Genomic DNA, 72089 nt, shown 5'->3' with positions numbered 1-72089 from the left:
TTTGATATATGAATCACAAATGTTTATACCTCATCAAGTTACCTTTGTAAAACTATGATCTGATTTAAGTGTGCTGGGCCATTGTGTTTATGGAATTTTGAGATACTCTGTATCTTATGAGATTTAGGGACATTGAATATCCGGTCCCTAGCACCTTGTGTATCTAGATAGAGATTACTCCACTAAGGATAGATGTAATCTATCTTTGCCTCGATCCCCTTTCTATTTGCATTTTAGACAAATTCTGCCCATGTTAGTATATTCCAATACAAGCATTATTGAGCGTTGGTGGGCATCTTGGTGATACTGATTAAAGGGAGCCACACATGCATGGTGGATTTTTAATTTATAATGTATTTCATTGCCATGTTCTTTTAGGTGTAGCCCTTCACCCTGTCAGCGGGGTACGTTTTCTTACTGTAGAGAAATTATAAGTTGGAGTTCCTACACATATGGGGTATAAGGATAAAAACCCATATATTTTTATGAGGTGCATAAAAGACTTTGATGTGCATTTATATCATTAAAGAGGCACATGTGGCCCATACCTTAAGTAGTTCAGAGAGATCCGAATGGATCGTCCTACACATATTCTAGTAACAAGGTATTACTGAGAAAAACATATTAAAATCAGAGGTAGAGAAACGTTTTTTAAAATGTAGGTATGCGTATATTAAAAGATGTCCCATATGCACTGGAAGTTGCGTGGCCTTTAGGGGCTCTCAGGAGGCCTTACGTGCAATGGTTGTCTGGAAAAGTCTTCAGTTGGCACTGGCAGCGGAAATGAAGATAACGCTCTCCTTATTATAGTTCATGGACGGAAGTTTGACCCCCCATGTAAATGGGAAATTCAAGGTTATGGTGTGTTATGTTATGTTATGTCATAAAGGGATTTATATCGCGCACTAATTCTCTGGAGTGTCCTGGTGCGTGAATGGGCCGTGGCATGCGTGAGCAGAAATATTAGGGCAGCTGTTTAAACAGGAAAGTTTTAAGAAGTTTTCTGAAGATACCGAGATCCTGAGTATGCTGGAGGTCAGCCGGGAGAGCATTCCACATCACAGCTGCTTTGACCACTAAAGACTGACCACCCATCCGAGACCGACGGAACCTTGGGACCACCAGCCGACATTGGATGGATGAGCGCAGAGGTCGCCTGAGTGAATAGAATGCGAAACGCGTTCTGATATAAGTCGGGCCAGAGCCATGAAGTGCTTTGTGAGTTATGGTCAATGCTTTAAAATGCACACGCTGGGCCATGGGAAGCCAGTGAAGGTCACGTAGCTGTTGCCGGATGCTTGAGCTCCTCGAGATATTAAACAGGAGTCTGGCCACGGCATTCTGTATAACCTGAGGTTTTTTAAGAGATAGCCCGGTAGACCGATGTAAAGAGCATTGGCATAGTCTATGCAGGAGAGGATAAGCGCCCGGGCAACCATTTCCCTAGCAGTGAGTGGCAGCAAAGGAAAGAATCGCCTCAGGGCTTTAAGAGAGCCAAAGCAGGCTCCTGTGAATTTATTTATATGGTAGTGGAAACAAAGATCTTCCACAAACCGGATTCCTAGATTCTTATCAGGGCCACCCTCTGAATTAGGACGCGGAAAATCAGGGGGGCATAGCGTCTTTCTAAAGGCAGGAGGAAACTGGCCATAAAGGAGCACCTCGGACTTGTCTTCATTGCAATTGAGTCTAGCATGAGCCAACCAGGAGAACACCGATGAAAGGCACTTATGAGCAATGTCAGTTTGTAGATCAGAGTCCTTCCATGTAAATAGGAGCTGTGTGTCCTCTGTATGGGAACGCCCCTTCCTGGAATGATAATTGGAATAGGGTTCCAAGTGTGGGGCAGAAAAATTAGCCCGGAACACTAACTGCCGCGAAGACCGGGGATATTTTTTATGAGATATAAGGTATTATGTTTCACCTGATCTTCGACACAAATCACCCTCTATCCATGGTTTGGTAACCCATTGAGCTGTATTTGTGGGTAGAAGTTCTACCCAGTGAACAATGCCTAAGGTGCTTGCATTTTTTTAATAAACCTTTCAATTAAAAAGTACAACCAAATCACATCAATTAATTAAAAGGAGGCTACTTCATTTGTCTCAGTGATATTGTACCATATACAGAATATATTACAATTGTTTTATTGATCAGATCAAGGGGTATCAACAGTGTCTTCGTCAAACTGGCGACTTGGCGGGAGACAGATGTCGCCTCTGTATCTGTTCCATGCTCCCCATACCTTAATCCACTTCCCGGGGCATCCCCTAGCTATGAAGACTGACTTTTCCCTGAACATGCACAAATCTAGATCCTCCTTCCACTTCCTCAGTTGGGGCGGTTGACTAGCCCCCACTGCTGTGAAATGTTATGTTTTGCAATCATATATGCCAGCGTTGCCTATTGCGTGGTGTATGTGTGCGGTGGATGTCCCTCCAATATTGTTGTATCTGCTGACAGCTCCATATTATGTGGATGAATGTTCCCAGCTACCCGCACTTACCACTTTTTGCCGGTCCCATTCGAACCAGGCCTGGACCAGTAACATAGATCCTGTGCAATATTTTAAGCAGTACTAATCTCAGCCTGGCTTGGATTGCAACTACTCGTGGGGAGGAGACCGCCTCTTGCCAGTCTTCATCATCGATTTCTATACCGTCCCCGGTTCATTGCCCTCTGAGGGCTCGTAACGGATCCTCCATGTTGTTTATCAATTTCCTGGATATTAGGGATATGGTCTTTTCTGGATGATGCCCATCTAGGACTCTGTCCTTCAGGGGGAGGCTTCCGGGAGTGGCGTGCCACTTGGAATATGAGTGAGTAGAGCATGACGGATTTGAAGGTAACAGTAATGCTCAGTGTCTATCAAGTTGTATTGAGCTTTAAGTGACGTAAATTATTGCACCGTTCCTGCCCCCCAGATGCCTTTGATTCGGGAGATCCCTTTAAGATCCAATTCATCGAAAACACTTGGATTTCCAGAGGCTTCCCAATTTCTCGGAGCTCCACAGTGGAGTGGCTAGTGTGAGTTTGTTGTCCCATTTTAAGTGTTTGGTGACAGCGTGCCATACTTAGACAGCGTGTGCAGTGGGTCCAGTCAGCGGGTATCTACGGGGTTTAGCGTATAACGCTCTGGTATATTCCCCCCCTGGGAGCTGCCATCTGTCCATGGCATATCCGGGATCACCCAGATGTCTATAGATCCCGTGATTGATAGCCGCCAGCTGAGACGCCCAGTAGTACTTCTTTAAGTCTGGTAGACTAATTCCACCGTCATACCAGTTGAGTCAATTTGGAAAATGCAATATGTGGTCTGCCCTCCCATGAAAGCTGTCTCTAAAGACTCTCAATTTCTTTAAAATAGGACATGGGAACCGGATACATCGCATTTTGGAGCACATATAAAAACCGAGGCAGCGCCATCATTTTGAAAAGGACCGCCCTGCCTAACATGGAAAGGGGAAGGGATCTCCAATGCGCTACATCATTCTTAAGTCTTTGCATGGGTGGGTCCAGATTGCGGGCATAACAAAATTTCGAATCTAATGTCATAAAGATTCAGAGGTATCGGAACCCGTCTGACAAGGTCTGAATCGGGCAGCCCGCAGTATTATTGGCGGTTCACCCCTTAGGACATAAACCACTGATTTGAGCCAGTTCACTGTGAATCCAGAGTACCTGCCGAATATTTCCAGCACATCTAGGAGGCAGATTAGTGATCCTCTAGGATTCATAAAGTACAAGAGGACGTAATCTGCATACAGAGATATCTTGTCCTCCCAATCAAGCGCCCACCTCAGTCTCCGGATGGATCGGTCCTGCCTTATCCAAGCCGCAAGTGGCTCCACTGCCAACGCAAAGAGGAGCGGAGACAGGGGGCAACCCTGCCTAGTACCCCTACTGAGCTGGAAGTCTGAAGACTTACGGTTATTCACCATGACCCGGTTCATCGGGCCGGAGTATAGGAGGCGAACCCAGCCTATGTATTCCTGTCTGAAACCTAATTTGCCTAAAACCGCTAACAGATAAGGCCACTCCACCATATCAAATGCCATAGTGGCGTCTAATGATACTATGACTGCCGGCTCCAGTATGGTAGACGCTCTACTCAATACTCCATGTAATCGCTGTAAGTTAAGGGCTGTGTTTCGATGCAGCATGAAGCCCGACTGGTCTGGGTGGACCAGCATGGTAATTACTTTAATCAGACGTATTGCCAGTAATTTGGCAATGACCTTAGGCTCCACATTCAGAGGTGATATTGGCCGATAGGAGGCGCAGCTAATTCTGAGTTTGCCTTCTTTGTGTATGACCACTATGTTAGCCACTTGTTGGTCATATAGTAGCAGTCCCTTCTCCCTACTTTCCGTCAACATAGCTTGAATATAGGGGGTGAGTTTATTAGAATTCAGTTTATACAATTCTATGAAGATGCCATTAGGCCTCGTCGCTTTACCTAAGTTCACACCCCGGATAGCCTGAGCCACCTCATCAGCTGTCAGAGGGGAGTCCAGGTAGTCCCTGTTTTCACCGGAGAGCGTGGGAAGTATTATGTCTCCTAACATTTATGCATTTTCTTCTTCAGTGAACCTGCCGGTCGTACTATATATTGTTTGGTAGTGATCGGCAAATGTGTTAGCTATGCGGGTCTGTTATAGGACTGGAGTTCTGCCCTTGCACCTCAGTCACCAGTCTAGATGCCCACTCACGTCTATCCAGCCCTGCTATCAATTTTGCCTGCCTTGTCTCCAGGTTCATGGATTCTGCCTTGGACTTCTCTACTCTGCACCCTGGCTCTATCCCTAGCGCTGCTATGAAACTCATCATGTCTCAATCTGAGAAGGTGAAGGCCCTCAGGGGAAACCGCCCAGGCCAATTCCTCTTCTGACTTCACCACATCTCCTTCCACTCTTTCAAGTTCAGCCTGCTTCTCCTTCTTTATCCCTACTATCAGGCAGAGTGTTTCTCCCCGGAAGACCGTTTTATACGCCTCCCATACAGTTTGTGAGGAGCCTACCGAATCCTTGTTTTCTAGAAAGTAGTGATCTGTGACTTTGACAATACTGTTTCGAGTATGTGGATACTTCAAATACCAAGGATTGATGGGGGCTACTCTACCAGCACTCCCACTCCAATCTCAGCCACACGGGGGGAGTGATCTGAAATGTCCCGTCCCAAATGACGTATTTCTCGGATAGTATGGGCCTGGGCTGCCGGGACAAGGACATAGTCTATTCTTGACAGGCTATGGTGTGCCCCTAATATGTGTGTGAATTGTTTTCTATCTGGGTTGTGCGCCCTCCATCCATCCGCCAGCCCCACTGTATCTATGAATTCAGAGAGCCACATCTGAGCAGGTCTGATTGCGTGGGGGGATGTCCATCTTGGGAAGCCCTGTTCCCTTCTTCAGGGGCGAATACCTGTGTCTTGCTATCCTCACAGATGATCAGATGCGTTCTCACAACTATTGGGTAGAACTACTCTATTCGTTCACTGCTGTAACTAAACGAACACACAGGTCGTCACTGTCTGTTTTAACGTCTGTATTGAAACTAGATATAGTTGCAGTATGTCCGACGGGACACAATGGTGTCCTAATGTTCAAGGATGTAGTGGCTTATGGCAGGGCTGAAGGGAGATTTCTATGTCGATTTAACAAGATGGAAGACTTAACTTGCTGTAGGTATCGTTTTAATGTCAATAATTCTCGTGTCTATCTCCTGCACGTTCCTTCCTTTGTAAATCAGGAGAGCACATATCTTGAGACTAGTGCTAATGTCCTCTTTCATCACCAAGCCAATGTATCTTTATTGAGTTCTTTTCTGATTGAAGAATTTGTTCACTTTCTCTTCTGTGTGACCTCAGTTCTCGATTGCCACCTCATCTGTCTTTGTGTACTATTTCAATGCCATAGAAAGTGAAAGTTTTTCTGTGTGGGTGTGTATCATGAAAATAATCCGCGAGAGAATGACCTGTTGTGTATTTATTTATGTTCCTGTAGTGTTCATGAATTCTGGTTCTCAAAGGTTGAATTGTGCTTCCAATATAAGGTCGATTGCATGGGCAAAAGATCACATAAATTACAAAAAAATGCTATTGCAGTCAATCCATTCTGTTGTTTAAATCTGTGGGCCCGATAGCTTGGAGATATGTGGAGTGTTATTAATTCCCAATTTGCAAATTTCGCAATTATGACATGTATGGAAGCCTGCTGGTCTGTCTAAAAAGGTGTTAATATCTTTCCTTTATTCCACAAAAGTCTGATTTATAGAGCATCCTTTTCAGGTTTGAGCACGTCTGAAACTCACTTCCGGGTATTTTAAAAGGTAAAAGGTTAGAAATTACCTCCAGGTTTAGTGCAGGCACTAGCAAGGTAGCATCAGAGCATTAAGCATTGCGGTGACTAAGTTATGTGCTTCTTTTAGTTCTTTATGACTTCAATAACACCCCTAGGATGAATAAAAAGATAGCCATCTTAATGTCATCTCAATAACACTGCGCAGGATTGAGCAGGTTTGGCTGATTTTAACCCATCCTGTTTTGTCAGTATAGAATATTGTTTTCCACTTTGCATTTGATGCTATACCTAGCTTTTCTCCATGGAATAGTGATCACTGTGGGCAATTTACAATCAAGTTTTATGCACATGTCAATAAACGCCAATGGTTTAGGACACCTATCAGTTCTCTGACTGTGTCTTTTATATGTAAATATTTTTTTGTGCACAGAGCGGGCCTCATTCTCCGAGCTGTTGCCGGGCGAGGTGAGGCATTCCCACAAATAGCTGGGTAAGTCCATTTGTTTGTTAAATTCACTAACAGAATTATTACGGATGACCCTCTGGGCAACCAGTATCTATTGTGATGGCCGTCAGAAGTATGACTGGCTTAGCTGAGTCTTTCAGATTCTCACTTTATTATGAAATAGTCGTGTCCAGGACTGTTTGCTTTCTGGAATCTATCATGTACATCGATATAACAACAAGTTGTTGTGTTTCTCTGTTCTTTTTTTGCAGGGATTGTATCCTCTATTTACTACACAGCTCAAGAGGATATGGTAGGATGGTCTAAGTGACCACATTTGATAGACTCATTGTAGTTTTATAGTTCACTTGCTATGCACCTCAATCCAGAGTGTATCTTTGCAGTAGCATTTATATAGTCGTGGCCCTGAAGAATGCCGGTGTACTTTCACCCTATGGCAGAAACATGTTGGCCTTATTGACCACTTAGCAAAGAATACAGTGATTTTTTCACACTGTTTTTTCACCCTTTTTAACGTGACGTCCAGGTGAATACTAATAAAATTATTTTTCTTTTGCCTTGACCGTCATTTTAACATCACTCACTCAATTTTCACTGCACTGCACTGTACCAGCACCGCCAGTGGTGAGGACACTTTCATTCTTTGAACCATAGCCGTGTGATATCCAGCCAATACATCTGGGCACGGAGACACCGGCCTGGTTCCAGACATCCTAAATGACGATGCTCCGCCACGAGGGTGGGCTGATAGGACTTTCATCCAATCTTTAGTGTCTTTCGACCACCTGGGGGCTGGCTCAGGGCATGGCCAGTTTGGATTGTTTCTTGTGAGAACCTAGAGGACTTAGCTTTACTCCAGACCTTCAAGTTTTTTATTGTTTCTTATATTCTAAAAGGTGATCCTTGATTCCTTTTTCCCGGTGTGTATTGTAGTAGGTGCCAGTGACGTTTTAGGACTGTCCTAATGTTTTGGTGGCCATTGTGATAATCAGTAATGTAACGGATCCTATACTCCTTTTTGCTTTTTGTTCATTGGCCCAAAGTTGTGGACCTTTCTAGCAAAGGTAATCATTTTTTAGACTTTTTATTCCAACCTAAAGTTGGCCAGGCCCTCGAGTTTGTAGTCCTGGTGCCATTTACGTATGAGCTGCTTGTAGCGTAGCTTTCCTTTGGGAAGGGTCGGGAAATACCAGGGTGCGGATGTGTTTGAGTGGGGTTTGCCAGTGCAGACTAGGGGTGCGAGTTTGTTGCCAGTATTCATGATCCATTGGTTGAACAAAATGAGATCACCTGAAAGATTTCCTGTAAGGGTAGGGGAGGTCATGGACAACTGGATGAGAGATTAGGATTCATTATTTTACCCCATTTACAAAGGGTAGGGGGGCTGTGGTCAGCTTGGGGATTGGGCAGATTACTAACCGCAATCATCAGTCTGGACGGAACCTATCAATGATCCAACCACAGCTGAAATACTGGTTCCTCCGAGACCAGTAAAGGATGGTTGGTGCAGATCCAATCTAGTGTATTCCCAGCAGGATGGGTAGTTGCTACCACAAGTTGGTGGAGGCCTAGGATAGATAGAGTCTCTTTGAGGCTAGTTGCATCAGAATTACAGGTAGGATCGGGGTGATAGTTGAAATCCCCTAATACAGTGAAATTGACATATTGGGCCATACTGGCAATAGGGCCTCTCCAAGGGTGGCCAGAAAATTGGACCCCAAGCACGGCGGGTGATAGATTAAACAGCTGGCAAAGGATTGAGATGAGCTAATTATGAAAGAGAAACTTAGACTTTCAGCCCCTTTCAGGGTGCTTATCTCAAAGGGCTAAATTGAAAAGCGTCACAGAAAATAATGGCTCAGCCTCCTCCACCTCCCTCAGCTCTGTCACATCATTGGATCGCAGAAGCTGATTTGAGAGCAATAGCGATGTCAATGTTGAACCGAGGTTTGAGTCAGGACTCAGTGATAAACAGGAAATCAAGATGTAGGTTGGCAATCAGGCTGTGCATTTCTTGCGAATTCTTGAGGGGGTAACATGCATTAATCAATTCACTAGCACAAATGTATTACCAGGAGACGGCTTATAGGAGTAGTTTAGACCAAGCTCGCATTTACAGTATATTCAAGATATCTAACCCTGAAGGCGGGTCGGGTCTAGCTTGTGGGGTACTTTATTATTGAAACTTTTCAATCAGTAGGGAACAAAATACCTGGAATAAAACAAGCAGGGGGGCTGGCGCTGGCCATGTAACGGATGCAAGATTGAAAAGGATGGGCTTGCCTTTGGCACACCAGTGGCGCACCTGCTGCGCGTGCCAGCACCGCGGGACTGCATATGTGCTGAATTGTTTCAAGCCCACCCTGCCAAGCTCCTCCTGAGCACGCAACTAGTGTGGTAACCTCGCTGAAGATGGCGGCTGTGTGAAGTTACAAGGGAGGTGATTATAGCCCCAAAGATGAACAATGAAAACACTTAAAAATGTTTTGAACACAACAAAATTCAGATCAAGCCCTAAGCAAATACATTTTAAGAATTGTCAGATTCACTTTTTAAAACAAATTCATATTAGCGTCAAATTAATTTTAAAATATTGCAGTTCTTTATGTGATTTTAAGAGCAGAGTGGAGTAAAGTGCAAAGTGCGACGAGCGTGTGACCAGGTAGAGTTAAAGTGCAGTGTCCAGCGGCAATTGTTTCAAGCTTGCCTCCTGAGTGCTCAACTAGAATGGTGACCTCGCTGAAGATGGCAGCTTTGCAAGGTTACAAGGGGTGGGGATTATAACCACAAAGAGGAACAGTAAAACACTTTAAAATGTTTAGAACACAACACAATTCAGATCAAGCCCCAAGCAATTACATTTTAAGAATTGTCAGATTCACTTTTTAAAACAAATTCATATTAGCGTCAAATTAATTTTAAAATATTGCAGTTCTTTATGTGATTTTAAGAGCAGTGTGGAGTAAAGTGCAAAGTGCGACGAGCGTGTGACCAGGTAGAGTTAAAGTGCAGTGTCCAGCGGCAATTGTTTCAAGCTTGCCTCCTGAGTGCTCAACTAGAATGGTGACCTCGCTGAAGATGGCAGCTTTGCAAGGTTACAAGGGGTGGGGATTATAACCACAAAGAGGAACAGTAAAACACTTTAAAATGTTTAGAACACAACACAATTCAGATCAAGCCCCAAGCAATTACATTTTAAAAACGATGCCAAATTACATTTTTAAAATAGATTCTTATTAGCACCAACTGAATAAAAAAAAATGACGTCCCTTAAGCTATTTTTAAGAGAAAGTGAAGCAAAGTTAAGAGTGTGACAAGTGTGGACCAGGCAGAGTTAAAACATGATGGTTTTTCTAAAATTAAATATATGTTCATTAAAAAAAAAATACCAAGTGAAAAAACACTTAGCTTTTTTCATTTTGTTTAATAAACTGGGAAAATATTTTACCATGGATAAACATGCTTTGCACATGCTCCATGTTTGTGGATGTTTTCTTCCCCCACCAACACTGGAAATGGGTGACAGGAATACATTTCCTGACATTTTCAGTTTGGTTTGGGGTGTACTTTTCACAACTTTACAAAACGCACACGCTTTGGAACTCCCACTCTCAGGAGGAAATTTACTCACTCGAATTTTTGTGTGTGTATAAATCCTATGGAGAGTGCAAACTCAACTTTTTTGATATACCAATACGGTGCTGTACTCGTATCAATACACAAATACATATTTGCACGAATAAATTAGACTTACTTGTGCAACAAGATTTGAGTATCGAGACCTCCATGCCTGGTGATTAGTTTCTCTTTTCAACATGTTCTCAATATTTCCCCTCATTTAATTTTTCCTACAAACTGATTACACATCACTTTTGAAGAGATGGAGATATCATCACTGTGGCCATGGTCTGTGTTTGGGCATGGGAAACATAATAAGTTTAATGGCAGTGAGGGTTCTTGCCAAAACCTAAACTCTACTACACTGAGTGGAAGAAAAGCCAAGTCATTTTTTGGCTTGGAAGCCCCTTTTAAGCTCTGCAGAGCCGTCACAGCACTTGCAATGCTCCATGGGCAAAAACCGCAGCAGAAGTATTTTTAGTCTCAACAGAATTCTAATAGATTCTTCAGACAGCTATGCGGCCAAGAACACCCACCCCCGAAGCAGATATTTAATATCTGATGAAATGAGAAACTCAGAAGGCTCTGCGTCTTGAAATGCATGATTTTCCGGAGGTTACAAATGTGTTGCAGTGTGTTGTTTGTCGTTGGGCGTGTCTCATTTGTAGTCTTTTATTCAACGCTATCACGCTGAATAGAAGGCAGACATTACTCAGCTAGAGTGGAGACTGTCTGTTTTAGGCCTTATTTGAAACGAATGCCCCGCCACTGAAGTTTCACATACTGTATGTCTTTCTTTAGTGGAACAAAACACCATTCTTCATGCAGCACATTCATTCTCGACAAATCTGTATTATTCTAGTGGAACTTTCACAGCATAATCAGAAGAAGGACCTCAGCTTCTTTCGGGTCTCAGGCTAGTGTGTGACTTGTGCGGGGCCACTGGAATTATGCAATGCTGTGGCAGCAGTGTTATCCATATAATTATGTATTTACCACACTTGCCACATAATCCATCATCTGCTGAAAAATATGCGGATTTAAACAAAAAAAAGTGTCTATATCAAAAAGATGAAAAGTTACTAAAAAGCAGCAAAACATCTTGTGGCACATGGAAAGACCTTTCGCAAAGTTTTACCGATCATCTTTCAATTGGTTATTGCCATATTTGTGTGTTGAAAGGGTACGAATGAGGTGAAACGTTTGCGCAGACACTGTTAACATGTAACAATAACAAAGTAATGAAGTAATAGTGTCACAAAATGTGACACTTTATATTGCACTAGCAGCCCGCCGCAGCGTTGCCTTGGGCAGAAAGGGGTTGGGGGCAGCATTTGAGGCTTGCGTGCAGCCCGCCCCGGCCCCCGCCCGCCACGACATTGTGTCCCGGAGCCTGTGTCCAAACTCCCGCCCCCCTCCCCCTCCCACCCCGGCCCCCTCCCGCCCGTGTCGCCTGATCCTTACCTCAGCCGCCGGTCCCGATCCAAGCGCCCTGCCCGCACAGACCGACACTTCGCCCAGCAGCAAGCAGGGCCGCAGCAGTCCTCCCAGCAGGTCGCGATCTTTGCCGCCATTTCAGGAAGTGTTCAGTAAGTGTTGGGAGCGCAAATGATGTCATCATGCAGACGTCGCGGCCGGTGCTACTTGCAAGGGACTACTTTATTTTTATTTCTAAATTTTTTAAACAACGTATATTTTTTATTTTTAATAGCCTATGTCCTTCTGCTTGCCCTGAGGTTTTCAAAGATGTCTTGGATGTTTTGATTGGTGGTGTACTTTTTGAGTTTACCTGGCTCAAAGGACACAGTTCTCTCTTTATAATAGTAGTATAGATTATTTGCGTTTTCTTGTTGCATAATGTAGACAACCCCGCTGCATAATTCGGTCCCCCTCTAATTCCAGTGGCACTCGCAAAGTGCCACTTCCTGCCTTGGCTTGTGTTCATTAGTTTGTCAATCAGTTCTCCTAATGGTTCATTAAGAAACAATTGAGTTAATAGCGTGAGCTGGACTCCAGCCTTGTGCAAATTCATGGAAGCTGCTTGGAGGTAAGCGAGAGCAGGCAGACACAGGTACTACACAGATTTACCACACAGTTTGGTAGCTATCAATTCATATTAAATAAAGCACACACCGTCCACTAAAGTGAGTCTAATGGGTGGTCTCAGTCATTCCAGTAAGTAGTTGCTGGCAAGGCCGCCTACCGACACAAAAGAAAATGATGTCCGGGGATAAATACACACAAATTATTTCAGCAACAAGAACAGAAATATTGATCCCCTGCGTGGGAGCCTAGTCCCCATTTCTAACTTGTAGACAATTTACTTACTCACGAAGTCATCCTCAATTCTTTCATATATCTTTAATCTATTTTTGGATATAGATATCTACCCAAAAATTATTTTTACATAAATGTTTCCACATTAAAACTTTATACATACATAAAACAAATGGTCTAACCAAGAATTCCTAAACCTTTTCGGAACCATCCAATTGAACCCAGTTGCAAAGTGATACATATATATATTCACTGAAAAAACCATAGGTTATAGACCATATATAGTTAGGGATTAGCATTTACAAAACCTTTTTTTACTCGCACAAAACCATTGAAATTCGCATATATAGTTAGATGCACTAACTATATATCGCGCACCCGCAATCCACTGCTGATGATGTCACATATTACATCATTCATGACATGGTCAGTGACATCACTGATGACATCACTGATGACAACTCAAATGACATCACTGACAGCATCACTGATGACGTCATTCATGTGATAATACGATGAATCTGTTAGATACACTCAGTGCAAACAGACACTCACAGATTGTCACTTATCCATAGAGTTACTCATACACCTAGTCAATCATGCAAAGAATCAATCACTCCTCCATTTCCTCAACTATACAGTTATACACATCTTACTTATTGAAACTTATTCTAACACATATTTACTCTCTTATACAATCACTGATACAAGTTTTCAATGATCCATGCAGCCACTCACACATTCACTAGCTATTATACACAGTAATTTATATATCTCAACTCTCACATGCACTGTGTTTTACATATGTACTTACTTTGTCATATAGCACTGAGATATCCATTTACTCACCAATACACTCATGCACACAGTCAACCACCCATACAGCTGTTTCCACATGCAGTTTTGAACCCATACATTCAGTGAATCAACTGTTCACACATCTATGCACAGAGTCACACACCTCCCAGCCACCCACACACACACACACTCACTCTCCCATACAAATACTTGGGCAACCAATCAATTACCCATATAGTTACTCATATAGCTACTGATCAACACATGCAACATTTTACAGAACAACAGACATAATGATGCACAAATTAAGACAGTTTAGTCACTAACCCATGCACTCAGTGAGACACATTTAAACACTCTCTCATACAGTCTGTCATGCATCTACTAAATCCTTCATCCAGACATCTACCATCTTATACATCCACTCATTCTTCAATATGTAAGACATATTTTAAATTTACAGAAACATACAGTCACTGGATGATGTCATCAGTGATGTCATTTTATTTGTCATTAGTGATGTTGTCAGTGATGTCATTTGAGTTGTCATCAGTGATGTCATCAGTGATGTCACTGACCATGTCATGAATGATGTAATATGTGACATCATCAGCAGTGGATTGCGGGTGCGCGATATATAGTTAGTGCATCTAACTATATATGCGAATTTCAATGGTTTTGTGCGAGTAAAAAAAGGTTTTGTAAATGCTAATCCCTAACTATATATGGTCTATAACCTATGGTTTTTACAGTGAATTTTCAAGGTTTTGTAAATGCTAATTCCTAACTATATATGGTCTATAACCTCTGTTTTTTTCAGTGAATTTCAATGGTTTTTTTAATATCAAATATCAAAAGCTGTAAAATGTATTCTTTTTTTTTTCTCCAAAGTACGTTCCCCGGTTCGCTTACTGGTGCGCGTACCGAGCGCTCCCCCGGCGAAATTTACATTTTTTTTCTTTATTTTTGCATGTATCAGCATCCTAATCCTCCCTCCGAAAACCTAGAGGGTCACAAAGTGTCTACCGTGCCCCCTTCTACCCATTCCGAACATTGTTTGTCCTCCATTTTGTGTCTCAGTTCTACCAATACTCAAAATGGAGGACTCCCGTAACGCGGCCGGTTCACGTACCGGGGAGCGCACCGGTAAGCGCTCGATAAAAAAAGGTGGGAAAGTAATTTACAGAAAAACCACTACAGACACTTTCATCAAATATAGAATAGCCCCTACTACATAGCAGTCCCTACCATTTCCCCAAATTTGATGGAATTTCATTGTGAAAATTATGCTGTAAGCCTGATTAAATATCCTAAGGTAAATTACCTAACAAACACACTTTTGAAGTGTTAGAATTGACAACCAATCAAAATGCTACTTTCAATATCTTCTATTATTTCATGACATTTGATTGGTTATGTACCTGAATATATATAAAGAAAGAGAGAGAAACACAGCCATTTTGACTACTACTTCTTGAAGTACATATCAAGTACATTTCAACTGATAACTTAAAGTTCTATTTGAAAGGTAAGATGTTATTTTAAAAACTGAAGTATGTTCTGTACTGTAAGTTAATTAGGTAAACATGTTCTGATAGTTATATACTATCCCTCTGTAATACTTATAGAATAAAATAGACTTCTCTGTTTTAGTTATGGATGGAGTTAGACTTGTCTTGTATAATTAAGAATTGACTTAGAGTTTATTTAATAAATTTTTTGACATTTCTACTTCCAGTTTGATACCATACACTGCCCAACGAAAAAATCACTGTTTAAAGAACCAAACTACCTGTCTGTACTTAAACCCAACAGTGCCCTATCTGTACTGATATATTTTTTTTAAATTCATTTTACAGCATACAAAATGGAAGGAGAGCAGAAAAATAACATGGAAATTGTGGCAGAATGCAACCAAGACACAGCAAATGATTCAGAATTATTTGATCAATCAATGGACATAGAACTTCTGCAATGTGTTGAAGCTGTGGATTTCTTAATTGAAAATGAGTCAAAATCTGACCAAGAATTATTAGAAGTTCTTTTTAATTTTGAAAATAAATCAGAATAATACATTTATATATAATAATTCAAAAATTGTTTGAGATATTATTCATTTTTATATGTATTTTTTAAACTAGTAGCAAATTGATTTTAATGTAAAATCAGACTTTAAATATACTGTGCAACTTTAAGTTTGCTCATAGTTACTTCCTTTCTTCCACTATATCATCTCCAATGTGTATTTAACATTTCTTTATCATCTCCTGCCTCCATGGTGTTTCTGCTTTCCTGACAGACTATGCTATGAATTCCATATACCTCAATAACTTCTGAAACAACCTGCAAGATATCTACAAAGGAAACAATGTATTTCTATTTTTAGACTCTGCATTGGTACCTACATGTTGGTACTTAAATAAAATAAGTAAAAACAAAACAAAAATAACAATCAATAAACATACAATATTTGAACATTCTTTCATCCTATTTTCCCAATATTACGCTTTCCGGACCGCTTCCCGGTGCGTGTACCGAGCGCTCCCCCGCAAAAAAAACGATATAAAAATTATTATTTTTTAACCCCGCGAGGCCCTTTTAAAGCCCCCTCATCAAACCTAGGGGGTCAGGGAAGATGTACTCTGCCCCCTTATGCTCATTTCCCACTTTGTTTTTCCCACCTTTTGTGTCTCGATCCTACAGAGACACAAGATGGCGGCCACTCTTGAAGGACTGGGCTATTCTAAGGCCCAGCGGTGCCAGGGGACAACACCTGAAACCTTCGTGGGTTACCTGTTCCGGCGTACAAATCACAGAGACACGGGACACTTCCTTCGGCGTCAAAGATCAGCGTTTATTTACTGCAGGGATACATAGATCGCTAGAAGTACAACAGAGTGTAGGTTCTGAGAGTCTGCTTCGAATTGCAAAAGTGGTTCGCTCCTTTTATACACATTTTCGTCATTGCACAACATAGCGAACAAAAGGTTACAACTCAGTTCCCACAATAAACTTCAAAAGTATTACATTCATGTTTTCAGAAGCCCGGAACATAATTACAGTAACATTGCCGGTTCCCAACTGTAAAAGCACATTATCCCACCATTAGGCACATTCCATTCTAGCTGTAAACGAGCTAAGAGAAGAGACAGAAACAGGTGCAAGGAAGACAAAGACAGACAACAGATTGAAAAGAGTGTAGGGGAAATATCGAAAGCGTGATCACAGGATCAAAGGATTCGAGCCTAACGCATGCAAGGCTGAAACAATAGACCGGCACGGCAAGATGAGCCTCGAGCGGGGCCATCTGCCTTTGCCGTGTCATCCCCCTAGTTATAAAGACACACTCAAAGGAATATGCATCTTCCGCAAGAGCTTGGGAATCCCAGGGTCATGAAGCGGACATTGTCCGTTCGCCGGCTACGTGAGGGCAAGAAACAAAATGGATGCCGTATCTAAAAGTGGAACCCGAGGGTTCAGATGGAGAAACCCACGAATAAGACGAACCCTGCAAAGTAGTCTAGCGAAAACGCGTACACCTACTAAACTCGTCATTTGCGGTTCGTAGATACCAAACTCGTCCGTATTTGAACAAGCCCAATACGTCGTTACAATTCTCATGGAACCTCACTCTTGACTGTTTAGAATGTTTACAGACACCGGAAAGCCAATCAGCTTCACTTCGCGAAGTTCCGTTACGCGTCAGGTACGCGAACCGGAGCGCTAACCGGAGCGCTGTCACAGATATATCTGTTTTTTAAAACGTTAATTTCTCAAAATCCACTGGAGCACATATATTGAGACATAGCAAAGGCACGTCGGGCAAACCATATCTACAATTTTGCCAAGTTTCGTGTAAATCCATTCAGCCGTTCGAGCTAAAAGTGAGTCCAACCGCCCTATGGAAAACTCAATGTTAAAAACACGTTTTGGGACCCCCCTCTTTTCTCGGCCCCCCTTGACGAAACCCTTACAAGGGCTACTCAGAAACAAAATGTGCCATTTTTCTGAAAATTTCAGCCAATTCCGTCCACAAACGCCAAAGTTATTCGACATAGAATTTTCAAAAATCCCATAGGAAAAAAATCCTAACTGTATATACCTACTGGCGATCGCCAGTAGGTAATAAGCAATTCGACTGAAGGTAATCCTTTTCACACACCACTAAAACAGAGGGAGACTCCCCCTCTATTCAGTCACTTGTATAGTGTGTGTTATCAAAATCCTAAATACACATTTCAATTCAATGGACTCCTCCTCTACTTCTCACGCCAAGTAGCTCCGGTTGCTGTCTGCCTGTTCTGTGCCTCTGCCAGGCTGGTAGGGGTCAAAGCCCAGCCTTGCTTGTTGGCCCTTTATTCTGCACCTTTTTTGCTGCTTGCACCTCTTTTCTTTTATTGTGTTCACTGTGCCCCACTGTTTTATTCTCATTGTAAGAACTGTGCGCCTCTGGTTTAGGGTAGGCCACTCCCCACCTCGCTCACTGCTGCTCCTCTGTGCCACCGCCGCTGTTTCCACCGCTGTTTTCGCCCCCGTGCCATTGTTGTAACCTCATTTTGTTCTGTGATTTTATTTTCTCCCCCTATGTCCTGTGATCCGCTGTGCCTGCTACAGCCGTTTATTTTCCCCTCCACTGCCTTCCCCTAACCCCTTAAATGGAGGCCGATCAGCGGCCACGCTGCTGGCACGCCAAAGGCAAGTCCATCTGTGCCCATCCGTGCCTGGACCACGCCCAGCGCCTGGATCCCTGGCCCCCGCGAACACCATGATGCCCGCCTCCGCTAGGGCTCCAGCATCCTCTACGCACCTAACACCGGTCGATCACACACCTGCTGCCTGGCCATCCCGAAAAGCACCCAAGGACCCTTCTCCCGCCAAAACTGCAACTTCACCAGCATCCGGCCCACCAACCCACCCGCAGAAGAACCCAACTTCCTCAGATGCATCCTGCTCAACACCCGCTCCACCCGCAAACATGCCGTTGAACTCTGGGACCTACTCGACACCAACGCCCCATACGTCGCCTTCCTGATGGAGACCTGGCTGACCCCCTCCTCGGCACCTGACATCGCCATAGCCATGGCAGAAAGCTACAAGATCACCCGCAAGGATCGCACCAACGGTACAGGAGGAGGAATCGCCATCGTCCACAGGAACACTCTCAAAGTATCAACAAACACCGACGACACACTCAGCTCCGCTGAACACCTGCACTTCCAGATCCACACCGACCCCAACACCACCATCAGAGGCACCCTCATCTACAGACCCCCCCGGACCCCGACCGCAATTCAGCGACTCCATCACCGAACTCGTCAGCACGCACACCCTCACCTCTATGGACTACATCCTCCTCGGGGACCTGAACTTCCACCTCGAGAACAAAAACGACACCAACTCCACCCGAATGACAACCTCTGCAACCTCAGACTCATACAACTTGTCACAGCACCTACACACTCCGCCGGCCACACGCTTGACCCCATCTGCTCTGCGAGCACCCACGTCTTCTTCGACTGCACCATCGAACTCCGCTGGACTGACCACCGCTGCATCCACTTCACCATCCAGAAACCCACCATACACCACTGCACCCAGCACCTCGCCGCAGCTGGGGCAAGATCACAAAGGACCAGCTAACTGCCGCCCTCACCCAGAGCACACCCACAGACCCGACCGACCCCGACGCCGCAGCCGCAGTCTCACACAATGGATCAACAACTGTGCCAACACCCTCGCCCCGCTCAAGAAGCCCGCCAACACCCACACCAGCAAGAGAGCCAGCTGGTTCACTGAAGACCTCCAGGCCTCCAAGCGAGCCTGCCGTAAACTAGAGGAAAACTGGACCCACGAAAAAACAATGGAAAGCTACACAACCCACATGAACGCCACCCGCCAACACCACCAACTCATCAGATCCACCAATAGGACCACCTTCAGAGACTGCCTAGACAACAACGCACATAACAGCAAAGAGCTTTTCAGCATCATGAAGGAACTATCCAACGCCAGCTCCAACACCAATGACATCTCACCATCACAAGACCTGTGCGACTCGCTGGCCACTTTCTTCCATCGCAAGAGCGCAGACATCCACGACAGTTTTGACACCGTCACCACCTCGGCAACATCCGACACCCTCTCTCCCATGACCATCACCACCTGCACCAACCGCCTGCTCGCTTGGAACAACATCAACGATGACGACACCATCAAGATCATGAACACCGTCCACTCCGGATCCCCGGAAGACCCCTGCCCACACAACATCTTCAACAAAGCCAGCAGCTCCATTGCATCTCACCTCCGGAAAACCATCAACATCTCCTTAGAGACAGCGACCTTCCCGGGGAGCTGGAAGCATGCAGAGATCAACACCCTACTAAAGAAACCCAAGGCAGACCCCAAGGACCTCAAGAACTTCCGACCCATCTCCCTGCTCCCGGCGAAGGTCATTGAAAAGGCAGTCAACAAACAACTAACCAGCTTCCTCAAAGAGAACAACATCCTGGACAAATCCCAGTCCGGGTTCCGCAGCAACCACAGCACCGAAACTGCCCTCATCACCGCCACCGAAGACATCAGAATCATGCTCGACAATGGAGAAACCGCCTCCCTCCTCCTCCTGGACCTGTCAGCCGCTATCGACACAGTCTGCCACCGCACACTAAGAGAACGCCTCCACGACGCCGAAGTCCAGGAAAAGGCCCTGGACTGGACCACTTCCTTCTTCTCCAGGAGAACCCAGAGCGTCCGCCTCCCTCTCTTCCACTCCAAAACCACCAGGATCATCTGCAGCGTACCGCGAGATTCATCTCTCAGCCCAACGTTGTTCAACGTCTACATGTTCCCACTCGCCCACGTTGCCTGACAGCACGACCTAAACATCATCTACTACGCTGACGACACCCAACTGATCCTCTCACTCACCAAGGACCCTCACACCGCCAAAACCAACCTCCACGAAGGAATGAAGGCTGTCGTCGACTGGATGAGGGATAGCCGACTGAAGCTGAACTCGGACAAGACAGAGATCCTCATCTTCGTCCCCACCCCCTCGGCTTGGGACGATTCCTGGTGGCCAACGGCACTAGGAGCACCCCCTACATCCACCAACCACGCATGAAACCTAGGGGTCATCCTCGACCCCACACTCTCCATGACAAAGCAGGTCAACGCCGTCTCCTCCTCCTGCTTCAACACCCTCCGCATGCTTCGCAGGATCTTCAAGCGGATCCCCACCGAAACTAGAAGGATGGTCACGCAAGCCCTCGTCAGCAGTAGACTGGACTACGGCACCGTACTCTATGCAGGAGCCCCGGCCAAACTCCTGACACGACTCTAACGCACCTAGAACGCTTCCGCACGCCTGATCCTCGACATTCCCTGCTGCAGCCACATCACACCCCACCTGAAAGACCTGCACTGGCTCCCCATCAACAAGAGGATAACCTTCAAGCTCCTCACCCACGCACACAAGGCACTCCACGACACCGGACCAGTGTACCTCAACAGACGACTCGGCCTGTACACCCCCGCCCATCAGCTCCGCTCCGCAGACCACGCCCTCGCCATCATCCCCCGTATCTGAAGAGTAACCACCGGCGGCAGATCATTTTCCCACCTCACCGCCAAGACATGGACCACGCTTGAAGGACTGGGCTATTCTAAGGCCCAGCGGTGCCAGGGGACAACACCTGAAACCTTCGTGGGTTACCTGTTCCGGCGTACATAACACAGAGACACGGGACACTTCCTTCGGCGTCAAAGATCGAGGTTTATTTACTGCAGGGAACACAGAAGTCACAAGAAGTACAGCGTGTGTAGGTTCTAGGAGACTGCTTCAAATTGCAACAGTGGATCGCTCCTTTTATACAGATTTCAGTCATAGCACAACATGGCGAATAAAAGGTTACAACTCAGTTCCCACAGTAAACTTCAAAAGGGTTGCTTTCATGTATTCAGGGTCCCGGAACATAATTACAGTAGCATCGCCGGTTCCCAACTGTAAAAGTACGTTATCCCACCATTAAGTTCATTCCATTCCGGCTGTAAACGAGTTTAAGGAAGAGACAGAAACAGGTGCGAGGAAGACAGAGATAGACAACAGATTGAAAAGAGTGTTGGGGGTGATATTGGAAACACGATTGCGGGATCAAAGGATTCGTGCCTAATGAATGCACGACTGAAACAATAGACCGGCACGGCAAAATGAGCCTCGAGCGGGGCCATCTGCCTTTACAGTGTCATCCCCCTCATCATAAAGACACCCTCAAAGGAACACGTGTCTTCCGCAAGAGCTTGGGAATCCCAGGGTCACGAAGCGGACAGTGTCCGTTCGCTGGCTACTTGAGGGCAAGAGACAAAATGGATGCTGTATCTAAAATGGAACCCTTGGGTTCAGATGAAGAAACCCACGAATAAGACGAACGGTTCAGGCCAGTGTAGCGAAAATGTGTACACCCACTAAACCCGTCATTTGCGGTTCATAGATACCAAACTCGTCCATATTCGAACAAGTCGAGAACACCACTATAATTGTCACGGAACTCAGACGCTCCTTTTGCCCTCATGTAGGCAAGCACTAGTCGATATCAGAATCGATCTCGATATTCATCAGATCATTCAGATGTTGCTGCAACATCATTCTGTCCATCAATGCTTCCTTGGTAACAGATGGCCGTCTTATACACGTCGTAGCACAGAGGCCACATAAGGCAGGACCACACTGTACACAAAGACAACACGTGAACAGAAATGCTACAACAACCCCAATGATCATCAGAATCTTCCAACCCCACGTCGACATCAGGCCCCAAAACCATCCTAGTAGCGTCCAATCACCTACGTCCACGTGTATGGACTCAGAGATTTTATGCAACTTCGAGATGGCTTGATAGACAGTTGGAGCGTTATCAGGGATGAAAATGCAGCAACTCGAATGGATCACCTTACATACACCACCTCTATCTGCAAAAACAACGTCTAAAACCATACGGTTTTGCAACGTCATAAGCCTGTCCGCCTGAAGCTCTGCTGTCAGATTACCAAGAGCACTTGCAGTTATATTAGCAGGCGATTCCACCACACGAGTCAACTGTCTCAGGTTCCTACTATTGTTCATAGGTCCCCAAAACAGCAGGAAACCCTTAAAGAAGTCTCCTGTTCTTGACCGGCAGTGTCCTCTTCGCTAATAACGCCTCTCACAACTCTAGTCTTGTGATAGTCCGAGGCAACAGTGAAAGTCGGTGGCAACAGATTCGCAATATAACAGGTGCCCGAGAAATCACGAGGCAACCATGTATATGCGCGATCGTAACACACAAAGTATGTACCCTTGGCAGTCAACAAAACAGGGGAAGAGAGCGTTGGTAAAACATACGTTTCAGTGCAAGCACTCCTCCCAAGCTGAGCTCGCGGGCTTCGGCCAAGGCCTTTCAAGCAGAAATTACCGAGATGGGGTACAATCCAGATCAGAGACGAGCTTTTAAGCTGTCTATCACCCACTGACATGCTATACTCAGCCTCACTCAGATCCCTGTATGCTCGCACCTCTTCCTCTGGGATAAGCGATGCATCAAAAATATCCCTATCTAAGTCAGCAATCGCTCTTGCCAAAGGCTTGTGGTACGGGCCGGGACCATGATCTCCAGTGCGTGGCTCTCGATGGGGGTAGGAATCTAGTGCGCTACGAAACCTAGTTTGGAATGCTCGAGCTGACCCCTGGGAGCTGTAAGGAAGAGCCAGATACGGAATTCCCCTATCCATAGTATGTGGCATTATTCCACACACCCAACAGTTAGTAGTATTCATCACCAACTGATGTTGATGAAGAAGCTGGACAAAGGAGTTGTTCATGAACTCCGCACGTCTAACCTGTTCGTGTTGGGGCAGAGGGTGAAAGGAATGCGGAGAAACAGTGGGAATAGATTTTGGTTCAGAAGAAGAAGTAGGTAAAGCAGAAGGCAATAACGACTGTATTCCTAAATATACTCCACCCACCAATAACATGGAAACAGTCAGAAACAGCAGGAATACCTGAAACAGAAAGCATTTTGTTCGTACAACCCTATGCAATGTCGATCTCTGAGCTAGCATCCTCTCCACTTCCGACAACTTTGAGAATTCCATCCTCTAAAAACCGTCCGCAACATTCTTGACGTACTTTGTTCTGAGTAGCGATTATCAATTCCCAGGAGTTCCCAGGAATCGACAAAAGTACCGACCTAGTGTCAGGAACCTGCTAAACAGAAGTAAGTACCCGCACGGCCCTACGGTCAACCCGGATGTAAGGCTTTCTCTAATCAAACATTCAATTTTAATGCAAATCTCCTAGCTGTGGAAAAACATACGTGGAAAAGAACTCGAGAATTAATGGAGGATGCAATTGTTCATAATGTTCAAGGCAACAGTAAGGGGGTAATATGAATTCAAAAAGGGGGAAAGAACAAAAAGGAGTTTTATTTATTAGTCTTTGTTATGAGAACAAAGAAAATATCTGCTTCTTTCAGGGCGAGTCTGTTCTTCAAATAATTGTTCAGGTTGTGGAACAGAATCCAATCGATCAGACGACAATTCAAGCCTCGAGTTCTCCAATGATGAAGATTCAACAAATGTATCTGACTGCAATGAAGTATCTCCTACAGGTTGAGCATCACTAAACGGCACAAATTTCGTTGGGGTCTCTGTTTCCGCTGCAGCAATCCCAGTCCTCACCCAAGAATCTGCTGGCAGAGGGATAGGAACTTTTTTGGTGTGGGTGGCATGCACCCAGTTCCTCCTGCCCTCCAAACGAACTGCAGTCCTTGTGGCTAGGAGGACTTGGAACGGACCCACAAATCTCGGCTCCAAATTGCGCTTCCTGCCGAAGTTGCGGGTGACTACTCAGTCACCCGGTTGGAGCCGATCTCCAGGACCCTCAGTCTGTGCCGGTAGAGCTTCAAAGACCTGTTGATGAATTAACCTCAGTTTAGCAGTCAGATCATGAAGATAATCAGTTAACATTGGGTACTCAAGACTATCAAAGGCCTTAGGCCTAGGGACTCCCCAGACTTTCGCAGGACGGCCGAACACAATCTCATATGGGATAAGCCCTACTCAAGAGTGTACAGTCGCCCTGGTCGACAAGAGAGCCAGAGGCAAGGCATCAGGCCATGACAGACCAGTCGTAGCTTGAATCTTAGCAAGTTTCAGATTCAGAGTACCATTGTACCCTTCAACTAAACCCGCTGACTGGGGATGATTGGCGCTATGGAATTTTTGTCGAATTCCAAGGCCCTTACACACACTCTGCATCACACTCCCCACAAACTCACTTCCGTTATCTGACCATACAATCCGTGGCATTCCATACCGAGGAAAGTATTCCTTCAGTAGGACTTTCGCTGTGGACAGGGCAGTATTATCTTTAAGAGGATAGGCCTTGATCCATCTGGAGAACGCGCAAACCACAACTAAAACATACTTCAGGTTATTGCATCTCTCCATATGGATGAAGTCCAGTTGGATAACTTAAAAGGGACATGTAGGAGGAGCAAAATGGCCAGGTGGAGTGGGGGTGCCCTTACCGGGATTGTACATCATACATACCATACAATTCTTAACCACTCTCTCAGCACACTTAGCGATACCATCATTCTTCCATACAGGGGACAGTAACTTGCATATACCTTTCGCGCTAATATTTGACAAGCCGTGAGCCATAGTCACAACGGCTAGCACATATGCATCCGGTAACATCCACCTCTGACATTCCGACAAATCAATCTAACATCCATACACATCTAACTTTCCCGTGCTTTCTTTCCACTTTGTCTTTTCAGTTTCGGTGGCCTCATTCTGAATCGCTTTCACGCTCTCAACAGTGTCCTCACACATACCAGTCTCTGCCGGCCACCTTACTGAACTCGTAACGTACATTCGGGTTGCAAGGTTCTCAGCTGTCTCTTTAGCAATCTCATCCGCAAACGCGTTACCACGACCAACATCATCCGTCACCTTTCGGTGCGCGCTGCATTTAATAATCGCCACCTGATTAGGCAATGTAAGTGCGTCCAAAAGATCGTTCACGAGTTGTCCGTGTTGGATCTTCGTGCCATGCGATGTCATAAATCCTCTTTCTCTCCACAGACGACCAAAGCTATGTGCAACGCCAAATGCATACTGACTATCCGTAAACACATTCACTCGCTTTCCCTTAGATAAAACACACGCTCTCGTCAACGCAATCAACTCTGCCGCCTGCGCGGAATTCTGGCTCAATCTCACAGTTTCCACGACCGTACTCAATGTCACCACAGCATACTCAGTCGTCACATCACCATTCGGCAACTTGAAACACGAACCATCAACATACAAGGTACCATCGGGATCTGCCAATGGAGTGTTTTTTAGGTCAACACGACCCTTCGTTTCTTCCTCAGTTCGCAAATAACAATCATGTGGTGGTACATCATCTGATTCCATATTAGTCGGCAACAACGTCGCCGGGTTCAGTACATTACAGCGCTTTATTTGTATATGACTTGCCAAAAACGCCAACTCGTAACCGGACAACCTTGCGCTCGTCAAGTGTTGAGTTTTTGTACGATTTAAGAGAGTGTCAACTGCATGCGGAACCATCACCGTAAGCATATTATCCATGACCAATCCTGCAGACTGTCGAATGGACACCGCAGCCGCCGCTGTCGCTCTTAGACAACTCGGCAACGCTCTAGCTACTGGATCCAAGGTCGAGGAAAAATATGCACATGGACGCTGCTTACCACCAAATTGTTGCGTCAAAATACTCAACGCGGGGAGGAGCTTCGCGGGCAACCAAGATGGCCGCGTAAGCTCGGAGCTCCGCGGACCCTCCGATCCTCCGCAAATATCCTGTTCGAAATCCTGATCCACGTTGGTGGATTCTACTTGTTGACGGGTCACTGAAGCGGGAGCCGCTTTCCGCTTCCAAATCGGTGGTTCCTACGCTGAGCTACGTCGAGTGGAACTCCGTGCCAAGGATGCGCCAATGTCTCTCCGATCTTCGTCACTCTGCACGACTGGACTGCGTAGTGGCTGCTTGAGGTCCCTATTGGCGAAGTGCTTGTGACTGAGGGGCTCACTATCATCGGCCTGGCCTGAATTTCTGGCTTCGACCCATTTTCTTGTTTCGCTTGGCTCTGGCTTAGGCGGTGTGCCCCTTTGTTCTCATCGGACCCATCATGGCGGGCAGAGGGGACCCCGACAAGACGTCGAACAAAGGCGTTCGCAGCAAGACCCAAACACAACTGAACAGGATTGAGCGGTATGTTCAGCCGCGGACGCCACCTGCTGCGGTGGCCTCCAATAAAGACCTTCCTTCGTCGGGCTCGCCCGATGGGTCCGAGCCTACCCTCAGTGACATTATGGGGGCCATCGCAGGCATACAGTCCGAACTGCAGAAACAGCATGAGGTCTTGACTCACAAGGTGGACACTTTGGCAGTTGATCTCACCCTTATCAGGGCCGACCTGGGCAAGACTAATGACCGTGTGAAGTCGTTGGATATTAAAACCTCTAGCCTAACCACCGATGTCTCGGACCTGCAGACTGAGGTCCGGACTTTGCGGTTGACTACTGATCATTTCTCCAGGAGGCTGGAGGATTTTGAGGGACGTGCCAGGCGGCAGAATGTCCGAATCATTGGTGTTCCGGAAGGCTCAGAGGAAGCGGCAGTGGACCTTTTTGTGGAGGAACTGATTCAGACACATCTGGCGCCTTCTGGCCTGAGTAACCTCTTCTCAGTGGAACGCGCTCACCGGGTTCCGGGCGGCCCGCCGAAGTCTGGCATGGCACCCAGACCCATCATTGCACGACTCCTCAATTTTCGGGATCGGGACGCGATGCTACAGGCGTCCAGAAGGCATGGACCGCTTAAGTTCCAGAATTAGGAAGTACATTTCTATCCTGACTTCACCAGGGCTGTTCAGAGACAGCATCAGAGCTATGCGGGAGTGAAACGGCGACTGAGGGAAATGGGTTTTAAGTACTCGATGTTGTTCCCTGCCAAGCTTCGGATTGAACATGATGGTCATGCCCTGTTCTTTGACGTCCCCAAAAATGTTAGCGACTGGCTGGACACTCTGCCGCAACGCCGGGATGACCACGGCGAGCACACTGGAGGCGCGACTGGTGGTTCTGATCAATGAGACTTGGCTCTACTGCAAGGACTTTGGCGGTTGGTGGCCCTGCTATATGTGACTGTCAATACTGTTATTGCGTTGACTTTGCCAATTCTCCTGTCGTTTACAGGGAGGGTGGCGGGAGGTGTTCGTGGGGATTCCTTACTCCTCTGGGGGCTTCTCGTAGACTAGTTAATGGGGCGACAGGCACACTGCTGGTTGGGGGGGCTCTTTAGTCTGATGCAGGGGTGCAGGGTGGGGGGAGGGTCTGGGCAAGTTTATTAGTTTGTTTGTTCTTTCTTTCCTTCTTTTCTTAGGCAATGGATCATGTACAGTGCTGAGTTTCGCTTGTTGTTGAGGATTGTTGGGGGTGGGGGGAGCGGGCGACGCGATGATGGGGGGTAGGAAACTACGAGTACTCAGTTGGAATGTTAATGGGCTGGGTGACCGTATCAAGAGAGGGGTTGTGATTCAACTGCTTAAACGCCACATGCCTGATGTTGTCCTTCTACAGGAGATGCACTTGGTTGGGAACACGTGCAAAGCACTCAATCGTAAGGGGTACAAGATGGTGGCCCACTCGGGGTTCTCTTCGGGCTCTCGGGGGGCGGGTGTCCTTGTACGCACGTCCCTTCCACTTGAGATAGATGTCACCATGATTGATGAGAGAGGGCGTTACGCCGCAGTGGCGGGGAGATGGGAAGGGCGTGCCCTGACGTTACTTTCGGTTTACGTTCCCCCAGGCCTACAGTCTAGTACTTTCCAAGACCTTGGTGGCGCCATTTTAACTTTGCCTGCTGGTTTGTTGGTTTTGGGGGGTGATTTCAACTCAGTCTGTTCTGGCTCCTTGGACCGACATCCGCCTAGAAACCTCCGGAGTTCCAAATTGTGGTTGCCATCCTTCCTCGAATCCATGGGCTTAGTGGATAGCTGGCGACTTTTACACCCTACGCTCCGCCATTTCTCCTTCCTTTCCGGCGCACATGGTAGTCTATCTCGTATAGACTATGTTCTCACCTTAACAGCACACGCGCCTGCCGTGTCTGAGGCCCGATTTTTGGCGCGGGGCATTTCTGACCATTCCCCGTTATGGGTTTCATTTGATTTTGACATCGTCCTGTCGGACCGACCGGTGGCGGTTAACCCGTGGTATTTCCGCAATCCCAAAACTCGCGCCCTCCTAGCCAAGGCCATCGACCTTTACTTTTCTGAAAATGAGGGCTCGGTTGGCTCGGCCGCGACCCTGTGGGAGGCATTTAAGACTGTTTTGAGGGGCGAGGCATTCGCTCTTATAGCGGAGGCCCGTAGAGTCAGAGATGCCGACCTGATGCGCATCGAGGAGGAGGTTATGAGCCTTGACTCCCAGTTGGGGCCTGAGCCCGACCCCGCTCTCCTACATGCCCTTTCCCTCAAACAGTCTGAATATCACGATCTTGCCACAAATGCTGCCCTCGCCTTGGCTAAGGAACAGCAAGGTCGTATCTATGACGTTGGTGACAAGGCCGGGAAGTTGCTGGCCTGGTTGGACAGGAGGGAGATGGCCGGCCGCGTTGTGCCCGAGATTTTGGGCGACGACGGGGTTGCTGTCACTGACCCCAGTGCCATTGCCGAGTCTTTTGCTGATTATTTTCGGGGTGTCTACACCTCTACCTCAGATCGTTCCGAGGTTGACTCGACAACGCTTCTCTCGGCCGTTGACCTTCCCTGTCTCTCTGAAGAAGACCGTGACGATTTGGACAGAGACATATCTGCCGACGAGATCGCTCTTGCGATCCGTTCGTTGCGGTCGGGTAAGGCACCTGGTCCCAACGGCATCCCGGTCGAGTTGTATAAGATTCGGCCGGACGTGGTTTCCCCGCACTTGCGCACTATGTTTTTGGAAGCGCGAGACGCCGGCCTTCTTCCCCTTGACCAGAGGTTGGCCACAATTGTGGTCATCCATAAGGAAGGGAAGCCGAGAGACATGTGTCGTTCTTATCGTCCCATCTCTCTCCTGAATGTCGAGCCTAAGATCCTTGCCAAGCTACTCGCTAATCGACTGATTGGAGTTATTGGCGACTTAGTGCATCCGGACCAGTCGGGCTTTATTCCTCACCGCAACACTGCCCTCAACTTGCGTCGACTCCACGGCGCCCTGGCTAGGGCCCATACCCTTGAGGAACCGGCAGTCCTCGCTTCTCTTGACGCCACAATGGCCTTTGACTCTCTTGAGTGGAGTTACCTCTGGGCAGTGTTGACGAAGCTCGGTTTTGGCCCGGTGTTTATGGGTTGGGTGAAACTTCTCTACGCTAGCCCACTGGCTAATGTTACTGTCAATGGCCTTCTATCGGCGCCTTTTGCCCTTCACAGGGGAACCAGACAGGGTTGCCCCCTGTCGCCTCTTTTGTTTGCCCTTGCTCTGGAGCCGCTTGCGGCCATGTTGCGCACACACCCTGATTTGCATGGCATAACCTGGGCCCCCGGCTTCGAGGACAGGATCTCCCTCTATGCCGATGATATTCTGCTTTACTTAACTTCCCCCTGTAAGTCACTCATCGTGGCATGCGACGTACTTAGACTTTTTGGCCGGTACTCTGGCCTAGTTATTAACTGGGCCAAGTCCTCCCTGTACGTACTAAAAGGGTACACGCCACGCCTCCCCAGAGGCTGCAACATCCAGTTGGCCGGACAGGGGTTTAAGTACTTGGGGATTTACATCTCCGGGAGTTCGAAGGCGCGATATGACCACAACTTGCTCCCTCCTCTCCAGCGCCTCCGGCGCGATGTGGAGAGTTGGCGCAAGCTTCCGCTCTCCCTGCTTGGCCGTGCGGCATTGTTTAAGATGATGTCTTTGCCCAGGTTCCTCTATGCTTTGCAGAACACTCAAGATCCGGTTCCGGCCCGCTACTTTAGGGAGATTGAGAGCCTCCAACGTGCCTTGTTCTGGGACGGTCGCCCCCGCGTCGCTGTCACGAAGCTCACGCTTCCGTGGTACGACGGGGGCATAGCACTGCCGGACATGCGTAGGTATTATTGGGCCTCCCAACTGGCGGTTATTAACCATGGTCTCTATGGTCCGGTGAACAGCCCCGGTTATGCCATGGATAGATGGCTCCTGGGCGGCGGTAATTATTAACGGGCCCTATACTCGAGGTCTTTGGATAGACGGATGTCGGGTCCAACGAAGACAGCGGTCCACATTTGGCGGGCGATCACCAAGGCGCAGGGCTGGCAGGGCAGGCTGACCAGATTCACCCCTCTGTATGACTCTGATATTTTGGGCAGGTTGTGGCACACCAAGGGCTTCGATAAATGGGACCTCATAGGCATCTCCAGGGTGGACGACATGATCTCTAAGGGTGAAATCAAGACCTTTCTCCAGTTGCAGGCTGAATACCAGTTGGGCGGCTCGGAGTCCTTCCGCTACGCCCAGCTGCGGCACGCGCTACTCTCTGCCAAACCGACGGAGGGGGCGATTCCGGAGAGCTCCCCCTTAGAAGACAGAGTGTTGGATGGCCATATGCCCGATAGTGCTATCTCATTGTCATATAAAAAACTAATCAATGTCCGCACCGACCTTCTCCTTGGAGTGCATGATCAGTGGGTTGGAGATGGCCTAGAGATCGATGATGAGGATTGGCAGAGCGCAGTGTCCTCCCCTAAAGAGGTTGCCATCTCCTCTCGTCTTAGGCTGGTGCAATTCAAGATCCTGCACAGAGTGTATGTGACTGGCCCCCGGCTTGTGCGTATGGGATACTCGCCCGACGGACTTTGTCGTCGAGGCTGCGGTGCCCTTGCTACCTTCCTGCACATTCTATGGGAATGCCCCGTTATAGCTTCCTACTGGAGAAGAGTGCACCGGATCATGAGTGAGGTGACTGGGGTGGTGGTGCATTCAGAAGCTCAGAGGTGTCTCCTCAACATCTGGGAACCATCTGATCTCAACACGGCGCAGACCCAGTGGGTGACCCTGGGTAACATGGTGGCCAAACGGGACATCGCGCAAAAGTGGGGTGCGGCCACGGCTCCCCTTGTGGTACAGTGGAAAGCCAACATGGATTGGTGTATGTTCCGGGAAAAGACGGTCTATGTTGCCAGGGGTAGGCCCCGGAAATGGACTAAAGTGTGGGGAGCCTGGAATGCTTACCGGGGTGATGTATGCCTGCGGCCTGAGCCTGTTTCTCTAGATGTACAGATGTCACCTTAGCCTGTGACACCAACTGTGACACGTTGAACTGTTTGATCCTGTTTCTCCTCCTCCCTTCTGCTATCCTGCTTCACTCTCCTGTATTAGGGACTCAATGCTTGCTCTCCCCTGCCTGCCACCAATACCTTGACAGATTTCTCTACTCCATTGCCACTCTTTAGCGCCGTTTGGCGTTTCTACTTTCTTTGTTTTCTGCTCTCTTTCTATATAAAATATAAAAACAACCTCCACTGTGCTGTTGCGAATGTTTTTGCACTATTGCGCTCCTGATTTACCATGCTGCCTTGCCTCCGGGATGTTAGGCTGAATAGCTGTGTGCTCTTTCAAATAAAGATTTTAAAAATTAAAAAAAAAAACAAAAAAAAACACTCAACGCACAACTCTCTGTCTCGTGAACGTATAGTGTAAACGGCTTACTGTAGTCAGGAGTACCTAACACAGGAGCCGAACACAACGCATCACGCAATTCAGAAAAACTTTTCTGACACTCTTCAGTCCATGGCAAAGGAGTCGGAACATCCTTACACGTGAGGGCTACCAATGGCTTTGCTAGCAATGAAAAATTTGGAATCCATTGCCTGCAGTATGACGTGATACCTAAAAAGGCACGCACATCTCTCTGAGTTGTTGGCACAGTGATTCGAGCGATCGCTGCAATTCTCTCTGGGGTCAACCTTCTTCCCTCCTTTGACAATAAGTGACCTAGATAGGTTACTTCTTGACAACAATATTGCAGTTTAGAATGTGACACCTTGTGATGTAAGTCACAGAGATGCTGTAACAGCGATACTGTGGCAGTTTTGCAGATCTCTTTAGTGTCAGCAGCCACTAACAAGTCATCAACGTACTGGATCAAGGCCGCACCTGCCGGTAACACAAACGCATCAAGTTGACTCTTCAGGGCTTGGCTGTAGATCGATGGACTCTCACAGTAGCCCTGAGGAGCGTGTTTAAACCGGAAGCTGCGACCACCTAATGAGAAGCCGAATAGATCTCTGCTTTCCTCAGCAATCGGAATGCTAAAGAAAGCATTCTTCAGATCGATCACTGAGAACCAAGAAGCAGAGGCTGGAATCAGAGTCAGTAAAGCTGTGATGTCAGGCACCACAGGAAATTGTGGAATCACAATTTTGTTCACCTCCCGCAAATCAATAACAAAACGGTACACAGGAGGCTTAGATGGATCAGTTCGTTTCAAAATAGATAACACAGGACTATTACACACGTTTCCCCGAGTTTCCTCGATAACATCCTTCTCGATCAAGTCATAGATGATCGCTAACAGTGCTCGTTCACCATCGAGAGAGATACGATACTGGGGAATACGTGGTAATTGTACATTCGATTTCAATTGGACAACATAAGGTGAGATGTCCAGCAGGCCCACATCATTGGGACCTGTTGCCCACAAAGACTCAGGAAGAGAACTCAATTCCGGTGGGAGTTTATCAGTTGACAAGTACATAGGAGAGATCACTCTCTGACCCAATGTAAGCTCCACTCCCGCAGGAGAACAATACAGGGTCGCATATAACCGTTTCAGCAAATCCAGGCCCAAAAGATTCTCACCCCAACCAGTAGTCAAAATCAAAGGAGCTTCCAGCTCACGAGGCCCAATTGTGAGGGGCAAAGGGCTAGAAACCGGATTGCTAACGGGGGCGCCAGAGAATCCAACGGAAACATTTGTTAAGCCAGACAAAGGTGCGCCAGGGAGTTTCAAATGCATGATGGAACTTTTCGCTGCACCAGTGTCCAACAGAAAAGGCTCAACTACGCCCGATGTGGCAACTGCGACGTAAGGCCCTCTCTGATCAACCGGAACTGATACTACTCCCTCTCTTTGTCTGTGGCTGTCCTAGTAATAACCGTCATCAATATCATGCTCGACGTAACAGTCATCCACATGATACTGTGCAGATCTACCTGACGATGAACCACGCTGATCAAAGCAATTGTTGGAATCTGATGAAGTATTAGAACGCTCATTCTGATTTTGAGTAACACCACGACCTCTACCACGCGAAGCCTGTTGAGGACCACTACGACCTCCTCGAGCCGAACCACCATTATTTCGGTCGCGCAAAACCGGACAGTCAAACTTCAAATGGCCCTCACCTCTACAGTACGCGCATTGATTATATCCGAGCATAGATCTCGGCATGGAAGAGTCATTACGCGACTGCGACCTAGAAGACTGTGATTGCGATCTATTTTGCTGCTGAGAGTCATTTTGATTCGAGCGCGGAGGATACGCTTGCTGTAACAGAACTTTTGTTTTAAGATCTTTTGTTTTCTTATCCGCACGATCATTTTCCTCCTTCTCCCTATTTTCGTAATATTGAGCCGTGGCTAATATCTGAGCAGAGGTAGAAACAGCCCACAAACTTTCGGGATTTTTCAATTTGTTGCTGAGTTCAGGCAACAAATTCGATACGAATTTATCTACAAATAATCGCTGACCTCCCTCAGTGCTCATATCCTGACCACTGTGATCAATGAATGCCTCCTCAAATCTCGTAAAGAAATCGGAGACACTCTCGTCCTTCTTTTGTTTGCACGCAGACAGTTTATCCCAATTAACTCTCCATGCTGGCATAAGTGTCTTCATAAGAGTAATTATCCTCTGGGGCAGATCAGTAATGAGCTGTTCAGGCTTAGCCCCGCTAATTTGTCGTCCGTCAGCCGCCGCAAGAGCAGCCCAATCACCGCCTAATTTCGGCTACGTGATTCTCTTGACGGATTTTTGCCCAAATTGGTTGAGGTACTACGTTACCGAACAACAAGTCAATATCGGCAAGGTTCATAACAGTAGCATCCATTAATTGGGATAACTCTTTATAATAACCTGCCAGATTTTTGCGGGGGTCAGGCAAAGTTTGCTTCACCTGCAAAACTTCCGATCGCTTCCATGGGAGGTGTATCCAAACTCTCTGGAAGTGCGGTAAAATTGGAGGGTTAGCACCGGGATTACCTGGCATCCACACTGGGGGGACCTATCGCATGGGATACTGACCAGGTGTTGCCATCCACTCCTCATTAGTGTGGCTCACTGGTTAGAGGCGGCAGACCCGAGAGCAGAGGACGGCCCGGGACCAGGGTTCGATTCCCGGCGCGGCAGGTTTCTGGACCAGGGTCAGCGGACTCGATAATTCTCTCGCCTCGGTGCCCACTCTGATCAGCGATCACACTCGGCAACTCTGGGCATTAGCTTGCCTCATCTTCACTAACGGCCCCACCAGACCGCCGGGGATGCCTGGTCTCACCCTGGAGATACCCATTAAGGGACCATCTCTCAGGAAAGCCAGGAAGGGTTTCGCAGCGGTCGAAGCGCCTTGGGACCCTACGGGTAAGTAGTGCGCTATATAAATGCCTATACACACACATTCAGTCTCGTCCTTAAACAATGCTCGAGGTAGTACGGTAGATCGAAAGGATAGAAGACGCTCTACAGCACGTCGAACATTACTTCCCACAATCATACCGTTCGAAAACTGATTCTGGAGTTTAGTCATTTCAGACGGCACATTGTCTACCTCATCAGTATCCCATACCTCTCGTAAGGATTTCCTCAAACACGAATCTCTGCGTGGGCTCATTAAATTGAGAGAACGTCTCAAAAACCATGCGCGGGGTGTTTTTAATGGGATATCTAATCCAATTACGCGCCATTTTTATTAACGTATCACTCTCCCTACCACCAGGGATTTGACTTCGTCGTTGAGGGACATCGGAAACATCGGACCCAAGGATTGGTCCAAATGGAGAGTAAAGATTAGCAACAGCATTAGGTATGCGACTACGGACAGACGGAGAAGAGGAAAGAAGTACCGGGGCAACAACATGGGGACTAAACACAGGAGCAGTAGGAGCAGTAGGAGTAGCCAAGAGAGCAGAAGTCGCGGGAACAGCAGACTGAGAAGGTATAGGCAGTGGAGCAGTAGGAAGAGGGGCAGGTAAGGGAATAGGGATGACTTGGGGAACAAGTAGATTTGGAAGCACAGGACCAGTGACAAGCTGACCAGCAGCTGCCGGAACGATAGGTTGAGGAACAGGAGGAACCACAGGGGCTGTAGTATCCTGTGCGTATGGAGGTGGTGATTTCAGTAGATAGGACAACAAAGGGTCCTCTACCGCTTCCTCTCCCTTCTTATCAGTACTCGACGGTAAAACGGGATAACACTTATCCACCGCCATATGTTGCAGTCTAGCAAAAACGTCATTTTCCTTCTCTTCTTTGTCTCGCTGGAACTGCTCTGCATTTCTCATCACCGTAAAGATACCTTCCCTCTTATTTTTCTTAAGCTGTTTAATTTATTTCTGCCTGGCCTCTTTTCGCCATAGCCGAAAGGAATCAAACATGGCCGGCCTAGATTTCTTTTTGAACAATTTTGCTTCGAGATTATCCAGAATTGCTGTTTCGAAACTACCATGAGGTGGCCAACTAAGGACACCATCGTCTTTAGTATAGCAGATCCAATAATCATTATACACGATAGGACCCACTCCGTGGCGACTATAGAGCTCATAGATCGGAGTTCCAACTGGAGGTATCGGACATGAGTCCTCCAATCGGGAATCCACACCGCAACATTTAAAACAACTAAACAAAGTACTACGGCCAGGCATCGTGCACACTAACCGAGTTTACAAACTTCAAGGGTTATAGAATTACGATGTCCTCGCAAAAATGCAAGACCCTCGGTTTTTGGCAATTGCAATCGTCAAATAAAACCCAACAACTAAGAACCAATAACTAAGAACCACAAATGCAATGGAACCATGCAAACAACCAAGTTTCAACAACAACCAAGGACTCTGGGAGCGACCCACAAATACTTAACTGAAAGAGCAATGGCGCCACCAGGAAGGCCCGTCTATCATCTCGCTGTACAAAGGACTACGCCAGGCGCCAAAACAGGTCGACAGTCAGGGCATCAGTCCGTCGCAGCCGTCAGGAGGCGGGGATCTTCGCGGGAAAAGTCTTCGGACCACTTATTTCGACAACAGGATCGATGAAGCGGGGTGCACCTTCCCTCGGAGATTTCACACGAAGTTCCTCATGATCGTCGGGCTTTGGACCGGTACCGCTGATGTCGCCCCACGTTGGGCGCCAACTGAAGGACTGGGCTATTCTAAGGCCCAGCGGTGCCAGGGGACAACACCTGAAACCTTTGTGGGTTACCTGTTCCGGCGTACATAACACAGAGACACGGGACACTTCCTTCGGCGTCAAAGATCGAGGTTTATTTACTGCAGGGAACACAGAAGTCACAAGAAGTACAGCGTGTGTAGGTTCTAGGAGACTGCTTCAAATTGCAACAGTCGATCGCTCCTTTTATACAGATTTCAGTCATAGCACAACATGGCGAATAAAAGGTTACAACTCAGTTCCCACAGTAAACTTCAAAAGGGTTGCTTTCATGTATTCAGGGTCCCGGAACATAATTACAGTAGCATCGCCGGTTCCCAACTGTAAAAGTACGTTATCCCACCATTAAGTTCATTCCATTCCGGCTGTAAACGAGTTTAAGGAAGAGACAGAAACAGGTGCGAGGAAGACAGAGATAGACAACAGATTGAAAAGAGTGTTGGGGTGATATTGGAAACACGATTGCGGGATCAAAGGATTCGTGCCTAATGAACGCACGACTGAAACAATAGACCAGCACGGCAAAATGAGCCTCGAGCGGGGCCATCTGCCTTTACAGTGTCATACCCCTCATCATAAAGATACCCTCAAAGGAACACGTGTCTTCCGCAAGAGCTTGGGAATCCCAGGGTCATGAAGCGGACAGTGTCCGTTCGCTGGCTACTTGAGGGCAAGAGACAAAATGGAACCCGCGGGTTCAGATGAAGAAACCCACGAATAAGACGAACGGTTCAGGCCAGTGTAGCGAAAACGCGTACACCCACTAAACTCGTCATTTGAGGTTCATAGATACCAAACTCGTCCATATTCAAACGAGTCGAGAACACCACTATAATTGTCACGGAACCTCACCCTCCCCATTCCCGTGCGATAAACCGAAGACCTTCTAACCTTCAGGAGACTCCTCAAGACCTGGCTCTTCGAACACTAGCAGCTTCCCCCCCCCCCCCCCCTTAGCGCCTTCAGAACCTCACGGGTATGTAGTACACTTTGCAAATGCTATGATTGATTGATTGGTCGGCATGGCCGCCAAGGCTGGACAGTCCATCGCTACACATTAAGCTTAGATGCTGTACCTGATTCATGCAGATACCAGATGATTTTCAATATTTTGTTTATAAATTTCCTTCTTCCAGAGGCACAGAGCACAAAGCTGTGCATTTTTCTGGGACCTGTGTGGGTATCAAACGTTCGACAAAAAATTTGGAACGGTCCAAAGAATACAATTATTAATCCTAATAATAATTCCACTGTGTCTCTGGGAATTCTGGACTAAAATCGCAAGTGAAGTGAAGCTCCTGATGTGAACAGGGCTATGGCATTACATGACTCTGGAAGGAGTGCAAGAGAAAATGCAGAAAGCAGAGGCCAACAAAGGTTTGCCCATACCCCTTGGCTACTCTGCCATTGTAAAAAGCATATGTTCCATTGCCTAATTCTAGCCCGTTTTTGTTTCAGTTATTGTGACAAAGCGTTATGGTCCTACAGGTGGCAGGAATGGGACACTGCCTCACAGTAGAGGAGTACTGTTTTTGTGCTACCTGCCCTCTTAAATGCCTCCTCATCTGTGTCGTGTTTTACCCTTTTGTGCCAATGGTGCTTAGAACACTGCCCCTTCCTGTACCATACCTTGGCCATGTAATTGTGTATTTATTTCCCCTCACCAGCCTGTCACATCTGGATTCCAATGTATCCGAGCAGCATCATTCCCTAACCCAATCGCCCCACAATAAAACATAAATCACACTATTTGAATTGGTGTTTTCAAGCTACTTTAGCAAAGGTAATTGCAATTGAATGGCACAATGGGCAACAGAAATGGGGAGATGAAGAGCCCTGGTGTGTTTAACGCGTTTTAAGTTGGAGAATTAATTCCTCCTCAATCCTGAGGGTCCCTGGGGGCCAACTAGCCCACTAGGTACCTCCAGTATGCGCCAGAGAGCTGCATTGCAGAGAGGTGTTCAGAGGCCAGGCCCCTTTTTACAACACTTTGCAACGCAGTTCTGTGGTGCCTACTGGAGGTACCTGGTGGGCTAGTTGGCCCCCAGGGACCCTCAGGATTAAAGAGGTATTAATTCCTCAACTTCAAACGCGCCACAGGGCGTGTTTGCACACATGTTACTGTAATAAAGTGACACTGAGCCAGATATGTATTAAACATAGGAGGTATATATTTAACAACCTCAGCCATCAAGACAGCAGCTCCAACTGCAACTGTATAGAACCCCCATGTCCTAGGTTTCATGTCAGAATAACATACCTGGAACCCAGATACATCACACATCTCATATAAACAAACTTATAAAAACTTGATTACAGTTTTAGCACAAGTAAACTTTGACCATTTTTGGCAACCAACAGGGACTCTAATCTTAACCATGTCTCCTATTTAGAAATTCGAAACTCTCGCAGATTTCCGCAAGTCATAATGAACTTTCCTCTTTTCTTGTACTAATAACTCTCTATCTCTCCATTGTCCAATCTTATTATTTTTAACACCTTTATCTAAAGTCATCCAACCCGGACACATGCTGGTATTAGAAGATCTCCCTCTAAACAATTCAAAGGGAGTTCTACCTGTGGTAGAATGAGGCGTAAACCGGTACGCAGGGATTCTATTCTACAGCTCAACTCTCCAATCAAGGCAATTAACCCTTGCCAACTGAATACTCTCTTTCAGCATTTTGTTGAACCTCTCCACAGAGCCATTAGAGTCTGGATGATATAAAGAAATCTTTTTGTGGACAACACCACGAGCAGACAGATATTTTTCCACCTCATCTGAAAAAAATTTAGGCCCATTATCCGAAAGTAAAGATTTTGGAAAATCTCTCTTTTAAAAATCGACTCTAAAAACTTGATCACACACTGAGATGTTTCCTCACGCACCGAGCTAACTTCAACCCAACGAGAGTACAAATCCATCAATACAATCAAGTAAGGAGTTTGATGTTCACCACGTAAAGGACCCACTATGTCAATTGCTACTTCATCCCATGGACACAACGGCAACTTCCTACAAACCATCGGAGGACATCTTGGCTTAAGCACTTTATCGCTTAACTGACAGGGCAAACAATCACGAACCCGCACGCTCAACCACTAAATCCAGACTCGGCCACCAAAAATCCTGTCTGATACGTTCCTTTGTTTTAGAAATTCCCAAGTGCCCTTCATGCGCCATATTAATAATGTTATTTCTTAAAGCCACCGAAGGAATTAACCTTGTGCCTCTTGCAAGAACAGCCTCAACAATGGCCAACTCATGAGACATCAAGGACCATGGTTTAGAAAGCCTGCCATTCAAGTTCTTAGACAACAAATCCATCATTTTCACCAGCTCAACATCCTTAGCTAATTCCTCTTTCCACTCCACCTCCTTTATAGCACCAAGGGTAATGTCACACACTCTAACATCACACTCATCAGCACATTCATCATCTTCACCAACGGATTCCATATTTTCAACATTATCCACCAAACGCGACAAACAATCAGCAGAAATATTACAACTGCCTGGAATACACTCAAATTTAAAGTCAAACTCCTGTAGAGAAATGACCCACCTCCTAATCCTGGAAGACACTAAATCAAGACCCTTTTTTCCCCAAATTTCCCTAAGTGGTTTATGATCCGATCTCACCACAAAAGAGATAACCCACACAAACTTTCTAAACTTATTAACAGCCCAAAAAATGGCAAGCGCCCCCTTCTCAATAACCGATTAATTAAGCTTGGCACCCTTCAAGCACAAGCTATTAGATCCTCATTACCTTTCCTCACCTGAAACAGCAAAGCCCCCAGCCCTGTACTACTAGCATCCATGACTATAAACGTAGGGTCACCAGGTCAAAAAGCTTGAAGATTGGGAGCATTTTAAAGATCCTCCTTAATTTGCACAAACTCCCTGTTACACTCATCAGTCCACAAAAACTCATTTTTTCTACACATCACACTCCTGAGTTTCTGCGAAATTTTTTATGAACTTATTGTAAAATTCAGACGTCCCCAAAAATGACGAAAGTTCATCTTTACAACATGGCTCTTTAAGCCTTTCAATTGTTTTGACCAGATCTTCTTTAGGTCTCACACCCAAACTTGAGATATGATGACCCAAATAGTCAAGTTCTGTTACTCCGAATTTACATTTGTCACGTCTGAGAGATAACCCTGCCTGTGGCGCATTTTAAGTTGGAGAATTAATTCCTCCTCAATCCTGAGGGTCCCTGGGGGCCAACTAGCCCACCAGGTACCTCCAGAATGCGCCGGAGAGCTGCATTGCAGAGAGGTGTTCAGAGGCCATGCCCCTTTTTACAACACTCTTCAACGCAGTTCTGTGGTGCCTTCTGGAGGTACCTGGTGGGCTAGTTGGCTCCCAGGGACCCTCAGGATTAAAGAGGTAATAATTCCTCAACTTCAAACGCGCCACAGGGCGTGTTTGCACACATGTCACTGTAATAAAGAGACACTGAGCCAGATATGTATTAAACGTAGGAGATATTTATTTAACAACCTCAACCATCAAGACAGCAGCTCCAACTGCCATTATCTAGAACCCCCATGTCCTAGGTTCCATGTCAGAATACCATAACTGGAACGCAGATACATCACACATCTCCCTTCCCATATAAACAAACTTATAAAAACGTACAAAATAGAAAGTGGCATACATGACATTTTATCTTACAAATTCCTTCAGATAACTGGGAACTCTACTAACCCTGAGACTCCTGCAGTTAGTATCACTACTGGTGTCAAACATGGATGCAACTACACCAGATGAATCAAGATCTTCTCCAGTAACCCGTGTATGCACATGTGCCACACGATTATGATTCCAATTGCGACCATCATCTGTTTTTACAGCATTTTTGAAAAGTTTGATTACAGTTTTAGCACAACTAAACTTTGACCATTTTTGGCAACCAACAGGGACTCTAATCTTAACCATGTCTCCTATTCAGAAATTCGAAACTCTCGCATATTTCCGCAAGTCATAATGAACTTTCCTCTTTACTTGTACTAATAACTCTCTATCTCTCCATTGTCCAACTTATTATTTTTAAACCCTTTTTCTAAAGTCATCCAACCCGGACACATGCTGGTATTAGAAAATCTCCCTCTAAACAATTCAAAGGGAGTTCTACCTGTGGTAGAATGAGGCGTAAACCGGTACGCAGAGATTCTATTCTGCAGCTCAACCCTCCAATCAAGGCAATTTACCCTTGCCAACTGAATACTCTCTTTCAGCATTTTGTTGAACCTCTCCAAAGAGCCATTAGACTCTGGATGATATAAAGAAATCTTTTTGTGGACAACACGACGAGCAGACAGATATGTTTCCATCTCATCTGAAAAAAATTGAGGACCATTATCCGAAAGTAAAGATTTTGGAAAACTCTGTCTTTTAAAAATCGACTCTAAAAACTTGATCACACACTGAGATGTTTCCTCACGCACCGAGCTAACTTCAACCATACGAGAGTACAAATCCATCAATACAATCAAGTAAGGAGTTTCATGTTCACCACGTAAAGGACCCACTATGTCAATTGCTACTTCATCCCATGGACACAACGGCAACTTCCTACAAACCATCGGAGTACATGTCGGCTTAAGCACTTTATCGCTTAACTGACAGGGCACACAATCAGGAACCGCACGCTCAACCATTAAATCCAGACTCGGCCACCAAAAATCCTGTCTGATACGTTCCTTTGTTTTAGAAATTCCCAAGTGCCCTTCATGCGCCATATTAATAATGTTATTTCCTAAAGCCACCAAAGGAATTAACCTTGTGCCTCTTGCAAGAACAGCCTCAATAATGGCCAACTGATGAGACATCAAGGACCATGGTTTAGAAAGCCTGTCATTCAAGTTCTTAGACAACAAATCCATCATTTTCAACAGCTCAACATCCTTAGCTAATTCCTCTTTCCACTCCACCTCCTTTATAGCATCAAGGGTAATGTCACACACTCTAACATCACACTTACCAGCACATTCATCATCTTCACCAACCGATTCCATATTTTCAACATTATCCACCAAACGCGACAAACAATCAGCAGAAATATTACGACTACCTGTAATATGCTCAAATTTAAAGTCAAACTCCTGTAGAGAAATGACCCACCTCCTAATCCTGGAAGACACTGAATCAAGACCCTTTTTTCCCCAAATTTCCCTAAGTGGTTTATGATCCAATCTCACCACAAAAGAGATACCCCACACAAACTTTCTAAACTTATTAACAGCCCAAAAATGGCAAGCGCCTCCTTCTCGATAACCGAATAATTAAGCTCGGCACCCTTCAAGCACAAACTATTAGATCCTCACTACCCTTCCTCACCTGAAACAGCAAAGCCCCCAGCCCTGTACTACTAGCATCCATGACTATAAACGTAGGGTCACCAGGTCAAAAAGCTTGAAGATTGGGAGCATTTTTAAGATCCTCCTTAATTTGCACAAACTCCCTGTTACACTCATCAGTCCACAAAAACTAATTTTTTCTACACATCACACTCAAGAGTTTCTGCAAATTTTTTTATTTTTTATGAACTTATTGTAAAATTCAGCCGTCCCCAAACATGACGAAAGTTCATCTTTAGAACATGGCTCTTTAAGCTTTCAATTGTTTTGACCAGATCTTCTTTAGGTCTCACACCTAAACTTGAGATATGATGACCCAAATAGTCAAGTTCTGTTACTCCAAATTTACATTTGTCACGTCTGAGAGATAACCCTGCCTTTAACATTTTACTTAATACGCATCCCACTCTTAAATCATGTTCTTCCTTAGTTTTGCCACAGATTAACACATCATCTCGGTAACACCTCACCCCAGCCACATCCTTAAACAAATCATTCATGATTCTCGGATATTAGGCCAAAAGGCATCCTTAAAAATTTGGACGAGCCAATAGGAGTTATAAAAGCCGTTTACGCTTGAGACTCTCTGCTGAGTGGTACTTGATGATAGGCCCAAGCCATATCCAATGTTGTGAAAAAACAGGCCCCATCCAATGTCGAAACTAACTCTTCAATTTTAGGTAGCGGAAATTTGTCCACCACCACCTCTTTGTTTATAGCACGAAGGTCCACACATAGGCAGACTTCATTATTGGGCATACGGGCAATGACGATGGGGGCCAACCATTCCGTTGCTTCTACCGGCTCTATCACTCGTGCCTTTAACAACTTATCAATTTCCTTCTTAACAGCATCTTGCATGCAAATTGGAATCCGTATCACTTTCAGAGCAATTGGAGTTGCACCACACTTTAACTTGATCTGATGTTTGTACCCTTTTAAACATCCTAGCTTCTCATTAAATACATCTTTAAAGTTTTCTACAAGTTTTTCTTCTTCTCCTTCTACAGATTGAACTTGAACAGAAGGTTTTGCATTAGGATTCAGTACAACTCCCAAGCCAGCTTGATGCGACCAGCTTAACAAGCTCCCACCTTTTACAGCCACATACATTTTTGCCACCACAAACCTCCCATTATATTCAATGCTCTCACTAAATACCCCAACATCCTGATGGGCGTCCCCCCATATCCTGTAGGTCTAACATCAGATTTTTTTTAAAACAATGTTCTTTGAGAAATATTTCATGTAATCTTGCTTGGAAACAAAAGTCAAGTGAGAACACAAATCAAATTTCATTTTGATTCTCACACTACCTAACTTAACCCACTCTGATGTATGTTCAATAGTACAGTCATTTATTTGAAATGTAACTTCCTTAGTTTCAACCTTTACATCTCTTCTGTTTTTCACACGGCAATTCTTCCCATAGCGACCTCTTCTGCCACAAACATTGCAAATTACTTTCAAGGCCGGACACTCTTTTGCATTGGCCATATGTCCGAATCTGCAACACCTAAAGCAATTGCCCTGAAAAACACCAACACCTTTCTGTTCAACTTGCATTTTATTAGCCAAGTTATCACCCGTGTTACCTTTAACATCACCTGAATCTTTTCTCTTTTTGTCATCAGTAATCTTCACCTCTTGACACTGTACCTCTTCTATCTTTTCACTAGTTGTACCTGCTTTACCAGCTTTACTCAATTCCCCCACACATTTGACCATATGTTCAACCCGCTTAGCTATAACTATAACTTCATCCAGAGGTGGCTCCTCCTTGAGCCAAAGTTCTTCCCTTATTTTATCATTCGAACACCTCAGAACAAACTGGTCACGTATCCTTTCCTCCACTAATTCACCAAATTTGCAACTAGAGGCCAACTTACCTAAAGCAGTGACATACTGCTCAACTGTTTTGTCTTGACCCTGTTTCCTTAACCCAAAGTAATACCTCTCCATTATCGTACTAACTTTCGGTAAATAATGTAAGCCTAGTTGCTTTATACATATCTCATATTCATTAAGTCCTCTCTGATCTGCCTGACTTAACTGGGGTAAGTTCTCCAATACTTCCTGTCCTACACCTCCCAAGCAATGCATTAATAATGCATGCTTTCTCTCTGCACTCACATTCGTACCACAAACCCTTGCATAATTTAAAAAAATCTCAATTTCTTCCATTTAACCGGTGAATCACCCGGATCAGACAGAAAAAACGGAGGCGAAGTGACATTCTGCATTCTCGCACACAAAAAAAAAATTGTCTTCAAACTAAGCCCAACCTTAATATACCACAGGTGAGACATTTTTTTACCAGCTTAAAACTGCGGTGTATTTGTCACCATGTAGCAAACCCACAACAGTTTTAGGAAAAATCAATTTTGCTTGAAATTAATTGAACCTTGAGGTGTGCCCGTCACCGTAAACACAAGCACCGTAAACACAAGCACACTACCATTTGAACTAATGCTAACTTTAAATTGGTGTGTTTGTCACTGTGTGGCAAACACACAAAGTAATTCTGCATTTCCTTTTTTTTAACCAAAGTACACAAAAAGTCAGTCCAATTAGCCTCCTGTAGACCTTCCTTTTCAGCAAAGCGTCCTCTTCAGCACCAACACTTCTTATAAGAAGTCAATAAAAAACAAACAAACAAATTGGTACTTGAATCTCCGGTGAATTTTCCCGCCAAAAAAAATCTAAATTAGAAACCAGACCTTCCTGTATCTTCTTCCTCTTCCGACATGCGAGTTCGCTCCCTCGCCGTTTCGAAACTGATTCCCTCGAAGATGTATCGAAAACGTTTTAAGCCTTTATCAAAACAAAAAAATATATATTCTTTAAGTCGGGTAAAATAAATTTCATAAAATGGCTGCTGATTTCGTCAAAGCCACAAAAGGTCTTGTTTTTACAGGAAGCAGAGCTTGCTTTCTCCCAAACACCACTGCTGCCAAGTCCAAAACTAGGCTTGTAACATGAGTATGACACGTGTCATGTCTTAGCGTCACTCTGAAACGAGCAGCACTCGTGCCACCCAATGAAACGCAGACACTTCCCAGATTTTCCGGCATGAAATGCAAATGGGGCCTTGCGTTCTACAATAAGTTAGTTCACCTACCAGCAGCTACAGTCCTGGCACAACCAACAGCGTACCACCGGCAAGGTAGGAGCAGTCCTCGGCAATTCTCCTCTCGTCACAGCACACCAAATCTTGCTTGCGACGGTAATTCACATTTAGGAGATCCTTCGATGTTGAGGTTGTTCACACTTCCGAATCCTCAGTAGATCACCTTCAAAAGCTGCACACGATCGTCGCCAGTGTAATAAAGTGACACTGAGCCAGATATGTATTAAACGTACGAGGTATTTATTTAACAACCTCAGCCATCAAGACAGCAGCTCCAACTGCCACTATCTAGAACCCCCATGTCCTAGGTTCCATGTCAGAATACCAGAACTGGAACCCAGATACATCACAGTCACCTCAGGCCCCGCAGGGTCCCTGGGGTGCAACTAGCCCACCAGCTACCTCCATTAGGCGCCACAGAGCTGCGTTACAGAGAGGTTTAAAAAGGGGCTTGGCCTCAGAACACCTCTCTGCAACGCAGCCCCCTGGCGCATACTGGAGGTTCCTGGTGGGCTAGTTGGCCCCCAGGGACCCCCACAATTCAAGGTGAATTCGTTCCCCATCTGCAAACATGACAGGGGGTGCGTTTGCAAGAGTGCTTCAAGGAGGGGGCATGGCCTCCAGCGCGATGCCGGTCTTTTATTTATTTATTTTTTAAGAAGGGGGCTCTGTGCCCCCCTTATTTTTCTAATGTATTGGCCATGGGGACCCCATCCCTCAGGACCAGCCCCCTAATTTATTATTTTCTTATCAAAAAATGTTGAAGGGGACTGTGTGGCCCCCCTCACGAGGCCTTAATCGGCCCCAGGGACCGCATCCCCCAGGGAATAGCCGTTTTTATTTACATTTTTGGGAAGCGGACTGTGTTGCCCCCCTCCTCAGACCACTTATGGACCCTGGGGCCGGCCTTTGTTTTTTTATTTATATATTTTTGTACTAAAATATTGGGGAGGGGGGCCATGCGGCCCCTCTCCTGGGCCACTTCTAGCCCCGGGGACCCCATCCCCCAGGGCTGGCCCTCTCCATTGGGGACCGTGGGGAGTCCCCAATCCCCTTACGGTTCTGCCGGCTCCCCGCGTCCCTCGGGAGCCGGCATTGCTTTTCCACATGGGGAGCTGCTAAGATGCAGCTCCCTGTGTGGAAAAGCAATTTGGTTTGCATTTTTAAAGAGAGAGCAGGTTTTCCTGCTCTCTCTTTCAAAATCCAAACCAAATTTGCTATGGCAAATGTTTCTGGCTATCAGCCTTCTTGAGCCTGGATAGCTTGACTCCAGTGATGGACGGAGCATCTGAAGAAGGCTGATAGCCAGAAACCAGTCCTTGGATGCTTGATTCGGGTCTAGGAAAGACATGGCTTGGTAGTTCGGGCTGGACTGTTCCCATGAGGCACAGGGTCAAGGCTGATTTGCATATAGCCATTGTCTGACCTAGGGTGGTGTGGAGTGCAAATCCGTCCATCACCACCCCCTTTTGTACCGCTTTTGGCTGCCATAAGTGTGGCAGGGTATGCTCAGACGTGAGTCCCTTGCTCACTTTGCCACTGGATTCAAGCAAGCCGGGCTAAAGACGGCTGTAATGCCAGAAACCGGTCCTCCGAAGCTTGTTTCCAGTCCAGGGAAGACATGGCTTGGCAGTTCGGGCTGGACTGTTCCCATGAGGCACAGGGTCAGACTGATTTGCATATAGCCATGTCTGAACTGGAGTGGCAGAGTGGGATAAAGAACGGTGATGGATTAAACCCAGATCTTTTGACTGGGTGTGAGTGTTGGATTGATTCAGATGCTCCGTCCATCACCACCCCCTTTTGTACCGCTTTTGGCCACCATAAGTGTGGCAAGGTATGCTCAGACGTGAGTCCCTTGCTCACTTTGCCACTGGATTCAAGCAAGCCGGGCTGAAGATGGCTGGAATGCCAGAAACCGGTCCTCGGAAGCTTGTTTCCGGTCCAGGGAAGATATGGCTTGGCAGTTTGGGCTGGACTGTTCCCATGAGGCACAGGGTCAGACTGATTTGCATATAGCCATGTCTGAACTGGAGTGGCAGAGTGGGCTAAAGAACGGCGATGGATTAAACCCAGATCATTTGACTGGGTGTGAGTGTTGGATTGATTCAGATGCTCTGTCCATCACCACCCCCTTTTGTACTACAATCTAGATGCATACAAGATGGTTTGGAGGAGACCATGAGGATTTAATTGGGACATCTTAAATTATGGGGAGGCCTGTAACTAGTGAATCAGACAGTCAATCTAGGAATAAGTGATAGATGCCTTAAAATACCAGTGCAAATAGTTTGTAGATGGTCCTTCTTTTAGCTGGGAACTCATAGGTTGAGGTATAGGTTAGTGTGCTAGGCTGTATAAGGTTCAAATATCAAAGTTTAAGAACGTGCCTAATGGGTGGAAACTGTACTGGTGGAGGCCTGCTAGTTGATTATTGCAATATTTCAGCTTGTTAATTTCCAATGAGTTGTTCAGTGCTCTTATTTGTATGGAATGTAATGAATTTCTGAAAATGTTTACACCTTGACATGTTTCATTAGCCATAATAATAGATACCAGGTTCATAGAGGGGTTACACAGAAAAATGCAATTTCTAGCAGAAGAGGGTAAGAACGTTAGGGAGTTAGGATGGAAGTGGATGAAAGGGGGTTGGGAAAAGTGATAGACGTAGATGAAGAGGGGTAATATGAAACCCCAGTTTTTTATTAATTCATGGTGAGGAATGTTAATACCACAACGTGTTTAATTCCTGTGAGATAATCAGATATGCCTGGAGGCGAGATGATATCATTGGAAATGAGTAAAAAATTGAATGCCATTGGTGTATAGATTGTAATAATAGCCCAACAAAAAGATGATGTCACCAACAGAGGAGGTGCAAATAGATTGCAGTCAGAATTAAGGAGGATAATCAAATTAATAATTGATTAAGCATGCATTTAGTTGAAAAGGGTATTTGAGATTCCAGCAAGTTCATGGTAGCATTTTGGCATGGGAAAGTAAATGCTGGTGAAATATTTTATGTTTCTCATATTAACATAGATTAAGGATGCACTGCCTAATCCACAAACTTTTAGATCCTTGAAAATGGGGCTTCCTTTGTAGCAAAGTTTCTGAAATTATATGGTTGAGTGTAAATGTGTAGCACAGTGCGAGAGAGAAAAAGCAAACTGGAAAGTGGATTTCTGTAGAAATCCTATATAAAGAGGTTAAGAATAAAAACACACTCCAAAAATAATATTTGTTACCACAACACAATATCACATAATGATGTGGTGGCACTCATTGGACAACTGAACACATGGGCTAAACCAGATGTTCCATGTAAGACTAGAGTGAGGAAACAGTTATAGACAGTTAGAGATATGAGGTCTAAAAATGAACCTACCTTGAAATGGAAATCAGATGTTCAATCAGAGAAAAAGGCCAAGTATGAACTGTTTGTGGCAAATGGAGAAACCACATAATGTCCACTGTCACCCAGCAAAATGTGTGTGCTTTATCTTCTCTATTATACTGTGTCCGGTATTCACAATGCAGGACTAAAAACACTGCTTTTAAATATAAACAGCATGTGCCATTTTAAAGCAAGGGTTTGTGTCCTCATGACTCAGTATAAGTCAAACACAGTGTGCCATGCGTTCCACCAGTAGAGTGCTGCTATCGTACAGGAATCTGCTCACATTTGAAGCCTGACAAACAACAAAATCCCAGCCTATGTCACAAGCAAAAAAATTAAAAGAGCTAAACTGGTATGGATTAGCAGGCATACAGCCTTGCATGCATCATCAACTCAGAATGCTATGTAATACATTCTGCACTCTCAATGGGCAGATTATGTTGCATACCATCTAGTATTCTTTATTGTAATTGCTAAGATGTCACCTTTGGTTGCTTTTCTACACCTGCATTACATTTTAGGTATAATGACTTGTACATGTAGATCCTTTAACAACACTAGACCAACATTTCTTTTCTGAAATATTTTCACTCTGCCTTTAATTTAGGACTTTAGCACACAACTCACCCAGGAGGGCATCCTGGCATTGACCTAGGTGAACAGCTGGTTCTTCAGTTTCTTGCAGAATTTAAGATCTGAGATGGTAGTTCTGATGTACAGTGGCAGGTCGTTCCAGGTTTCCGTAGCGAAGTGAGAGAAGGCACGACAGCCAGATCTGGTCCTGCATATGCGGAGGTGCTTGCAAGTAGGAGTCCGGCTGAGCAGAGGTGTCTTGTAGGTTTGTGGAAGTGTCTGGTAGATTTGTGGAAGTTTATGCAATTGTTGAGGTGTCTGAGGCCAACTTTGCTTGAGGCTTTGTATGAGTGTGTGAGAAGTTTGAAGAGTGCTCGTTTGTGGATTAGCACCAAGTGAAGCTCTTTGAAGTGCAGGGTGATGCGAGTGTGCAGTTGGAGATTGAGGGTGAGCCTGGCAGCTGATTTTCGTATGGTCTGGAGTCTTCCAGTTAGTTGAACGCTGTTTCCAACATACAGTGTGTTGCAGTAGTCCAGCTTGCTGGTGATGAGGGCTTAGGTGAAAGTTTTGGGAGTGTTGGTGGGGATCCAATTGAAAATCTTGTTGAGCATTTTGAGTGTGTGGGAGTGGGTGATTGAGACTGAGTTCACTTGGTTGGTCATGTGAGTTGGGTCTTGATTACTAATCCGAGGTTATTTGCATGGGTTGCTGGAAAGGGTGTGGGTCTTGTTTCGGCAGGCCATCAGGTGGATTACCAGAGCGAGGTGTCTTTGCTAAAGATGACTACTTCACTTTTGTCTATGTTGAGGCAGTTGGTTTTCATCTGGCCGGAGACTTTGGTCATGCAAGTGGAGAAACTGGTCTAGGCGGTTTGCGTCTTGTAAGACAAGAGAATATGAGCTGGGTTCCACCAACGTAGAATATGATGTTGATGTTTATTGCATGAGGGCAGATGATACTGGTGAGTGTGGTAATGTAGGTGTTAAACAGTGTGGGGCTGAATGAGAATCCTTGTGGAACTTCATAGATAAGGTTGATGACGTTCAAAGGGAAGGGGCAAGGCTGACTTACTGTGTGTGGCCAGATAGGAAGGAACAACTCCAGTGAAGTACGGTACTTGGATTAAGGCTTTGTGCATTCATTGGATAAGGATAGTGTGGGAGATGGTGTCCAAGGCTGCAAAAGTTCCAGTAGGATGAGGGCAGCTGTTTCACCTCTGACCATGATCATTGGGATGTCATCTATGGTGCTTATAAGGACGGTCTTTGTACTGTGGTTGGGCCTGAATCCAGATTGAGTGGTATCGAGAAACAAGGATAAATTGCAAATATAGGAATATTTTATTTCAAGTAGCACTGGGATGAAATGCATCTTATCTGAAACCCTTGATTGTTCAATAACGCTGGGCATTGGACAGCTTTTATCAGCTGATTAGACATCAATTTTCCATCCCGAATAAGGGAGATGGATTTGTAATGTTTGTGGTATAGTCGGTCGATATCATTGTTGATCAAAGACACTATTACTGCATCTGTGAGGGTTCCCTTAGAGAGAAATAGAGCTAGACATAGGTGGTATACGTGTGTTTTGCATTTCATTATAGCATAATACCTCTATGAAAGGATTAAGCTACATTTGCAAAGGTTGCCTAATTATTGGAGAGCCAGGTGCGGCCTAAAAAGATATATTTTTTTGAAAAAGCAACTATAAAACTATTTATAGATTTAGCCCTTCCTGAAATTTTATCGACTTCTCTCTTCACATCTCGGGCCATTGAGCTTTTTTCCCAGCCTGGTGATGGAATTGAAGATATTGTTTGGCTGAAAGAATGCAGCGATTTTACTTAGAAAAATTAAGAAACGAACTAGCCATGGGCAGCACAGCTTAGGTGCAAGGGTCAGTATTCTATAAGAGCAATGGAAATTTCAAGTACAGTGGTCTGACTCCAAGTTATAGGCTTTGCAGACTTGACCTTATGCTCTACAAAGATGTTTAATCTTTTTTAAAGGGCAACAAGGTAATTGTTTATAACTCTATGGGACTAAGGAATGTATTTATTTAACTAGTTTTTCTAAAGTGCTGCTTCACAAAGCATTATTAGACTACTGTATTGCAAAGCATAGAACTGCATACGAGATAATGTGCTTACATAGAACATCAAGTAAAATCAGTCTGAAAGAAACCAAGGGTTTGAAGGGCTAGGTGAGGAAATGGGGCCAGATATACGACCATTTTATTTTGCGGCTCTCAAATTGTGATTTTTTGTGACTCGCAATTAGCCAGTCTCAAAATGAAATCTACTAATGTGTCTCATACACATTTAGGGATTCCCAGTGGGACGGAATGACCCACCTCATTGATATTCATGAGATAGGTTGTAATTTGCAACCCAAGTCAAGTCAAGTCAGAGAATTTATATAGCGCACTACCTACCCATAGGGTCTCAAGGCGCTTAGAAAGGGGAGGAGGATTATTTGTCAAATATCCACGTTTTAAGTTGTTTTCTGAATGCTAGGTGGTTCTGGGTGAGGCGAAGGTAGGCGGGGAGTGAGTTCCATGTTTTAGCAGCCAGGTATGAGAAGGATCTGCCTCCCATGGTGGTCCTGTTGATGCGAGGTACAGTGGCGAGGGCTTGGTTGGAAGAACGTAGTTGGCGGGAGGGGGTGTAGAAGGACAGTCGTGAGTTGAGGCATTCTGGTCCGATGTCGTAGAGTGATTTGTGTGCGTGAGTTAGCAGTCGGAAAGTGATTCTCTTATTGACGGGTAGCCAGTGGAGGTCTTTCAGGTGACCGGAGATGTGTTCGTTGCGCGGGATGTCTAATATGATCCTGGCTGAGGCGTTTTGTATTCGTTGGAGTTTCTTCTGGAGTTTAGCGGTAGTACCTGCGTAGAGGGTGTTTCCGTAGTCCAGTCGGCTCGTGACTAGAGCATGGGTGACTGTTTTCCTTGTTTCGGTGGGGATCCAGCGAAATGTTTTTCTGAGCATGCGAAGAATGTTGAAGCAGGATGAGGATACGGCGCTGACTTGTCTGTTCATTGAGAGTGAAGAATCCAGGATGACGCCAAGGTTCCGTGCGTGGTCTGTCGGGATGGGTGCTTTTCCAAGGGCTTCCGGCCACCAGGAGTCGTCCCATGCAGAGGGGGATGTACCTAAGATGAGGACTTCTGTTTTGTCTGAGTTCAGTTTCAGACGGCTTTGTTTCATCCATTCGGCAACTTCTTTCATTCCTTCGTGTAGGTTAGTTTTGGCGGTACTGGGGTCATTGGTGAGAGAAAGGATAAGTTGAGTGTCATCCGCGTAAGAGATGATGTTGAGGTTGTGTTGGCGGGCGATGGTCGCGAGGGGGCTCATGTAAACGTTGAAGAGGGTGGGGCTGAGTGAGGATCCTTGAGGTACGCCACAGATGACTTCAGTGGCCTCGGACTTGAATGGTGGGAGGCGGACTCTCTGGGTTCTTCCAGAGAGGAATGAGGTGATCCATTCAAGTGCTTTTCCTTGTATTCCAATGTTATTGAGGCGTTGTAACAGGGTGCTGTGGCAGACTGTGTCGAATGCTGCCGAGAGGTCGAGGAGGATGAGGGCGACTGTGTCTCCATTGTCCAATAGAGTTCGAATGTCGTCTGTTGCTGCGATGAGGGCGGTCTCAGTGCTGTGTTTTGCTCGGAAGCCAGATTGTGAGGAGTCGAGGGGTTTGTTGGCTTCGAGGAAAGCGGCGAGCTGGTTGTTGACGGCTTTCTCGATGACTTTGGCCGGGAATGGGAGGAGCGAAATGGGGCGGTAATTTTTGAGTTCGGTGGGGTCCGCTGTGGGTTTTTTCAGAAGGGCGGTGAGTTCAGCGTGTTTCCAATTTTCCGGGAAGGTGGCGGAGTTGAAGGAGCAGTTGATGACGTCTCGGAGGTGCGGTCCTATGACGGAGTCTGCTTTGTTGAAGATGTGATGAGGACAAGGGTCTGTGGGGGAACCTGAGTGGATGGAATTCATCAGGCGGATGGTGTCCTCAGTGGAGATTGGGTTCCAGTCGTTGAGGGTGTTCACGGGGGAAGAATGTTCAGCAAATGGTTGGGTTGGTTGGTTTCCGGGTTCGTTGTCGAAGCTGTTGTGGATGTCTGCAATCTTTTTGTGGAAGAATGAGGCTAGGGAGTCGCAGAGGGCTTGAGAGGGGGTGATGTCGTTGGAGTTGGCCGAGGGGTTGGAAAATTCTTTGACGATGTTGAAAAGTTCCTTGCTGTTGTGGGCGTTGTTGTCGAGTCGATCCTTGAATGCTGTTTTCTTGGCCTTTCGGATTAGTTGGTGGTGAGTGCGGGTGACGTTTTTGAAGGCGTCCTTGGTGTTAGTGGATGGGTCTTTTTTCCAGGCCTTTTCAAGGGAGCGGCAGAGTTTCTTGGACTTCTTAAGATCATCGTTGAACGATGAGGCCTTCTTGCTGCCAGGTTTGCTTTGACGTTTTTTCAGTGGTGCTAGGGTGTCGGCGGTGTTGGATAGCCATAGGGTGAGGTTGGCGGCGGCTTGGTTTGGGTTGGAAGAGTGGGCTGGTGTGTTTAGAAGGAGCGATGCGGAGATCTGGTCGGTGGTGATCTTGTTCCAATTTCTTTGCAGAGTTGGTTGGAGGTGGTTGGTGGGTTTTGGCTTGTTGTAGGTGAAGTGAACGCAGCTGTGGTCAGTCCAGAGGAGGTCCGTAGTGTGGCTGAAGGAGACATGGTTGCTGGAGGTGAAGATGGGGTCGAGTGTGTGACCTGCGATGTGGGTGGGGGAAGTGACTAGTTGTTTAAGTCCGAGGTTGGCGAGGTTGTCCAGCAGGGTGGTGGTGTTGCAGTCGTTGGTCTTTTCAAGGTGAAAGTTGAGGTCTCCCAGAAGGATGTAGTCTTTGGAGGGGAGCGCGTGTGGAGTGATGAAGTCCGTGATGTCCTCACTGAATTTTGCGCGGGGTCCTGGTGGTCTGTAGAGGAGGGTGCCTCTGAGTGTGGTCTTGGGGTCGATGTGGATCTGGAAGTGAAGGTGTTCGGAGTTGGCGAGGTTGGCGTCAGAGCTGGTTGAGATGCGGATAGATTTCTTATGGACGATAGCGATGCCTCCTCCTGTGTGGCTGGTACGGTCCTTGCGTGTGATCTTATATTCTTCAGGGATGGCAATGGTGATGTCTGGGGCGGAGGAAGCGTTCATCCATGTTTCCGTTAGGAAGGCGACGTCTGGAGAGATGGTGTCTAGTAGGTTCCATAGGTCAATGGCGTGCCTGTGGACCGAGCGGGTGTTGAGAAGGATACATTGTAGGTGGTTGGGGTCGGGAATCTGTGGTGTGGTCGTAGCGGAGATGTTGACGGTGCCGCTGAATTTGCAGGAGTAGCAGGAGAAAGGTCCATGGGTGTGTCCGGGAGCGGCTTGGATGCAGTTGGGGGCGCGACCGGGGTTGAGGGCTAGGAGGGTGGCGGCATCGTAGGTAATGCGGGAGGGCAGGGCAGCGCGAGGGGCAGGGGGTCTGGCGCTGGGCGCGGTCCAGGCGCGGACGTAGACGGGCTTACCTTTGGCGCACCTTCGGCGAGGACGTAGCGCGTGGACGCTGCGCGTTGGGACATCTGACTAACATAGGTGGTGGAGGGGGCGGAGCGTGGGAGGGTCCGCTGGTAGGCGTGGACGTGGAGGCGGGCCAGGGGAAAAGCACAACAACAAGATGGTGGGGGGGCTGGAAAGTGAAACCGGGAGGGCACAATGCAAAGGCAGGTAATTTCAAATGCAAATAAGTACCAGCGTGCTCACACAGAGAGTCCCGGTAAGAGCGCTGACAATTTTAAGACAAGCTGTCTAAAATGAATGCACAACAGGTTAAAAGCGTTGCCAAAACTAAATGCACAAATAAGTTACTTGGGAATGGTCTGCTTTTACAGGGATGGCGGTCTGCTGGGGTCAGTCGACCACCATATCTGTGACTGCTTTTAAAATTGTTGGGGGAAATGCAGTCTCTTTTCCTTAAAGGAAAATAGGATGCATTTAAAAAAGAAAAATGAAAAGTTTCCTTTTCATTTTTTAAGAGTAGGCAGTAGTCCATAGAACCACTACCTGCTCTTACAAAATGTTGGCGACCATATTCACATAAGGGAAGGGGTCTCTTGGGTACCCCTTCCCATGTGCGAATGGGTTAACACCTCCTTCACAGAGTAGGTAAAATATGAATGTTTTGCAACTGCATTCCAGTTGCAAAACATTCATACATGCAACTATGACTCGCTATTAGGAAGGGGTGCCTTCGAAATGCCCATTCCTGATAGCGACTCATAAACTCTATTTTACGATTATTGGTTACCGACCAACAAAATAGGGTTAGTACATTGTAAAAGCCATTTTAGCAGTCTCAAACGGCCCAATTCTCCATTTACAACAGTTAAAACTGCCATACATTTGTCCCATGGCAAGGTGTAGCGAGAGGAGTGGGAATAAGTGGAGAACATGAGCCCTTACCAAAGGGGAAGCAGTTCAGTATAATTCTAATTCATTGGGGAGGATGGGGCAGTGAATGGGGGAAGTAGAGAACAGTCTTGTGAATCACCATTTTTGGTGTCTTGTGATTAAGAAAATCTTGAGTCTTTTACTAAAGGAGGGGATGTTTGGGAGGCATTCTTACCTAACTTTGGAGGTAGTTCCAGATTCTATGCGTTTAACCAGAAAATGATTGTCGTTAAGCTGAATCAAGAACCAGTTCATCCTCCATGTTATTTTTTCTCGGTTTTGACTTATTTGGATGATTACTACTGCACAGGTTCCACTCAACTCCAAACAATCTTAAAACTTTGAAACAAAGGTAAAGCTGAGTTGCATAACTGAGAATCTTTCAGTTAATAAACATTTCAGAGCAAATTAACGTACAAAGAAAAGGAAACAAGCACTGGCGTTGCCAATAGGTCTCGCATTAGGAAAGTTTGAGCTATTGGTCTTGTAAATGAAATTTGTTTTTATTCATCTGTTGGTTTTGAAAATAGCTTAATTAATCGCTTTGCCATTGCAATTTACAATGCCAATAGTTATAACTTTCGCAAATGTGACACCTATAGCAAAGCGCACACACACACACACACACACATACATACTGCAGGCATTAGAGATGTTAAACTGCAATCCCAATGACGGATGTTCTGACAAATTCATTTGTGTGTTAAAAGGTGAATGCAAGAAGAATGTTAAGCCACTTTAGAAACAAATGACAGATGTGACCACCCTACAGACTGGGTAAAAGTTTATTTTAAAAGTTACTTTGCACACAGTCAAACTGATGTTTAGTGGCATTTATCATTTTTTAACTACTTATTAAACAGATGGAATAAAGCTCAAATCCCAAAGCACCATTGTTGAGGTCCGACCTATAAAGACCATCTCTCAGCGTTGCAACCAGAGTTGGGAAGGAGTGGAGGGGGCCGTGATTTGTCCTTCTGGCAACTCCCCCACGACCCCAAGTGCTGTATTTTGCCTATGCAACAGGGTGTGGGGGTGACTAGAGATTACAAGATCATCATAGTACCCAAATGCAAGCTGGAGTACACACGAATGTTACCTCCTCTTGCCCCGCCTTCGCCCCTTGCCCCACATGAGCACATTTTACACATAATGGAATGAGAAATAGATTATATTGTTAAACCGTGCTAGGTTAGCGCACAATGTACCTTTAGTTTACAATGGTAGTCTGGGGTATGACCTTCCAAAACGTTTCCACCAGTGGAAACGTGCAGTCATGCCGGGGCTTTGCAGAATCAAAACACGATGGGGTCACAGCCAGAACGCAGCACATTTCAGATTTAAAACTGACGCTTAACAGCTGCTCTTAAGTGCCTGCAGAGCAATGGAATATGCATGCAACACGCATTCAAACTAGATTGAGAGCACACCACCTGTAAAAGCATGTCTAAAGTACTGTTTTAGTATTTTAGCATTCATGTTAAAATAATAAGAAATGACGAAGTACCCAGCAGTGTCAGATGCATGTATAATTTAAGAATAGCAATTAGAGAGAAACCACGAGAGAGGAGGGAGATTCTGGAAGCTGAGGGCAAGCAGCAGAGAGCAGTCACCAGGAAGAGGCGTGAGGTGGGCCGAGGGGAGCATGGGTGAGAATACTGGGTAAGTTGAGGGCGAGAGAGGAGGAGCATGGGTCAACGGAGAGGAGTGAATGCGGGAGTCGCCTTGATAGAGGGCAGAAGGGGACTGAAGAGGATGAGAGGAAAACATGGGCAGAATGCAGGAAAAAAGCGAGGTGTAGCAAGAGAGTGAGTTTGTTTAGGGGAAAAAAGGAAATAGGTTTTGCAGGACAGAGGAGAGTAAGACATTAACAAGGCAGAGAAAGGGAGGGGGGAGGAGAAATCCGACACGGCGGGCATGGGAGGGGGCCGAGCGTCAATGAGGGTGTGAAGCAGCAGGGGCCTGGGGAAGCTGGCTGGGGAGGGGGAGGAGAAGTGAACAGATGTCCGTGAGGTGTGGGAGGAGTGCCTGATGCCGGATGGGTGCGGGAGAGCCTGGGAATGCGAGAGGCTGGGCTTGCATGCGATGCCTGGGGGAAGCTGGCTGGGGAGGGGGAGGAGAAATGAACAGATCGATCCAGCGGTGTAAAAAGCTGTGGAAACAACCTTGAATGTGTACTTTGTTTTAGATGTGAATTTCGGCGTACAATGAGAGCTTGGCTAATAATCAAGGAGCTGAGAATGTGCTCTCCTGACCCCACCACACGCAGGCCACCAACCCTGGCATAACAGATTGTAAGTGTCCCCTCAATGGAAGTACATCAGCTGTAAACCTTACATGAGGTGCAATGGTTTAATATGCATTGGAATTCAAAGAGTAAAGCGACCCAGGAGCACAAACATAACGCACAATGTGCAGCAAAGAGCTCTATACATTGAAGGAGAGGGACATGCTGTGTTTGGATGGACCTGCCTCCCCTTTGCTATTCATACCGTATCTGCGTGGAATGATCCTGTAGGTCAGTTCTCACGTTAGCTGGGGAGGGCTTTTTCAAGTCTCCTGGTGCAAGGAGCGCGGCTCGGGTGCCGGCAGCAGGCCTTTCTCCTGAGGGGGAAGAAGAAGGCAGCTCGAGCCACGGAGAAAGTGGGCAGGGGTCATGAACATCAAGCGGCAGTGCGGCAAGGCTGTGATTGCGTGGAGAGAGAGGGGAGGTGCTGGTGTGGGAGTGGGGAGGTGCTGGTGTGGGAGGAGTGCTGCTAGGGAAAGGCTGTGATTGCGTGGAGAGAGAGGGGAGGTGCTGGTGTGGGAGGGGGGAGGTGCTGGTGTGGGAGAGGGCAAGGCTATGTTTGCGGGGAGAGAGAGGGGTGGTGCTGGTGTGGGAGGGGGGAGTTGTTGGTGTGGGAGGAGTGCTGTTAGGGGAGGAGAAGCCTGATGCCGGATGGGGGCGGGAGAGCCTGGGAATGCGAGAGGCTGGGCTTGCGAGAGGCTGGGCTTGCATGCGATGCGCGTGCATGTACACGGGAACTGCATGAAAACCGCGGGGCTGAAAGCCCTTTGGTTTGAAGATGTTTTCGCCACTTGAATTCTCGCTCCGCTCGATGCGCTTGCGCACATCGATAGGTCGCGAGACCTAAAAATAACCCACTCTGATTAAGTCCACACTTAGATATATAAGAACCATAAAATCAATGGAAGAAGGAAATGAACCACAAAACATGTAGGGTTATATTCAACCAGGCTTTGTTATTCTGTTGCAGAGAAGTCTGGAACAGTTCATGGAAATACAATTGTGAGACATTTGATTAGATATACCCAATCTTGTATTGTAACCTAAAACCATTCCCCCAATCCTCTGCCACTAGTGTACAGTGCTCAGTTTCTGTGAAGTTAGATTCATGCTATGTGACTACCTGCGCAATCAAAGATATAAACAATGCATGCAATGTAGGGGCATATTAATAAGCGGCAGCGATAATTATCCCATTAGTGTTTGAATAATTCTTTTACTAAATGTATCAATCAGTAGATTGAGACATTTCATTTATTTACAAAATACAACTCTGTGATCTCCACTGGCTCCCAGTGAGATTCATTCTATAGCCCAGGATAGTGAAGCTCTGCATGGTATGTACCTGCCTTAATATGTGTTACTTTATGTGGTTCCTGTTACAAATGGTCATTATTCTCTGTTTTTTTAAAGGCAATGCCATCGGATCATTCGAAGAATCCAGCCTTATCCGCAGAGGGTGTAAAACCTCCGGAGCATGAGTCGAGTCTGACATTCTACCATCATTCATTTGCACCATGATCTCAGTTCAGAAAGGATGTACAAGACACACTTCATACTTCTGGCTTCACAATGTGTTGAATGTTCTTGGAAATGCGTTTCTATTTACCTTATTCTTTTCGAAAAAAATGTAATGCCACTTTGTACAGGATACACTTTATACTGAAAAATTACCCTATTGCTTAGAAAGTGATATTTGTTTGTGTCTTGTAAATTGGAGACTCCCTTCCACTTTCCACCCAGTCAAAACTAAGCCATAAAGCACAGTTCCTTTTGTCTGAGCAGGGGGTATTTGATCTGATTTCATTTTTCTCTACTTTCCTTTTCTTGGCAGCAGTCCTAAATATGTGGGAGGAAAATCTGCATATTACAAAGGTTCCCATTCTTGAATGCTGGGTTTCTTGGATGAGGGACAGTGAGTGATTCACTCTTCATGATCGTGTAACATGTCACATGCATTATTGCGACAGCATTTGCTAATGGAATAACATTGTGAGTGTTTTTTTCCTGGTAAGTTACCTGCAGCAATTTTAATCTCTTTTCCCAATTTTGATTAAATAATATGTTTTACTGGTACATTATTCATGATGTGTATGTTTCTGTTGACATGTTATTTCTGATGGCTAATGTGTTCTCTAGTATTGATGGTACTTCTAATTTTGCCACCTTGGGCCAGATTCATAGAGCTTAAATTAAGCATGGGCGAATTTTGCGGATTCGCAATTTGCGAATTTGTGGATTTGCGAATTTGCGATCCGCAAAATTCGCGAATTTGTGCGAATTTGCGGATTTTGTTTTTGGGCGTGTTCGCGGGGCGATTTGCGTGTTCGCAGGGCGCTTTGCGTGTTCGCGGGGCGCTTTGCGTGTTCGCGGGTTTTTCTTTTGCGAGACCGCTCGTTGTTGTGCACTTCTGCCCTCTGCCCCACTAGTTTTTGTGCCATTCTGCCCTCTGCCCCATGCGTTTTTGTGCCCTTCTGCCCTCTGCCCCACTCGTTTTTGTGGCATTCTGCCCTCTGCCCCACTCGTTTTTGTGCCCTTCTGCCCTCTGCCACACTCGTCTTTGTGCCCTTCTGCCCTCTGCCCCTCTCCTGTTTTATTTTAGAATGGCGCTGGCAAGCTGCCAGCGCCATTCAAAAATATTTACTAAGTTAGCTTCATCGGAAAGCACTAATAGATAAAATAAAGCAGGTGCTTGAATTCAGTTAAAATCGAGCAGCTGCTTCTATTAGTGCTTCCTGTTGAAGCTAACTTAGTAACTATTTTAGAATGGCGCTGGCAGCTTGCCGGCGCCATTCTAAAATAGTTACAAACTTGAAGCTTGAACTTTTGCCCCCCGGATCTGTTCCGCTCGTGGATTTGCGGATTTTCGGCAAATTTGCAGGAGTTCACTGATTGCGAATTTGCCGAAAATCCGCAAAATCCGCGAGCGGAACGGATTTTGCGCCCATGCTTAGCTTAAATATACCTGTGAATATTTACTCATGTGTAGATCTACTTTTACACTTAAATGTAACTCAATGTAATTGCTGTTCACTATTTCCGAGTGGAGATTTACTTGCCTCTGTCCCCTCAAATGAGGAAGTGGAGCCTCCTCCATTACATTTTATGAGTGCAAAGTTACTGCTAAAACCTTTTCACATCGTGTAGAGATCTCTGCCAAAATTGCAGAGATCCCTCTGTCGGGAAGTATAGGGAAATGTAATCAAGTGTATAATTGAACAAAATATATGTAATTTTTTAAAATTTGAAATATAAGAGGATAACATGTTACAGCAGAATAACTTATCAAATTAAATGTGTATTCATTAATAAACATGTCACTTTAATAAAACAGTTACATATTCATTTAATTTTTGAACAATAATTTAAACATTGTAAAAACTTTCCACCTTTACTAACATTTTTATTTTTAAATACCTTTAGTAAACTTGGTTAGAAGTTCTGATTTTATGTTAATTTAATTATTTTTTAATTACTATTATTCCAAATAAAATAAAATCTATTTACATATGTATGCCATACTTACTTCATTAATTTAATGTTAGTTTCTGAGGGGTAATATTTTAACTCCCTTTCTCTATTGTTTTCAGGATTGTGTTATAGTAGCAGTGGCTTATCTTGTGTGGTACTTGACTTACTATAGGATTAGGCTGGAGTATGTGACAACTATTTTGACACTTTTAGGGCTGTAATAACATTAGAAGTGCCTTTTGTGAATTGCGAATGAATGAGCTTACATTTTCTGGGTGTGTGTTTTTTTTTTTTGCAACTTCCTCCCAAACCACTCCTTAAACTTCACTTAACAACATCCATTTTTGAGTATTCCTTATTTTCCCACCACGGCCACCCCGTCCCTCCCAAATTTACTACAATGTAATATGCTTCCGTGTGACGAGGTGAGCATGGCAGATGTCTCTGCACGTAAATGATAGGAGAGTCTGAGGTCTCCGGCTGTAGGTTTGTGAATTGCATTTTCTAATATGGGAGTAGTACTACTGTGGTACAACATTATGTAATACAAAATGAAGTCCCCAATATTTCCAAGAAATAGAAACTGTCAGCACAATATTTTAAAGAGCACTATGACCCTGCAACAGTGTATCTGAAATCTTAATTGAAAAAGCATAGTTGTAGTGGTCTATAACGAATGGGGATTTACTTTTAATTACTTGCCAGTTGCATACTGTTCTTTATTAATATTAATGTTATGGACTGAACAACGTTATAAGTACAATACCTGCCATGGCATCGTATACCCAGTGCCAACATGTTTCTCAGCAGAGTTATCTACCTTTGGTGAATCCTATAACACTTTAATTGCTTATTACTGTACTAATGGTATTTGTGCAAACTGTACATTGACCAGGACAGGAGGAAATTTGTAGAGAAGGAGATCTTAGCAGGGGCACAAACAAAGATCGTTGCACCGAGCGTCATCAGCGCTAAAGTCGACCGTGGTTGGACCTATGGCTTTGTCAATGTTTTCCTTTACATTAATACTGAGGTATTATGTACTTGGGACCCACATTGCACGCAGAGATTTTGAGCAGGGGACATTTAATTGTGCAAAAGAGAATTGCTTCATATATTCTGGCAAAGTCATGTGTGAACTGCAACATTGAAATGCTAATGCTAATGAAAAGTAAGCTATTACTAAAAAGTAATTCAGAGAATGCACTTCTTGGAGGACATTCATTATGTTTTGTACAGCAGCCAAGTCAAAATGTTCAGTCCACATAATTGGTTTCTGTTGCCGGAACACTGCAGTGTTCTCATCCCATTTGTTGGCATTTTCCGCAAAGTAGAAATCAACAATTTCTCATTTAGATGGAAAATTAAAATGAGAAAAGCAGCATTGTCACTGTCAGTTGTGCTGTCTGCCAAATGATCCCTGAATCACAACCAAGCCTAAAATCCTGAGCATTAAGTGTTCCTTTGAAAAAGAGGAAGAAGCTGGGATGGAAGAGAAGATGTTCTCATTTGAGAAACATGTTTCTTTACAAAACTATTTTTCGAACATGCTATCAATGCTAAAAAAATAAACATAATTATTCATTGTAATCTAACTTATGTATACATTGCTAGCCGTCATAAATATGTCGGCATAGATTTAGTAGTTTAGGTAGGTCATTACAGCTTCCACTCAGCTGTACCTTCTGCCAATTACTTATGGGTACCATAGTTCTCCTTGAGAACTATCAGGATATGGGAATGCTTTCCCTGGGGACCCAAAAAACATCCATATGACCCCTAAACATGAGTCTCATCACAGAGGGTCTCTCTGCCGCGCAATTTCATTAAAACTGGCTGGAGATAATGAAGGTGGTATTTAAAATGAAGCAATAGATGGGTGTGACATTCTTCTGAACTATACTTACACTACAATCTAGGTGTGACATTCTACTACAATTCTGCTTCACTGGCTTCACAGACCATGGGCCTGATTCACAAAGGGCCTCCACACTTGTGGTGGAGGCCCTGTAGTTGTGGAGGAGTCTCCGCACTCGGGGTGGAATCTCTGCAATGAGAATTAAGGGCTGAGACTCGCCCATGACTGCGGGGCCTCCGCCACGAGTGCGGAGGCCATTTGTGAATCAGGCCCCAAGTGATTACCACCCCTTCAGACAAGTGGTACATTTCATATAATTTGAGCCTCATAAATATCACTGACATAAACTAAAATAGAGAATTAGTCCAGAGGTCTAATATTGTATCCTAGATCTCAAGTGGATATTTGAATAAACTGTTCTTAACAATGTCAGTACCACATTAGAGCAGCTTTGAATCATAATGCCACAATAACGTATTCAGAAATAGCTGTCATCCAGTCCTCATCATTTGAATGTCTAGTTGCCCATTGCTCAATTATTCTGTTGTTCTTGGATGAATTCTTAAAGTTCACCTTATATCTGCAGATATTGCCTGGCAAAATTCTCATCATGGGTGATTTCAACCAGTGTGTTGACAGATCACATTTCAACCAAACATCTTATTTTCAAGAAAATGTGTAAGGTTACGATTTTGTCCAGGTTTGCAACTCTCCTTGCTGTGGAGACCTTCTTCTTCATACACCTTGTCCATCATACTGCTCATCAAGTTCAATTTTCAAGTGCCCTAATGATAGCACTCCTTGATTATTGTAACATCATTTATGCTGCTCTCCTTTAAAAACTCATCATTTGGCAGTAAAGGCTTCAGAACTAAACTGCCAGTATCAGAACCACCTTTGTTAAATGCCAATATCATAATAAACATAATTAAAGGGGTGCACAGACATAATATCGAGTCCAAAATATCGTTTGGACATAATATCGTGTATTTAAAATCGAGTGGACAAAATATCGACAGGACAGAATATCGACTACAAAAATATCGTTTTTAAGGTAAGTGAAGTAATATCGACTGTAAAAAATATAGATAGTTAAAATATCGTAGTATATAATATAGATAGTACAATATATCGATTTTTTAATAATATATAATTTTTTATAGTGTATTTTTATGTTATCATATGTGTGAACATTGTGTATTTATGTTATAAATAATTATATTTAACGAATGTTGTTTTAATAATTTCTGCGTAATTTTAATCTGTAGCGGGTTGTGGGTTTATAGGGGAATAGGGTGGGAAGTAATTTAATTATAATTAATTAAATATGTAAATTTATTTATTGATAGTAATTAGTAATTAATTGCTAATTATTTATATTTGTTAATTAATTAAAATAGAATTGTTAATTAATTTAGAGTAATAGATTAATTGTTAATTATGTAAATTAAACTTATTTAATTCTGTAGCGGGTTGTGGGTTTATAGGGGAATAGAGTGGGAAGTAATTTATTTATAATTAATTAAATATGTACATTTATTTATTGATAGTAAATAGTAATTAATTGTAAATTAATTTATAATTGTTAATTAATTAATTAAAAATTGTTACTTAATTTATATTAATTGATTAATTGGTAATTATGTAGATGTAACAAATTTAATTTAAGTAGTGGGCAGTGGGTTTATAGGGGGATAGGGTGGAAATTAAATTATTAATTATTAATTAAATAATAAAACTAATTACAATTTATGTATTTGGATATAATTGTTATATTTGTTAAAGTTATAAAATATTTATTTGTTAATGTTTAATTAATTAGTATTAATAGGTGATTAATTTAATTAATTATTGGTAATTTAATTTTTTTAATTAATTATTAATAGATATTTTTTTGTAGATTTTTGAATACTATATGAATGATTTACTTTCCTTAATGTTGTATTCTCTGGAGTGGGAATAGTAATTTCAACCCCTACGCTATCTAACGCTTTCCCTACTGTTGCACCCACTGGAGTGCGAATAGTAATTTTTACCCCTACGCTATCCAACGCTTTCCCTACTGTTGCACCCACTGGAGTGGGAATAGTAATTTTAACCCCTACGCTATCCAACACTTTCCCTACTGTTGCACCCACTGGAGTGGGAATAGTAATTTTTACCCCTACGCTATCCAACGCTTTCCCTACTGTAGCACCCACTGGAGTGGGAATAGTAATTTTAACCCCTACGCTATCCAACACTTTCCCTACTGTTGCACCCACTGGAGTGGGAATAGTAATTTTTACCCCTACGCTATCCAACGCTTTCCCTACTGTTGCACCCACTAGAGTGGGAATAGTAATTTTTACCCCTACGCTATCCAACGCTTTCCCTACTGTTGCACCCACTGGAGTGGGAATAGTAATTTTAACCCCTACGCTATCCAACGCTTTCCCTACTGTTGCACCCACTGGAGTGGGAATAGTAATTTTAACCCCTACGCTATCCAACGCTTTCCCTACTGTTGCACCCACTGGAGTGGGAATAGTAATTTTTACCCCTACGCTATCCAACTCTTTCCCTACTGTTGCACCCACTGGAGTGGGAATAGTAATTTTAACCTCTACGCTATCCAACGCTTTCCCTACTGTTGCACCCACTGGAGTGGGAATAGTAATTTAAACCCCTACGCTATCCAACGCTCTCCCTACTGTTGCACCCACTGGAGTGGGAATAGTAATTTTAACCCCTACGCTATCCAACGCTTTCCCTACTGTTGCACTCTTTGGAGTGGGAATAGTAATTTTAACCTCTACGCTATCCAACGCTTTCCCTACTGTTGCACCCACTGGAGTGGGAATAGTAATTTAAACCCCTACGCTATCCAACGCTCTCCCTACTGTTGCACCCACTGGAGTGGGAATAGTAATTTTAACCCCTATGCTATCCAACGCTTTCCCTACTGTTGCACTCTTTGGAGTGGGAATAGTAATTTTAACCCCTACGCTATCCAACGCTTTCCCTACTGTTGCACCCACTGGAGTGGGAATAGTAATTTTTATTCTTTTGTTATTGTATGTTAATAATATTGGCTATTATTTAATTATATTTAGTTATTATATATATATGTTTTAAGAAATATGAATAAATAATTTTTATTTTTTTACTTTCATTAATTATTTAATTATCATTAGTTAATTTAAGTATTCTTAAGTATATTTTAGTACTTAGTTTTTAATATTAATTTAATTTAATAGTGTTTTTAGTAAAGTCGATATTTTTTTAAACTATATTTTTGTAAACGATATTTTAAACTCGATATTTTTGTACTTACCTGTTTGTAGATAGAAACTCGATATTTTGTCAGTCGATATTTTTTACACGATATTCTTGCAGGTCGATATTTTGGCAGTCGATATTTTTTCAGTGATCCGTGAAAAAGAGCACATATAAGCAGATACATAAGTTCATGTACATTATGGTCATATTCATAGTCTTGTTGACAATCAGCATACATTTTACATGATCTAATACCATAAACGTAATTGAAATCCAAATCAGAAATTTTATAAAATTAAAATAAACCAACACCAAAAATGTCCATCTAGACTGACAAAGTGGCCAATTCATTTTTTTTATTGATTTCATAATAGAGGACAACGCCCAAATACAGTCATGTTAATCACTGGAAACTGTGCATTGTAAAAGCCTGCAATGTTTACCAATACATCATATTCGTAGATGATATGTCTGTACAGTTTCCCAGGAATAAAGATGTAGCCATATATTAAACAGTGCAAATAGTAGGCAATGTTGGATAAACACAAAACCCAGGATAATAGCATATACTGAAAGTAGCAATTGTGGCGTAAACAAGGATAGGCTGTACATTGTCACAACATGTCTAATCCTCAATAAATAAAAGATATAAAGATAAACCAAGACCCCCCCCCCCCCCCCCCCACCCCCCCCCCCCCCCTGTTCTCTGATTCCAAATACTGCCTGAGATTCCAAACTCCTATGGGGCTATCCCTTGTGCACTGATAGAACATGATACATAATAGTGCCTAATAAAAAGAACATTGAGCCACAGCCTTAACGGCTACACACAGGACTGTTGTACACACGTACACCATTATTTTTAAGAAGGGAAGAAAAAAAAATTGTCAGTGTACAAGAGGGTTACAAGTTAGTCATTCAAGGGAATGTGGGATTAATGGGGTGAGTCAAAGCAATCAGTGATGTCGGAGATGTAAAAGAATCCATAGTTTTGAAGAATCTTAGGCAGGCCCCGGAATTCCTCCTGTCGGATTATAGTACTTTCAGCAAGTCCACATCGGGTTAATTCCGTATGCCAGTGTAGTGACATAGGAGGAGAGGGAGACTGCCGCCTCATTGTAATTGCTTGCTTAATAATAAGGAGTGCCAAGTTGGCGAATTTGAGTTGTATCTTCTGTCCCTTAGGGCGTCTATGGAGTACCAAAAGACAAGCTTCAGGAGCTAGCCAGTCCCGGGTGTTAGTGACTTGTCGAATGGTATGAGTGACTGCATGCCAAAAGAAACAAAGTCTAGGACAAGCTCAGAGCATAAGGATGAGAGTTATATCTGCCTCCTGGCATCTAGGACAGGAGAGTTGGGCGTCCGGATATATACTATTAAGTCGGTGTGGTGAGAGGTAGGCTCTATGTAAGATCATCGACTCGATGTATTTAAATCGGGCATTACGGGAAACTTTCTTAGGGAATTCCAATATTGAGGACCATTCTTTGTCTGTAAATTCACTGTTGAGATCCAATGACCTTTGGGTGAGGAGTAGGAGTAAAGGTGTGCTGGAATGAGTTCGGAAACCCCTTTACAGCCATCGTATAAGGTGTCGTCCCTCCCCCATTAGGTGTATTGTATGGATTAAAGCATGTGTAGGAGTTTCCGACCCATCAGTGGCCCAATGTTGTTTAATATAACGGACAAGCGCTGCATGTAAGGGAAATAAAGTCGCGGGGACTCCATGTTGTCATGATCAGTTCCTTCGATGAAGAACGCACCCACAGTCGAAACCCCTTCAGTCGTCCATGAGGTCAATCTGTTAGCAGTAACTATTCCAGTAGCAGTCGGGATTATCAATAGTGGTATATTATCGTAATATGGAATGGCTTTCTTGGTATATTTGAGTGTTTGCTTCCAATAATGGAGAGTCTTATTGAGTAATGAAGGAAGCATAGGTGGAAGCCTACCAGTGGGTAAGAGCATGTTGTGTAGAGTGCCCTGGTGCAAAAGTCGAGGGGTATATTCTATTTCCTGCAGTTGACAACCCGCCAACCAATATGAAAGCCATTGCAATTCGCTAGCTAGGCAATACGCCCTAAAATCAGGTGCCCCTAGACCGCCCTCCTCCGTTCTCAATTGTAATTTTGCCAATGCGATCCGTCTACGGCCAATACCCCAAATCAGTGCAGTCAATAATGTATTCAGAGTTTTATAAATGGAAGAAGGTATCACGACAGGCAAGTTAGCAAAAAAATACAATAATCGAGGAAGCAACATTTTGGAGAGCGTGATTCTTCCCATCACTGATAGTGGTAAGGAGACCCAGAAGCAGACTTGCTTTCGGAGGGAAGTGATCTCCTTAAGTATGTTACCGTCAATCAAGTCCTGTGGGGATCAATAGATTTGAATACCTAATTATTTAAATGTGTCAGGCACTGTCTGTAATGTGAGTTCCCCAAACAAAATAGGTTCTGGTGTTCCCGATATCGCATAAAAAGGGCGTAAGACTTGGTAGCGTTAATTGCCAAGCTGGAAATCAATTCACAGCATTTAAAAATAGAGGGAATGGGGTCTAGGTTAAGGTCAAGGTTGTTAAGAAAAAGGATCCGGTCATCAGCGTAGGCAGAAGCTATGTGTGATGCGTTATTTAGCTGAATCCCAAGGTCCACTGCCCTCCCTTCGAAGTTTAAGAAGGAGGGGTTCCACCGCTAATACGATTAGCAGAGGCGAAAGAGGGCAACCCTGCCGAGTGCCTTTAGTTATGACATAGGATTCAGAAATGTGTGCACCAGTATGGGAACGTGCTGTTGGCGCGCTGTACAGGAGCTGTACCCACTGCAGGTATCCTTTAGGAATGCCAAACTGTTCCAGGGCAGCCCATATGTACTGCCATGAAAGGGTATTGAAGGATTGTTGCATGTCCAGGGAAAAACATCCCGCATTGGGGACGTTACCGCCGTTGCCTCCATAACATAATAAAGCCGCCGTATATTGAGTGAGGTGCTGCAACCAGGAACAAAGCCGCATTGGTCTATATGGACTAGTTTAGAGAGATAAGGTAATAGTCGGTTGGCCAATAATTTGCTGAGTATTTTATATTCAGTGGACAGTAAAGAAAGTTTACGGTAGCCAGGAATATCGCGAGGATCTCCATTAGGCTTAGGGAGAGAAGTCACCAATGCTTGCATGGTTGTTAAGGGTAGAGTTAATTTATCCCGGGCTGTGGTGTAAAGGGTCACAAGGTGTGGGACCAAGTTTTCAGAATACAATGCATAAACTTCTACAGGCAGGCCATCTAGGCCTGGGGTCTTATTTTTAGGCAGCGCTTTTACAGCCACCTTAATCTCAGCGGCAGTTATTGGACCATCCAAGTCAGTTTGAGCGTCATCCATCAGCTGGGGAAAAGGCAGGTCATGAAGAAAGGGCTGGATTTCAGTAGATGAAGTGGTGGTAGGGGCAGTATACAAGCTGCGGTAAAAATGTAAAGAATGTTAAGTTGATGGTCGCTTGGGTAGTCACAATCATTCCATCATGGAGATAAACTTCAGTGATGGGCACTGGCGGGGAGAATCTCTAATTAGACGTGCAAGTAAAGTCCCCAATTTGTCAGCATCTTTATGACTGTGTTGTGTGTAAGACGTATGATCTATTAGTCGGAGTTGTTCCAGCAATTCAGCATACTTGATTCTGGCCTCCTGAAGAAGCGGGAGTTGTGACGTGTCAGTAAGGGCTGCAGTTTCACGCCTATGGAGGGAGGCCTCCACTGTAGTGAGATTTTGGTTAATTTCTTTCCGGACTCGCACCACCATTCCAATAGCCATGCCGTGGATGACAGTTTTGAAGGCATCCCACTCCACTCGAAAAGAAGAGGCCTTTCCCAATGTAGTCAGTGAAATAAGTTGTGATTGTGGTGCCTAGAGTAGTACGGAAAACTGCATCCTCTAGCAATTGTGGCCAGAGCCGCCAAGTTGGGACTGGAGTAGGAATGTTACAATAGGCCAATATCACCTCCATAGGGTTACGGTCAGATAATGTTTTCCCTAGATAAGTTGAGTCAGTCATTTGAGGCAGCAACAGTATGGAACAGAATATGCGGTCAATTCTAGTGTGCAATTGGTGTGGAGGAGAGTAAAAGGAATATTCTCTGTGACCAGGGTAATGAGTACGCCATATATCTTGTAGAGACCAACCTGCAGCCCAGGCTTGTAAAAACTCTGCATGTTTAGTAGGTACAGCACCTCGTAATGGGGGGTGTGAACGATCTAAGTATATATCGAGTACTGAATTAAAATCGCCCCGAATAACCCAAGGGATATGTGCCCAGTCTGATAAGACAGTGTTGAGCGTGGTAAGGTAAGCGTTCTGATCAGAGTTTGG

The sequence above is a fragment of the Lissotriton vulgaris genome, unplaced genomic scaffold (genome assembly GCF_964263255.1).
Source record: "Lissotriton vulgaris unplaced genomic scaffold, aLisVul1.2 SCAFFOLD_825, whole genome shotgun sequence".
Lineage (NCBI taxonomy): Eukaryota > Metazoa > Chordata > Amphibia > Caudata > Salamandridae > Lissotriton > Lissotriton vulgaris.
This window is presented reverse-complemented; position numbering follows the sequence as displayed.